At 41.9% G+C, this 60,948-nt stretch overlaps 2 protein-coding genes across 6 annotated transcripts in view; both read right to left on the reverse strand.

Moving 5' to 3' along the window:
• The window catches only part of LOC110537649 (heterogeneous nuclear ribonucleoprotein L), a 9,580-nt gene extending 1,061 nt beyond the window's left edge, over positions 1–8,519 (reverse strand). For all 4 annotated transcript variants that reach the window (XM_090192552.1, XM_090192550.1, XM_090192551.1 and 1 more), the window contains exons 1-11: positions 7,600–8,519; positions 6,230–6,348; positions 5,860–6,097; positions 5,660–5,747; positions 5,249–5,343; positions 5,064–5,136; positions 1,409–1,444; positions 1,027–1,095; positions 646–929; positions 372–493; positions 45–246 (exon numbers count right to left, since the gene is read on the reverse strand). In XM_090192552.1, coding sequence (XP_090048678.1) covers positions 45–246; positions 372–493; positions 646–929; positions 1,027–1,095; positions 1,409–1,444; positions 5,064–5,136; positions 5,249–5,343; positions 5,660–5,747; positions 5,860–6,097; positions 6,230–6,348; positions 7,600–7,680 — 1,407 coding nt within the window. In that variant the 5' untranslated portion in view covers positions 7,681–8,519. The remainder of the gene's footprint in view (positions 1–44; positions 247–371; positions 494–645; positions 930–1,026; positions 1,096–1,408; positions 1,445–5,063; positions 5,137–5,248; positions 5,344–5,659; positions 5,748–5,859; positions 6,098–6,229; positions 6,349–7,599) is intronic.
• A 24,381-nt stretch (positions 8,520–32,900) lies between these two features.
• On the reverse strand, positions 32,901–41,516 carry LOC110537650 (uncharacterized). 2 transcript variants are annotated; one of them, XM_021623856.3, is made up of 9 exons: positions 41,348–41,473; positions 41,150–41,246; positions 38,303–38,537; positions 37,942–38,127; positions 37,708–37,782; positions 37,373–37,411; positions 37,099–37,194; positions 33,996–34,100; positions 32,901–33,395 (listed from the first exon to the last, which is right to left on the reverse strand). In XM_021623856.3, the coding sequence occupies exons 3-9, from the start codon at positions 38,521–38,523 to the stop codon at positions 33,344–33,346; spliced, it is 774 nt and encodes a 257-aa protein (XP_021479531.2). In that variant the 5' UTR covers positions 38,524–38,537; positions 41,150–41,246; positions 41,348–41,473; the 3' UTR covers positions 32,901–33,343. The 2 variants fall into 2 exon arrangements, with proteins under 2 accessions (XP_021479531.2, XP_021479530.2); XM_021623855.3 differs by lacking the exon at positions 41,150–41,246 and having other exon boundaries at positions 41,348–41,516.
• Between the last annotated feature and the right edge of the window lie 19,432 nt (positions 41,517–60,948).

Raw genomic sequence — 60,948 nt, forward strand, 5'->3', positions numbered from 1 at the left:
CAATCCAAAGCTCACAGCCCCCGAATCCTCTCCAGTTGTCTTACCCCATTGAAGACCTCCACGGAGATGTCGGGCTGCCCGTTGAAGAAGTGCAAGACATTGCTGGGATGCTGGATGCGGTTCTTTGCCGCCTGCTCCGGGGAGGTGAAGCGGTTGTTGCGGGAGCCGTGGAAGTCCTTAAAGCTGCTGGAGCCGTCCTCCAGTTCATAGGACTGACCAGGCATGATGGCCTGCTGCTTGGACACACTGTGGACGGTGGATGGACAACACTAGTATGAGTGTACATTAACACCACAAACCTGTGAGGCGTCTGTTACTAGTCAGTTTCTTTGGATGTCAATGTGCATGCAGAGTTTGAAAGCAGCACTGACCAGACGTTGAGCTTCTGTCCAAACAGGAAGTTGTTGTTGAGGTGGCTGATGGCACGGTCCACAGCGTAGCAGTCGCCCATCTCCACCATGGCTGCCCCCGGCTTACTCTTCATGAACTTCACCTGAGGACGAAGGGGGACAGGGTTCAGAAACACTATCCTACTACCCACCTCCAGCATGGCCACAGAACAGATTTTTCACCAGTCTATACCCCCAACAAGAACAGTCTATAACCTCTGCCTCAATAATACACTGCTCCCCTGTCTGGACTCACCCGCTCCACATTGCCGTAGAGACAGAAGACGTTGAAGACCTTGTCGGCATTGATCTTCGCGGGCTCCAGGCCGTACACCATGACAACAGGGGAGTCAGCGTGGGCGGTGTAGTCACCGGGGGGAGGTGGGCCATGTCCGTACCCAGGTCCCCCGTAGCTTCCACCACGTCCGCGGCCACGCCCTCCCATCGGAGGCCCCATGCGGCGCCCGCCCTCATAGTGAGGAGGAGGGGGCCCGTAGCCACTTTCATCATGGTAGCCGTGATAAGCACCAGTCGGCCCGCCTTGTGAGAGGAATGGATAGACAGAGTGGTGGTTACTGGGCAAACCGATTAAAATAGTCACTGGAGTCCTTCTAGACATCCCAACTCCTATACTTACCATACTCTGGAGGGTGGTCTCCTAGTAGAGCTGGCGGCCTCGCACGCTTGTTGGGGTTGGCATTGGGATCTGAGAGCAAGAAATAGCAATAAAGTTAGCCACTGAATGCTGATTTGACAGTGTATCAAAAGAGGCACAGCTACAAGCTATGGGGCAGTGTTGTGATTAACATGCACGAGAAGCTGGGTTAAAATATTTACTGTCTTAAAACCATACGTTACAAGCTTATGCAGGCCCTCATACCATTTGTTACCATAACTAAAACAAAATGTAACATACTGGAGATTTGTATGAGGATTTAACAGCAGCATAGCGAATGGAACAGAGTCACACTAATGTATTCCATTATTGCTCAATCATTATCATACGAACTCACACACACCTTGTGAATTGTTCCAATTGCCTTCAGCGTCAGCATCTGTGCAGGTACATACACATGTCAAAACCAAAACAAATCATGTACAAACTTGAATATTTGTTTATAGTTTAACCAAAAGCAAGAATATCAAATTAACATTTAATCAGTAACATGTTGCAAAACATAAAATGACATCTAGGAAAAACTAGAACCACCTGACAAATAAACTAATTCAAACATTAACGGGCTACATGTATTAAGATTTGTTTTATTTTTTTATAAATCAGAACAATTCTATTAAAATGTACAGTCATTACATTGGTTAAAAGGAGCAGCCCTTTTCCCCAGTTAGTAGTAATGTGATATAGCACTAATAATACATTGAATATCACTTAGTAGCTAAGCTTAATGTTTATTTGATTCTAGCAGGACTTGAGTTTCATAGCCTGACAAATGCATAGCACCCCACCCATGGACAACAGTCTGAAAAGCATTTGACAAAAACATGGCCTAGAATTGTATACGTGTGAGTGAATATATTACATTGGCTAGCTATAATATGGAGCAACAACCACAGAGACATTTCCTCAAATGTCCAGTGAATTGTGATTTTAGAAACTACTTTAACTTATACATCTAACAGTGGTCTGCATCAAAATATGAGACTAGAAATTCAATTCCTTCTTCCCCTTTTCATAGAAGTTGCTGTGAGACAACACATTTCTAAAGCAATAATACAGAGGATAGCCTACTGAGCACTAGCAGCAATCTCAGTGAGGAGATTCCAGAACTAATTTGATAAGTCAACGATTTACAAATGGGGTTGACAAAGTCAATCACAACAAGCAGACATTTACATTTCAATCATTCTCTATCACCTGGTCAGTCACGTCTCTTTACATGTACTTACAGCACCAGACACGGAGAACACAGGATGCAGAAGGCTGGTCAGTGAGGATCCCACCCACCAAACCTGTGACTCCAGCTTCAACTCACTGTTTCCACATTTCCCCACCAGAGAAAGAGTATACACCAATCTTCCACGCTTCGCTCCAAGTTGGTTGCTTTGTTTTTAAGTGTTGCCATTTGAGGCACATTTCCAGCTTACCGTGCTTTGACCGCAAAGCCAGAGGACATTTGCACCGTTTGAGGCGTGTCTTGTCGTCAGACACAGAGCCAAACCTGCATCACACGGGAGGCGTTAAGAGGCATCACTACAGGCCAGTTCAGAAAGGGAAAAAACAACGTAGTAGAATCAACACAAGAACAGCACAGAGAGAAGAGGGGGAGGGTACAAGGGAAAAAAACAGAGCACCCAAGTCCATCAATGCAGAGAGAAGTTTGGGAAATGCTGAGGTTTCTATCAGTTTGCCTCTGTGCTTGTATGCTTGGCGGGTGTTTGATGCTTGTGTCTTCGTGGTCCCAGTTTGGGTTTGTGCAGTGCGTCTTCTCATGTAAGGGGCCGCACAGTGTGCTGCTTGTTTTTTTTGTACAATGGATGTGGTCCCCCCAATGGCGAAGTGAGGCATCTAGTGCTTGGCAGTAAAATCATCTGGAATGGCATTGTCTGCATGGTGGTGTGTTGTCATGGCGATTCAACTTGGTGTGTTGTTGCCATGAGTATTCAGCTCGGTGGTGTTTTGTTCAGCACAAGAGGGGAGAGTGATATCAAAAGGAAGCCCACGCCCAAGTCAAGAGACGGGACGGCATAGGGGTAGTTTGAGAAAAAGTGTTCCCGCTGCCTCTGTATATTGTCTCAGTATGTAGTGTCATCTGTTCCCTTCTCGGGCTGTTAAGTGTGTTTTGAAAACTCCTCTGTTGCTCGCTTAGTGGTTGGTGTCTGACAGTCGGATCCCGAGGGCTGGGAGGAGTGGCCTTATCGGCCACACACCAGACTCCTGCCCCCATCAAACAAAATGTGTTGTGTCAATAGGTGAGATCTTCAGCGTTCTGGAGATGGGATATGCTGTACTTGTAAGAGGAGGATGGATGGATATCAATCTATCAGATCAGTCTGTGGTGGTGGATAATGCTGGGTGTCTGCTCACAGACTCTTGGGAGTCTCAGGCCCTCACCATGATCAAAACAGGACGGCTATTTTCCCCAAACCAAAAGTGGGATAAAAAGAGGAACATGGTTTTCCTTGCAGAAGTGGAGAGAGTAGTGGTGGAAATTTGGATTAGGAAGAAAATCAGGTTGTGTGAATTCCAGTGTCTGCTGCCCCCATTGTGTCCGATGTTAACCGAGGAACTGGTTGGTTTGGAATGCCTGTGGGTGGGTGCTGTTGTAGCTGATGTGTCTTAAGCTACAGCATGTGTCTGCTTAGGGCTTTAGGTGAGTCTGTATGACTGTGCACAGTGAGGACACGAGGAGCAGCGCCGGTCGCACTTAACACCTGCACATTAACAGGGGCTGTCTAAACACTGCCGGTATTTTTTCTCTCTTACACCTCCTGAGTGTCAAATGTCTGAAATGAAGATGTGGCCATGGTGTGGATGAAACTACTAAGACCAAAACGCATCGTGGCTAAAATATGAGAATCTGATAGTCAAATGGACTAACACCTTAAATAGAAATGTGTTCCCTTTTGCATAAAGGGATCAGGGCATACAGCTAGAAGCAAGGCAAATGGCATACTGCAATTTCACTGTGTCCCATTGGATGGCAAATACTATCTGCTGTAAGAGGTTGAACTAAGAGAGCAATGTTAGATTAATGTATCTACCAAGCTTCATACATTACTGGAACACCATGATTTTATTTTGGCACTCATGGCAGCACACCATTACAAATGGAGAGAAGGCCACAAGAAACCCTGCCTAGATTCAAAACTGCCATCCACAAATAGTCCGAATGAACAACTGATTGACAGGTCGTAAACTGGACTTCTTGAAAGTTCCAGGACTACCATGGATTCCTTTAACACTTGCCTCTGCAATGTTACCATAGAGATTCCTAATGAAATAAACATTTTAATTAAAGGCCACCCCAAAGGCAGGGAAAGCTGGTCCATGCGAGCTACAGGGTCAGAGGTTGCTAACACACACTGTCTGGAACAAAAACCTACTGACACTTTAGCCTCAAGGAACAGATTTTAATGCCAAACCTGACTTTAGCCATGATTGGTCAAACTAAAAAAAGAACCATAAGTGTTATTTTTCAACAACAAAAAAAATCTCCAATATGGTTTTGAGATTAATGGGTGCAGGGGCATTCCAAGCAAGACACCTAGGGTGTAACACGGTGCTTGGGTGCAGACAGGAGCTTGACGTGAGGGAGTGAGGTGTGACACACACTGCGGGGAATGTGAACCTGTGTGACGAGAACCTAGGTGCTTCAATTGTGACATAACGAGGCATTCATCAGTTTAGCCAAGAATGCATGCAGTGGTCTGAGATGCAGACGATTCACAGTGCAGGAGCATGTGCTGCAAAATGGCTACCCCTCGAGGTCACTCCTTGTGCCCTTACTGTCTGTCATGTTGTGAGAGAGCGTGATGCGTCACAGAAGTAGTGCCTCACCCGCATCACTGCTCATCATGGCCAAAGTCACCATGGAGCAGGGCGTTCAAAGGCACTACGCCCGGAGGCCTGGGACCCTACCCATCCCACAATGCCATAAGAGCAGGAGGGGAAGAGAGAAGGGGATGGGGAGGGATGCGGGGCTGTGTTTATTTTACCGTGGCCACTCGGGTTGGGGTTTGTGTAGTCCCAGGTGTCCTGGTCATTTTTGAACACGTTGAGGCGGGTTGGCTGTAAAGAGAGACATTTGAGCATTTGATTATTTTGCCCATTGCAGTGTTCCTTCAGTGAAATTACCTTAGTGTTTAGATGGACAATTGACGATAAGAATGTAACCACTCACCTTGGCATACTCAATCTTCAGTGTGCAGCAGCCAGAGTAGATGTCTGCCCCATTTAGAGAGGCTTTCGCCCTCTGGGCACTTTGTACAGCATCAAATGTATGGGAAGTCAAGGAAACTATGGGTAATAAATGCATACTATGCCTCCTTTCCACATTATGTTTCTCTTGTAATTCAAAGCTCTATTTACAAAACAATGAGCACTTGATACACAATTAGATCTATGTCAAGCACAAATATTTACTAGCCACCACTTGCAAATGACAACAGTCAGTGGTGCTGACAGGAGCTTTAACTGTGGCGTGAAGTAATGTCGTGTGGCATGCACAGTGGAGAATGTGAACCTGTGTGTGGTGACGAGATCCCCGGCACGATACGACATTTTCAACAATATAAGATTTTGAGCAAAGGATATTCCACCATGGCCTGAACGCCATTCTTCCTGAAGATGACAATCCTTTGGACGGGCCCACAGTTGTTACAGACTGTGTACAGCACATCCTGCAGAGCAAAGAGACAAATGGTATGACTAACAACCCAATGCAGGGAGCCAAACAATTGTGCCTTGTCATGGCAACGAAACAGCTGCCTTGCATAATAGTGGGTGTGTTACCGAGGTGATGGGGTAGATAGGGTTCATGATGGTGAGCAGCAGCACGTTATTGACGCTGCGCGAGTCGTCTGGGTCTCCGGGCCGGGAGATCTTCTGGCTGGTGGAGTAGTTGATGAAGGCGGGGTGCCCGGCAATGTAGACCTGGTTCTCGGCTGCATAGGTCACAGCATTGCAGGATCCATTCATGTCCTCGTACTCCACCAGGGCCTGGCGCTTCTTGGGCATCATGACCACATAACTGTGAAGAGAATGGAAGATGGAATAATTTGGTTTCTATGCACTGCATGATAAACATACAGGAACAAAATACTTCACCAATGAATTTGGAATGGTGCAAAATAAAAATTTGGTCAAAGAAAAGGATAATTACCTTATGGTCCCAAACTCCTGCAGGGCTTCCACTAGATCTGCCTCCATGATGCCATCGACAAGGCCCCTGATGTGGACCACTGGGGAAGGGAGTGTTTTATGGGGGTCATCATAGCCCTCCTTACAAACAAGACCAAAAAGTTGATTAGAGAAAACCAGTACAGATTACCAATGCAATAAAGACATCCCCAGGGTGTATGTTACCAATTAAAACCAACCTGTATTGATGACAGAGCGACACAGGAACCACCCAAGAGTACAACACAAATCCAAGCTAGCTAAAGTAAACAATGATGGGGTTGGCAAGCAAAGTGTGTACTAAATAGAACACCAAATCATAAACACAATTTAAAGGGTGGTGGGCTTTGTATAAAGTGCCTGATCTTCTTGAAAAGCCAATCCCGTGTATAAGGGAGTAGGATGGATGTCAGCCTGGGGATTGTTAGCTGGCTAACTAACTTAAAGTTAGGTAGAAAATACTCGGAAACAAGTGCACAAAACGGGGTGGGTATAATTTGTGGAACGTTCCAACAGGAATCTGTCCCAAAAACGTTGTAAATAAAGTTACCAACAAGCAATGCATATAAAGTTGTATATCGGCAGAATAAGATACCAGGTAAGGAGTGGGCAATTTTGTTGAGTTTTTCCACTCACAACGTTTATTCAACAAACAACGCATACAAAATTGCACGATCAATTCACCTTGCTAACTCGCTGCCGAATAGGCATAACTCACTACGTAGCTTATGCTTCATGTTTGTCCATAGGTTACCAGTGAGGACAGACATTTTTCGGAATAAACGTGGTGAGTGAAAAACTTTGAAAAAGCACACTCCCTACCCGGTATCTTATTCGGCCGCTTTACAACTTTGTCTGCGTTGTTTGTTGGCAACCTTGTTATTTACGAAGTTTTTGGAACAGATTCCTGTTGGAACGTTCCACAAATTATACCCACCCCACAAAATGAATTAAATTGTCACCAAGTATTCCCGCTTGGATATGGTGACTAAACTAACCTCCATCATACAACGCTAACTAACGTTCGGAACCTAGTTAGCTAACACCTACTATCCTCATTAGCCGTACATCTTCGACGATACAATTACGCAAGATAGCAATGTTGGCTACGTTAAATACCGTTTACAAAACTGGAGAAATACATAGCTAACTAGTTTAGCTAGAAAAAAAATACCGGTTGTGCGGCTAGCTAGTTACCTTCAGCTAACGTTAGCTAGTTCCGTCTGGCTCAGGCTAGCTAGTGTTCAGCATTCATGTTGTTGCACACTCGAAGTTCCAAAATGCTGGGGGTAGGAAATGTTTTACTGATGCATGCACTTTTCATCCCCAACGAAGTCGCCAGTCAATACTTACCGTCGTCATCCCGTCTTCGGTTTTCTGTCTTTTCGTTGCTCTGCCACCCTCGTTGTAATAGCGACCTGCTGCAGCAGCCATGTTGTCTTCTTCTTCTAGAATATTATGGCAAACATTATAAGTGTGTGCCGCCACCTACTGTACTGGAGTGTTTTGTCACCGGGAGTACACTACACGATATTGCCCCGATTTTTAAGATCGGAGACAAAATCACCATGTTGTTGCCTACTCGGGACGGGCGGCCGTCACCGACGCTCGTTAAATGTGAGCGGGTCAAAGACGCAATCAGAGGGCTTCCGATCTCTGATTGTGAGCAGGCGCAGATTCCCCGTAGTTTCAAACATGTTTGATTTTATCGGACAAAAATCTGCAAGGATCTTGTGGAGTGAGATGTACAACGACAAGTTTTGAAAACGGCGATCAGAAAAAGTCAAAGAGAGCTTGCCAGAGAAGAGGCCAGTGCAGCGGTCTAAGGCACTCAGTGCATGAGGCATCACTACAGTCCCTGGTTCGAATCCAGCCTGTATCATATCCGGCCGTGATTGGGAGTTCCATAGGGCGGCGCACAATTAACTCAGCATCGTCCCGGTTTGGTAGGGGTAGGCCGTCATTGTAAATAAGAATTTGTTCTTAACTGACTTGCATAGTTAAATAAAAAATAAAATAACCAACGCATCAAATCGTTACAGCTCTGAAGTGCACAAGCAATGTTATTCAATTCAAAATGTTGACTATACATTTCAACTCTGTGTGGCAAGCGTAAATGTCTGACTGAAAACGTTAATGAGGCTGCTTTGATCCACAGCTCGTTGTAGCTACGTTAAATCGTATCACATCATTGTTTTAGCGAGACAACGTGCAATCGACAATCCTCACGACCAAGCGAAGAACGTTGTAGTGTGTCATCCCCGTCTGTGCCACATCTTTTAGTGTTGGCAAGACAACAAAAAAATACAGGAAATACGGTCGTTTAATGTGAGAGGCTCAGTGACTTTAGGATTTTGATGGTCATGTTGTGTACACCCGGTTTAAATGTTTTAAGAACCAAACACTAGAGAAACTAAACCCTAATATCTAATCGTGTACTACTTGTATTGCACCGACTCAGATGACTGATGATTGTCTAAAATAAATGGATAATAAGATAATAGTTTGAACTGTATTGTTAGATTTCAGTGCAGCCTTTGAAGTTATTGATCATAATTTGTTATTGAAAAAACTCACTTGTTATGAATTTACATAGCCTGCCATCACATGGTTGGAGAGTTGAGGGTTGAAGAGAATTTGACTTGTTCTCTTCTTGTCTTTTTAATAAACATTTGTTTGTTGAAAATGCATAACCACTTGTATAATCTATTTGCATACACTTCAAACAGACATACATACCCCACCAGACACACCACTATGGGTTTCTTCACTGTACCCAAACCAAAAACAGATTTAATGCATCACTCAGTTATGTATAGAGCCATGCATTGTGGAATGATTTGCCACCAGAGGTTACTCAGGCAAAAAGCAAGCTTTAAAAAATACATTATATCACATCATCTCTTTCTAAAGATCTAATTGAACTGTATATAAGAATATGAATATGTATGAATAGTGTGTAAATAGTATTTTTGTTGTCTCTTGTCTTTCCAATATATAACTCTTATATTGTTGATTTTTTTAAATGGTAAATGGTATATATATATATTTGAACCATAAACACACATATTTGAATGTAGAAACCCTACCCATAGGCTGTTCATACAAAACAACTGTTTATCAGCCATTTTCATCTTTGAGAAGAACATACAGTAAGACTTTGCCACGGATCATTTAAATCCCTACTCTTTCTGGGGTCCAGAAAAATTAAGGCAGATATATACAATTTTATAAACATTACAATACATTTTTACAACATATTTCACAACACATTGTCAACTCCAAAATCATCATATACACTGTGTCCCATTTGAACTCGAAAGGAACAATTAAATAGAAGGCCAAAACCCAGTTAAATAACCTCACACCCTTACTTCTTTCGTGACCATAGTTTTTCTTTTTTTTTTACACTTATTTGCTCACCTTGACTAATACATCCAGGGTAGGTCTACCTTTACAGAAACCACTTTGACAATGACTCTATAAACCTCTGTGCTCCAGGAAATAGCACAATTTATTGACAATCATCTTTCCATCAGTTTACATACAGTGGGGCAAAAAAGTATTTAGTCAGCCACCAATTGTGCAAGTTCTCCCACTTAAAAAGATGAGAGGTCTTTTCATCATAGGTACACTTCAACTATGACAGACAAAATGAGACATTTCTTTCTCCAAAAAATCACATTGTAGTATTTTTAATGAATTTATTTGCAAATTATGGTGAAAAATAAGTATTTGGTCAATTACAAACATTTATCTCAATACTTTGTTATATACCCTTTGTTGGCAATGACAGAGGTCAAACGTTTTCTGTAAGTCTTCACAAGGTTTTCACACACTGTTGCTGGTATTTTGGCCCATTCCTCCATGCAGATCTCCTCTAGAGCAGTGATGTTTTGGGGCTGTTGCTGGGCAACACAGACTTTCAACTCTCCAAAGATTTTCTATGGGGTTGAGATCTGGAGACTGGCCACTCCAGGACCTTGAAATGCTTCTTACGAAGCCACTCCTTCGTTGCCCGTGTGGTGTGTTTGGGATCATTGTCATGCTGAAAGACCTAGCCATGTTTCATCTTCAATGCCCTTGCTGATGGAAGGAGGTTTTCACTCAAAATCTCACGATACATGGCCCCATTCATTCTTTCCTTTACACGGATCAGTCGTCCTGTTCCCTTTGCAGAAAAACAGCCCCAAAGCATGATGTTTCCACCCCCATGCTTCACAGTAGGTATGGTGTTCTTTGGATGCAACTCAGCATTCTTTGTCCTCCAAACACGAGTCAACTACAAACAAGCAAGATTTCTTCAGATAGCTTTACAGTTCAAAGTGGATGGCCATGATAATGTCCCAATTTCAATGTCTCACCTGAGCCACCATCACCTTTACCACCCATTATGTCTTGTCCATTCGTCAACCAGTATACCAGCAACATAAGATACGTTTAGAACAGATCTCTCCCCATGCTCACTCCACGTGGACTCCTCTCACACTCCTGAGAAAAGACATGAGATAAAAGCAGTTGATAGCTTAGATTGGATGCTGTACACCGGTTGCTGGCTCGGACTCATTTCTCTCGGTAGAAGTGGTGTGGACAGGGCCGTATTGAATGCCTTTGTCACTCTTCTTCAGCCAGTTAGAGGGGTGTTTGATGTACACACACTGTTCGGTCCAATTATCTCTTCCATGCATTAAGATACCGTCTGATGTCACTTTTCATGATAACCTCAAGAGGACAGATCAGAACAACAGTTTAGTTCAGTTCATTAACTATATGATACATTAATACTTTTACCAATTATTCTTAATACAAATGTCTAAACATATGTCAAAGAGAATAACAACACATTCTATTGAAACTATTCTTTCAAATTGTCTTATACTCCCCATCACACTGTTAGCTTCATCGTAGAGCCACAGGATCAGGAAGTTAGACCTATAACCCATTGGGGAAAGAACAGAACAAACAACACAACAATACACTCCTTCACATATCACTCCATACACTCTTACACATCACTCAAGGTGTGTAAACTTCAATCCAAAACCTCAAAGGTTTGTTCCCTCCCCCATTTTGACACATAACTCTCCATGAGAGTAATGTGTAAAAAATAAAATAACACTACTAATGGTCAAAAAAACAAAACAACATTTCAAATAACAAAATCCAATTAAAAACACTACTCTTAAGAACTCCGTAAAGAAAAATGATTGTACCCATAATGTACCCATAAGGAAAATAGACTTAAGGCAACCTACCCTTAGTCAAAGGCAACGCCCTCTCCTTCACATTGGTTCAAATCACAAATATGGCTACGAACTATAGACTTCATCATAATTATCAATATTACAGATTACCTTGAAATCAGTATTACAAATGACCTTAAATATATTATCCAAATGGCTTTCCAATGAGGGTGATCAAACCACAATGGAAAGTCATGACAGAGGTCAGAGGTCATACAAACCCTTCAAAAAAGTGTTTTGTACTATATTAGACTAATTAATTAAAAACAGTCAAACATTTCATACATGTTGTATCCCAGGTTTCCAGTACATTCCTTTATCAAAATAATTCACGTGTTTAATTAAAACTCAGGAAATAAAAACTTCTGAAAATTCCATGTGTGTGTCTGCCCCTTTAAGATACCTTGGCACTAAGACAAATGGAAAAATCACTAAACCCAAAGGAAATAGAACACACATATCAAACGTAATATTTTAAACACCAACAAATAGTCATAACAAATCTGTTGTGTGTGGGTATTTGCAAACCTTAAGGTAAAAACAAACAAAAAATTGCCAGGCCTTATTTAATTTGGTAGTTTACGGCCTTAATCTCACCCACTCTCCCCAAGATTATAGCCCCAGGAAACATTTCACAGAGAGACAATGAAACCCCCCTTTTCCCAGAAAAAACACAAAACTCTTCTTCAGCATTCATTATACTACACCGATTCAGCAAGCCAAAAGTTTTAACTACAAACAAAACCTGATAATAATGATAAGTCCACCGTACTCCCTCAAATCATTAATCATTAGTTTTAATCTACCTCAATGTTTATGTATGCTTAATTTAGCATGCGCTACCCTTAGATACAATTATCCTGGTATCGTTACTAGACCAATGTCCAACAAATATGTGATAGCTGTTTCTCCTTAGATTGTTCCTGTTACCCCTCTAAATGTAAAAAAAAATAATAATAAGTCGCAAATGTAGTACATTTCTCAGCGTAAGGAATCAGTGATATTTAATCCCAGGCATTTAATAAAAATGTGTTTGAGATGTCTTCTCCTATGTCTCCTTTAACATACATACTTTAGGTGAGTTCCATCAGTCCCGGAAGAAAGAAACCTACTCAAAACACATCAGATAATACAGTGTTTAATTAAGTCAAATCCACACAGAAAATAAACAATAAACAATAACCAAACCCATAACCCCTTTCCAGTAATCTAATCATTTCAACCTGTTGCAAAAAGTCAGTAAAAACAAACCTGTTTAACAAATCTAAAACCTTTAAAAAGTTGGTGCTGTCTCATCAGTGTAATTATAGAAAAGGCCCATGGAGTTGGTGGAATAATCCTTTAATTCATTGCCATTTACTCAGCTCAGATCTCAACTCCATAAAAGGAAGAAATTGCCATCGCCTGATCTCACTGCTTTCTCTTCCTTAACTCCATCTGATCCAGAAGTTCTGTGCGTCCATGAATCCACACTACTCAGTAAATATACCACTTTATGGTTAAAGGAATTCCTGCCTCAGTCTCATCCATTCCTCTGTCACCTGACACCTGTTCACCTTCACTGTCAGTCATCCTACCTGTCCAGCTACCCACACAGATTCCACTAATCTTTCAGTAATAGTCAAAACTAACTTTTTCCCACTCTTAGCTACAATGTTGGCATGTCCCAAAGTCAATACTGTTCAGCTTGTACATTAATGATCTTCCTTCCTTCTGTCTGTACTGGGTCAGAAGTTCAAATGTATGCAGATGATACAGTGATGAATGCATGCAAATAACAAACAACAAGCTACACAAGAAATCACTACTGTAATGGCCCAGATGACAAAGTTGCTCAGGGACTCATATTTCCATCTCAATGTAAAAAAAAACACAGTCTGCATGTTCCTCACAACAGGACAACTGATGGCACTGAGCCAGATGTCTATGTGTCAGAGGAAAAGCTCCAGGGGGTATCTGATTTTAAGTACCTTGGCATCATACTTAATTCCAACCTCTTTTAAAAAGCAAATGAAAAAGGTAACTCAAATAACCAAATTCAACCTAGCTAATTTCCAATACATATGAAATGTTTGACTACAGAGGTAACAAAACTGTACTTCAAACCTATGATACTCCCCCACTTAACATACTACTTGACTAGTTGGGCCCAAGCTTGCTGCACAACATTAAAACCCATTCTGTCTGCAAACAGGCTCTCAAAGTGCTTGATAGGAAGCCAAATAGATATCATCACTGTTACATTCTCAGAAAGCATGAGCTCCTGAGTTGGAAAAATCTTGTGCAATACACTGAGGCCTGTCTTGTATTCAATATTCTAAATGGCCAGGCTCCCCCTCCACTCAGTATTTTTGTTAAACAGAAAACCCAAACATATGGCAGCAGATCCACAAGGTTCGCCATGAGAGGTGACTGTATAGTTCCCTTAAGGAAAAGCACCTTTAGTCAATCTGCTTTCTCTGTGAGAGCTTCCCATGTCCGGAATAGCCTGCCATTAGACACGCGCAACTGTGATTAATGTGCACTGTCCCTGCAAAAATATAAATAAAATCAAACTCAAACTGCAGTCCACTTTAATGACCTGACATTGTTCCAAGTAATGGAAACAGATTATAATGTTAGAATACATTAACTTCCTGCTCAAATTCCCTGGTGATACCTAAACAATAAAACCAAGCAACAATAATAAGAATCTATCACAAAACGTTTCCGATTCAACTATTCAGACCTGAATCATTTACAGCCCAATACAGTCCAGTGAGCACAAACAACTCTCCTACAAACAGTAGGAAAAAATATAACCCATACTCAAACAACGTTCTGGCTTACCTCTATCGTAAGAACAAACTTTACAACCTTCTCTTCTCTTTCGGCTTCACATTTATGAAATGTCCAAGACTTTAAAAATAACATGTAATGTGCCAAATTAGTCAATCCTTAAGAATAAAAAAACACATTTCGGTGGGCACAACTCTATCGCAATTACCTATCCGCTATTATTAGAATTGATTAGATATAGGTAACTGTCTCTTCTTTGATTCAATTATTTAAATATGACTCCATTCTCAATATGTTATTCCAGCAGACCATTTAGGCAACAGACAACGTATTACCTCGAAATCGCCTCGCTTTTTATGTTGAATGAATTTGTCTTACAATTTGAACTAAGCAAGCTATTAAAACGTTCAGTTTATATCTTAAACAAACACAATCTTTCCAGGCAAAACATACCAATAGTTGAATTACAATCAGAAACACAGATTTTAGTCAATACCATATACCCAATGTAATTGAAATGACGAAGAAACCCCGCAAATAACCCAATTTACAATTGTCTGTAGTCGTAGAATCAGGCACATAATAACGACACAATTCCCAGAAAATAGCCCTAATTAAAGGTCCAAGCGTTTCTCCGGCGATGATTCTCACATGCCAAATGAATAGATTAGCAGTCAAAGAGTTACATCGAAATTCATTGACTAGGAAACAGATCTTGCACTTTTTAATAAAACTAGATTATGTTTTCTCGTGCAACGTATTTCAATCACTTTACTACATCACATTAATCACGCAATGATAATTAGTTTGATGGATACCCTAGGCTTTGTACGGCGTTATAAATTACGTCGAGATTCCATCCTAAATCGCTCTAACTGAATGGAAAAAGGTTTATTAAATAAATCCAGCAACTCCTCTCATACTGGGAAGAAAAAAATAAAACACATTTTCAGGCAGTTTTAGTTCAAATGTAGTACCCAGACGGAGAAAATCCAATAAGCGTTTTATAGTAACATCGTTAGGGGTAAATTAACCAAAAGTGGACACACTACAATCAGTTTCTAAAACAATTGCCCGGACTTTGTAGACAGTTTAATAATGCTTAAACCTCATCTTTATCAAATTATCCACTAAAGATACCAACTCAAACCCTACGTAGAATGGGTGGTTTAAATTGTATCTAATTATATTCCCAGTATTACTTTATCAAATCTCTAGTAATCGATTATACACACATACAATGTATCATATTTTCATATATTCACAGAATCCATATAAAACGTATGAAATTCTAAGGTACTCACGACAACCATTCCATTTGCTCTTTCAAGGACTCTCCATAGCTACGAAGCAGCTCTCCAAACATTCTCCCAACAGAAAAGAAAAAAAAAATGTATGTTTCCCGGACAATGACCATCCCGTTTTGGGGATCCTCAACGGTTCTCAAAATTTCAAAATCAAGCTTCTCAGGAACTATAGACCTTCCGCTGCTTTCTAAAATATCATCCCGCTCTCAATACCACCCCGTGATATTCTGTGATGGGCAGTGAAGGAACAGAACCCAAAGATAACGTTATATCAAAGCTTATTATCCAAATGTCAATAATCAGATTAAGCATGTTACTATCCAAACTCAGATTAAGACTCAATTCCGTATTCACACAACTCTCATATCACAGTCACACAATGATATTCTCAAACATACCTTATCAGTTAGTTGTTTTTCAACAATATTTGAACCTGCAGGAATATTTTCAAATGTACATCTCATGATTAGTTCCTGGGATAATGCAACTCATACATTTACATCTTTCAATACTTCTAAAATGGGGTACAGGTTTAAAACAATTACAGGTTTAAAACAAGTACAGGTGCACCTTACTATCTTATACAATATTATAAATGGCCAAAACTAGTTCACACAGATTCTAGATATTTAACGCTAATTTACGAAACCCAGGGCATACCTGGCTAGCACATTTAAAATAATTGGAATTCACCACTTCTGAGGATCACGTTTCAGAATGAGGTCCTTCTTCCAATAGGGTTTCGCCAGGTACCGTGCTTCACACAGAACCCACAGTCAACCTGGCCCTTCACTCCTACAAACCGCACCAATCCCCACTGTGATCAATTCAGTGTCAGGACGGCTCTAGGTCGCAAGCAACCGACCAGTGGCAGAGTATCTTTGAGTCCACAAACGCTCAGATTACTCTCCTCTGACTCGGCCCTGCTTACGCCTCAAAGGTGCCCCACTCACACAGGAATACACACTCAGAGCCTACGTAACAGAGGCTTTTTTTTAAACTCGACTGTGTGGTTCGCTCACCTGTTTTTAAAAAAACGAAGTTTGAGATGTGGTATCCACTCGGCTCGCTGCCTCTCATATCAAAGGTGGGTCCATCTGCTCTGTTCCCGAAGTGTGGTCTCCCTGAGATCCCAAGATTGAGGGATCCCTCGTGGACGATTTACCTGGGTCGTCAGGAGCGATCACCAAGTGAAGATTCACATCCCATTCTCGTCACTAAATGTGGTGGTTCATTTCTTTGCTATCAAATGAGGAGAGACAAACTTATCACACAATTCAGACTTGTACTTAAACTGAAACTTTATTAGTGAAAGCTTTGCAATAGCGATGGCTGGTCGACGAATCACCGTCTCTGATGATCTGTTGAGAGCGCCGAGACAAAAGTACAAAGGTCTTTTATAGCCAAGATACACCCCCTTCAACCTACATGACAAACAGCAGATATATAGAATGGGTCACAAGGTTAAGATTTGTATGAAAGATACCCATAATACGTAGCAGACAGTATCTGCTGTGGCAACAGTTTTCATTGTGTCTGTCCCTCCGACTCCAAACTTGAACCATCTCTCCCTGGTACGGTAGAGAACAGAAACATTAACTCATGCTCTGGAATGCTCTTTAGGTTTTATCACCCAAAAGACATCGTAAATCTCCTGTCAGTGTTATCTCCCAAAGGCCCATCCTCAGTAGAACATACACACAATAGTTACAGTGCCCTGCGAAAGTATTCGGCCCCCTTGAACTTTGCGACCTTTTGCCACATTTCAGGCTTTAAACATAAAGATATAAAACTGTATTTTTTTGTGAAGAATCAACAACAAGTGGGACACAATCATGAAGTGGAACAACATTTATTGGATATTTCAAACTTTTTTAACAAATCAAAAACTGAAAAATTGGGCGTGCAAAATTATTCAGCCCCCTTAAGTTAATACTTTGTAGCGCCACCTTTTGCTGCGATTACAGCTGTAAGTCGCTTGGGGTATGTCTCTATCAGTTTTGCACATCGAGAGACTGACATTTTTTCCCATTCCTCCTTGCAAAACAGCTCGAGCTCAGTGAGGTTGGATGGAGAGCATTTGTGAACAGCAGTTTTCAGTTCTTTCCACAGATTCTCGATTGGATTCAGGTCTGGACTTTGATTTGGCCATTCTAACACCTGGATATGTTTATTTTTGAACCATTCCATTGTAGATTTTGCTTTATGTTTTGGATCATTGTCTTGTTGGAAGACAAATCTCCGTCCCAGTCTCAGGTCTTTTGCAGACTCCATCAGGTTTTCTTCCAGAATGGTCCTGTATTTGGCTCCACCCATCTTCCCATCAATTTTAACCATCTTCCCTGTCCCTGCTGAAGAAAAGCAGGCCCAAACCATGATGCTGCCACCACCATGTTTGACAGTGGGGATGGTGTGTTCAGGGTGATGAGCTGTGTTGCTTTTACGCCAAACATAACGTTTTGCATTGTTGGCAAAAAGTTCAATTTTGGTTTCATCTGACCAGAGCACCTTCTTCCACATGTTTGGTGTGTCTCCCAGGTGGCTTGTGGCAAACTTTAAACAACACTTTTTATGGATATCTTTAAGAAATGGCTTTCTTCTTGCCACTCTTCCATAAAGGCCAGATTTGTGCAATATACGACTGATTGTTGTCCTATGGACAGAGTCTCCCACCTCAGCTGTAGATCTCTGCAGTTCATCCAGAGTGATCATGGGCCTCTTGGCTGCATCTCTGATCAGTCTTCTCCTTGTATGAGCTGAAAGTTTAGAGGGACGGCCAGGTCTTGGTAGATTTGCAGTGGTCTGATACTCCTTCCATTTCAATATTATCGCTTGCACAGTGCTCCTTGGGATGTTTAAAGCTTGGGAAATATTTTTGTATCCAAATCCGGCTTTAAACTTCTTCACAACAGTATCTCAGACCTGCCTGGTGTGTTCCTTGTTCTTCATGATGCTCTCTGCGCTTTTAACGGACCTCTGAGACTATCACAGTGCAGGTGCATTTATACGGAGACTTGATTACACACAGGTGGATTGTATTTATCATCATTAGTCATTTAGGTCAACATTGGATCATTCAGAGATCCTCACGGAACTTCTGGAGAGAGTTTGCTGCACTGAAAGTAAAGGGGCTGAATAATTTTGCACGCCCAATTTTTCAGTTTTTGATTTGTTAAAAAAGTTTGAAATATCCAATAAATGTCGTTCCACTTCATGATTGTGTCCCACTTGTTGTTGATTCTTCACAAAAAAATACAGTTTTATATCTTTATGTTTGAAGCCTGAAATGTGGCAAAAGGTTGCAAAGTTCAAGGGGGCCGAATACTTTCGCAAGGCACTGTAAGAATACTCTATTCTGTTGAATAAAACAACCGTTTGATGCAATAAAAGTATTATAACATAATCTTGCAATTTTGCCACCATACTTCCCGCACATGAAGGATCCTTCCCAGGCGTTACGAAAGGCAATATAACTGCACATTTCTATCTAGAAGGTAGAACCTCTTCACTCCAGATTCTATTAAATAATCTCAGGAGAATATTTATGACCTCATCAGGATGATGCTTAAACATTGCATAACATAATTTATCATAACCTGGGCTGTACATCCAGAGCCTATTAGGGCTAATCGCATCTCATGCCATGTGAAATCAGCATCCAATGATGAGTGAACAATATTCCTCTTCTTAAACACATTAGTATGAGCATTTGAAATCTGACGCTTGCGTTGCTTGTACACTTCGTTCAAAGTAACCCCACTATGTACATTAGCAAATGCTCTCCCCAACATGTCATAGTTTTCTTTATCTGATACAGCCAGATTATCACCGTCTCCAAAACTGGAATTCGAGTGTTTTTACTTCTTCCAGTCATTTTCGTCAACTTGGACCAAACATCTCTCAACTCCGTACCCCTGCCTATTGTAGAACGAACTGTCTCCATGCATTTCTCTTGGCAGACTTAACGACCCTGTGCACCAAAGCTCTCTTCCTTTGGAAATCAATTCGATTTTCAGGCGTCAAAGTCATACTCTGTAGACCCTATATCTTTCTCGAATAGCCAAAGTACAATCTTCAGGCCACCAAGGAACTACCTTTCCTTTCTCACCCACTTCACTCACTGGTATATGTAGGTTCGCTGCACTCAAAATCAGAGAAGTGACAGAGGCAGCACAAACATCAACATACCTCTCTAAAAACAACTCTCCAACAGAGTTTAAACAATGTTCTCCAAACGTTTCCCAGTCTTCTTTAGGAAAGCCACATCTTCTGAACTATCTGGAATAGTGACATCAAAGTTCATGGTACATAATCGGGAAATGATCACTCCCAATAGTAGAATCATCCAATACCTTCCATTCACAAATGTCTGCAATAGCGTTAGAAACCATTGTGAGGTCCAGGCAGGATGTAACCTCTCTGACAACATCTATTCTTGTATCGCCATCCATCGTTAAGACATACTAATGCTTTTTCTTCCATCATATCTTCGACAATCATACCATTAGCATCAGTATGTGTGTCATGTACTGTCATGTTGTCTTGTCTCTGTCCTTTCCCTTCACCCTGTCTCCCTCTGCTGGTCGTGTTAGGTTACCTTTTCTCCCCCGCTTTCCCCCAGCTGTCCCTTGTCTCCTCTAACTACCCATTCACCCCGTTCCCCACCTGTTCCCTTTTTCCCTCTGATTAGGTCCCTATATCTCTCTCTGTTTCTGCTCCTGTCCTTGTCGGATTCTTGTTTGTTTGTGTCATTCATGCCTGAACCAGACTGTCGTCATGTTTGCTGTAACCTTGTCCTGTCCTGTCGGAATCTGCCGGTCCATCTGAGCCTACCTGTGTGTGGTAATTAAAGAAGCTCTGTTTAAGTTGATTCGCTTTTGGGTCCTCATTCACGCACCGTAACAGAAGAATCCGACCAAGAATGGACCCAGCGACTTCGGATCCTCTCCACTCAGCCGTCGAGATCCAGGGAGCGATGCTAGGCAGACACAAGCAGGAATTGTCTGCTGCTCGACATGCCGTTGAGACCCTGGCCACCCAAGTCTCCAACCTCACAGAACAGGTTCACCATCTCCGCCTCGATCCACCGGCCACTTCCAGGGCTTTCGAATCTTCGGAGCCCAGAATCAATAACCCGCCGTGTTACTCTGGGGAGCCCACTGAATGCCGCTCGTTCCTCACCCAGTGTGATATTGTGTTTTCTCTCCAGCCCAACACTTACTCCAGGAGCACTGCTCGTGTCGCCTACGTCATATCTCTCCTTATTGGACGGGCTCGTGAGTGGGGCACGGCAATCTGGGAGGCAAGGGCTGAGTGTACTAACCAGTATCAAGACTTTAAGGAGGAGATGATACGGGTTTTTGATCGATCTGTTTTTGGGGAGGAGGCTTCCAGGGCCCTGTCTTCCCTATGTCAAGGCAATCGATCCATAACAGACTACTCTATTGAGTTTCGCACTCTTGCTGTCTCCAGTGGCTGGAACGAGCCGGCCTTGCTCGCTCGTCTTCTGGAGGGTTTCCGCGCAGAGGTAAAGGATGAGATTCTCTCCCGGGAGGTTCCTTCCAGCGTGGATTCCTTGATTGAACTCGCTATTCGCATTGAGCGACGGGTTGATCTTCGTCACCGAGCTCGTGGAAAGGAGCTCGCGCTCTCCGTCGCCTCCCTCTCCGCATCACTACCATCTTCCTCTGCCGGCTCGGGTGCTGAGCCCATGCAGCTGGGAGGTATCCGCATCTCGACTAAGGAGAGGGAACGGAGAATCACCAACCGCCTCTGTCTCTATTGCGGTTCCGCTGGTCATTTTGTCACTTCATGTCCAGTAAAAGGCCAGAGCTCGTCAGTAAGCGGAGGGCTACTGGTGAGCGCTACTACTCCTGTCTCTCCTTCAAGATCCTGCACTACCTTGTCGGTCCATCTACGCTGGACCGGTTCGTCAGCTTCCTGCAGTGCCTTAATAGACTCTGGGGCGGAGGGCTGTTTTATGGACGAGACCTGGGCTCGGGAACATGACATTCCTCTCAGACAGTTAAAGGAGCCCACGGCCTTGTTCGCCCTGGATGGTAGTCCTCTCCCCAGGATTCAGCGTGAGACGCTACCTTTAACCCTCACTGTTTCTGGTAATCATAGTGAAACCATTTCTTTTTTAATTTTTCGTTCACCTTTTACACCTGTTGTTTTGGGCCATCCCTGGCTAGTTTGTCATAATCCTTCCATTAATTGGTCTAGTAATTCTATCCTCTCCTGGAACGTCTCTTGTCATGTGAAATGTTTAATGTCTGCTATCCCTCCTGTTTCCTCTGTCTCTTCTTCACAGGAGGAGCCTGGTGATTTGACAGGGGTGCCGGAGGAATATCACGATCTGCGCACGGTGTTCAGTCGGTCCAGGGCCACCTCTCTTCCTCCACACCGGTCGTATGATTGTAGTATTGATCTCCTTCCGGGAACCACCCCCCCCCGGGGTAGACTATACTCTCTGTCGGCTCCCGAACGTAAGGCTCTCGAAGATTATTTGTCTGTAGCTCTTGACGCCGGTACCATAGTCCCCTCCTCCTCTCCCGCCGGAGCGGGGTTTTTTTTTGTCAAGAAGAAGGACGGGTCTCTGCGCCCCTGCATAGATTATCGAGGGCTGAATGACATAACAGTGAAGAATCGTTATCCGCTTCCTCTTATGTCTTCAGCCTTCGAGATCCTGCAGGGAGCCAGGTTTTTCACTAAGTTGGACCTTCGTAACGCTTACCATCTCGTGCGCATCAGGGAGGGGGACGAGTGGAAGACGGCGTTTAACACTCCGTTAGGGCACTTTGAATACCGGGTTCTTCCTTTCGGCCTCGCTAACGCTCCAGCTGTCTTTCAGGCATTAGTCAATGATGTCCTGAGAGACATGCTGAACATCTTTGTTTTCGTTTACCTTGACGATATCCTGATTTTTTCACCGTCACTCCAGATTCATGTTCAGCACGTTCGACGTGTCCTCCAGCGCCTTTTAGAGAATTGTCTTTTTGTGAAGGCTGAGAAGTGCACTTTTCATGCCTCCTCCGTCACATTTCTCGGTTCTGTTATTTCCGCTGAAGGCATTAAGATGGATCCCGCTAAGGTCCAAGCTGTCATTGATTGGCCCGTCCCTAAGTCACGCGTCGAGCTGCAGCGCTTTCTCGGCTTCGCGAACTTCTATCGTCGTTTCATCCGTAATTTCGGTCAGGTGGCAGCTCCTCTCACAGCCCTTACTTCTGTCAAGACGTGCTTTAAGTGGTCCGTTTCCGCCCAGGGAGCTTTTGATCTCCTCAAGAATCGTTTTACATCCGCTCCTATCCTTGTTACACCTGACGTCTCTAGACAGTTCGTTGTCGAGGTTGACGCGTCAGAGGTGGGAGTGGGAGCCATCCTTTCTCAGCGCTCCCTCTCTGACGACAAGGTCCACCCATGCGCGTATTTTTCTCATCGCCTGTCGCCGTCGGAACGTAACTATGATGTGGGTAACCGCGAACTGCTCGCCATCCGGTTAGCCCTAGGCGAATGGCGACAGTGGTTGGAGGGGGCGACCGTTCCTTTTGTCGTTTGGACTGACCATAGGAACCTTGAGTACATCCGTTCTGCCAAACGACTTAATGCGCGTCAGGCGCGTTGGGCGCTGTTTTTCGCTCGTTTCGAGTTCGTGATTTCTTATCGTCCGGGCTCTAAGAACACCAAGCCTGATGCTTTGTCTCGTCTCTTCAGTTCTTCAGTAGCCTCCACTGACCCCGAGGGGATTCTCCCTGAGGGGCGTGTTGTCGGGTTGACTGTCTGGGGAATTGAGAGGCAGGTAAAGCAAGCACTCACTCAAACTCCGTCGCCGCGCGCTTGTCCTAGGAACCTTCTTTTCGTTCCCGTTCCTACTCGTCTGGCCGTTCTTCAGTGGGCTCACTCTGCCAAGTTAGCCGGCCACCCTGGCGTTCGGGGTACGCTTGCTTCCATTCGCCAGCGTTTCTGGTGGCCCACCCGGGAGCATGACACGCGTCGTTTCGTGGCTGCTTGTTCGGTCTGCGCGCAGACTAAGTCCGGTAACTCTCCTCCTGCCGGCCGTCTCAGGCCGCTTCCTATTCCCTCTCGACCGTGGTCTCACATCGCCTTAGATTTTGTCACCGGACTGCCTTCGTCAGCGGGGAAGACTGTTATTCTTACGGTTGTCGATAGGTTCTCTAAGGCGGCTCATTTCATTCCCCTTGCTAAGCTTCCTTCTGCTAAAGAGACGGCACAAATCATCATCGAGAATGTTTTCAGAATTCATGGCCTTCCGTCAGACGTCGTTTCGGACAGAGGTCCGCAATTCACGTCTCAATTTTGGAGGGAGTTTTGCCGTTTGATTGGGGCTTCCGTCAGTCTCTCTTCCGGCTTTCACCCCCAGTCTAACGGTCAAGCAGAACGGGCCAATCAGACTATTGGTCGCATCTTACGCAGTCTTTCTTTTCGCAACCCTGCGTCTTGGTCAGAACAGCTCCCCTGGGCAGAATACGCCCACAACTCGCTTCCTTCGTCTGCGACCGGGCTTTCTCCTTTTCAGAGTAGCCTCGGGTACCAGCCTCCGTTGTTCTCATCTCAGTTCGCCGAGTCCAGCGTCCCCTCCGCTCAGGCTTTTGTCCAACGTTGCGAGCGCACCTGGAAGAGGGTCAGGTCTGCACTTTGCCGTTATAGGGCGCAGACTGTGAGAGCTGCTAATAAGCGTAGAACGAAGAGCCCTAGATATTGTCGCGGTCAGAGAGTTTGGCTCTCCACTCAGAACCTTCCCCTTAAGACGGCTTCTCGCAAGTTGACCCCGCGGTTCATTGGTCCATTCCGTATCTCTCAGGTCATTAATCCTGTCGCAGTGCGACTTCTTCTTCCGCGATATCTTCGTCGCGTCCACCCGGTCTTCCATGTCTCCTGTGTTAAGCCCGCTCTTCGCGCCCCCGCTCGTCTTCCCCCCCCCCCCCCCATCCTTGTCGAGGGCGCACCTATCTACAGGGTCCGTAAAATCTTGGACATGCGTCCTCGGGGCCGTGGTCATCAGTACCTAGTTGACTGGGAGGGGTACGGTCCTGAGGAGAGGAGTTGGGTTCCCTCTCGGGACGTGCTGGACCGTGCGCTGATTGATGATTTCCTCCGTTGCCGCCAGGTTTCCTCCTCGAGTGCGCCAGGAGGCGCTCGGTGAGTGGGGGGGTACTGTCATGTACTGTCATGTTGTCTTGTCTCTGTCCTTTCCCTTCACCCTGTCTCCCTCTGCTGGTCGTGTTAGGTTACCTTTTCTCCCCCGCTTTCCCCCAGCTGTCCCTTGTCTCCTCTAACTACCCATTCACCCCGTTCCCCACCTGTTCCCTTTTTCCCTCTGATTAGGTCCCTATATCTCTCTCTGTTTCTGCTCCTGTCCTTGTCGGATTCTTGTTTGTTTGTGTCATTCATGCCTGAACCAGACTGTCGTCATGTTTGCTGTAACCTTGTCCTGTCCTGTCGGAATCTGCCGGTCCATCTGAGCCTACCTGTGTGTGGTAATTAAAGAAGCTCTGTTTAAGTTGATTCGCTTTTGGGTCCTCATTCACGCACCGTAACAATGTGGGCTTCCCTATAAAGTAGTATGTGTATTAAAGACACCACACCATATCTCTCTAGATCCCAAGTATCCTGACATTTCATCAAACATTGCTATACAAAGTTTTCGACAAGGATTGTTGAAATTGACCAGCTTAATATTATTACCTGTACTGGGGATGTCAACCATCACACATTCATATTTAGGAGGAACAGATATATTACAATATGCATTTATGAATGTAGCGCATCCACCACCCTGACCAGTTGTTCTGTCAGATCTGACTGAAACTCAATCAGCCTTCATTAAAGGAAGGAGTATTCATAACCATATACAATTGGTATTAGATAACCTACATTACAGTAGAACTCATTACAGAGTTCATAGAAGGTATTAGATAACCTACATTACAGCAGAACTCATTACAGAGTTCATAGAAGAATATGGCTTTAAATAGTCTTTCTCTTTTTTCAAGGCTTTTTACACTTTAGAGACTAACTTTTTATTTAGAACCTACTTTGGGTTCGGGGAGAATTTCTGTAAAGTGATAAGGTTGATGTATAATGATACTAGCAGTTCGGTGGCTATGAGCAAAATAACATCCACTAATTTCTCTATTGCTAGAGGAATAAACAGGGTTGTCAAAGCTCCCCTCTTTAACTTATTTTAGCCACATATTCCTTAGCCTTCTTTCTTAACAAATCTGATCATTTAAACAGGATTCATATTTTTGGTAAAGATAGAAATATCAGTCAATTTGCAGATGATACTGCCCTTTTCCTAAAGGATAGGGGGGCTACTCCCTTGAGGTGGGATAATGTTTATTCATTTTTTATATATTGAACTGCAAAAATTGTATAAATCCCTCAAACTTGTAAAACTTAAAATGTCTAAAGTCATGAAGTTATGTCTCTGAATGTATGTTGCTATCTCATTGCCTTGTCACATCTAAATGTGTCCTGAAATATTCTTGTTATATTTTGTTAGATTTCTCTTCACCCATTTTCATTGTGCACACTGTATTGTCCCTGTATTGATATGTAGTATTGTGATATTATTGTTGCAAAAAAAATTATGACAGGAGCTGGAGCACACGTACAGTGGTGGGAGTGATCCGTCAATCTATCACAACAGACCAATCGTGCAAGAGTGATAGATTTTCCCTCCCCTACTAGTGTTTGTGATGATTGGACGGTAGAAACATTGTTAGAAAAGGGGTGGGCATTGGAATGTTGCCTGTCTCTTTGAATTAAATATTTGTTTGATTCAATGTAGCTAGCTAATGTCATATCACATTATATAATGAATACATCTGTTCTATTTACTAATTTCTATGCAATCTGTGTGCTTGTTGTAGAATCCCCAGCTACCAGTACCAAAATGTTTTTCCTCACCAAAATAATAATATAATAATCACAGATTTAAAATACTAATCAATTGCTAAAAGTTTATTGCTATAATGTACCATTTTTTTTGTCTGGGCTAAAGGGGATGGGCAAAGGTTTCCCTGTTTGTTAAAAACTTTCTTTAAACAACAGCTAATACATCTTAAAAGCTCCCAGCCACCGAAGACATTCATGCCAGGTGGGGTCTGAGAAAGGCCTGAAAAACTCCAGCAACCTGAGGATTCAAGCCAACCGAGCCATGTTCTCTCTGCTCCCATCCAGCAGGCGGTACCGGAGCATCGGATCACAGACCAACAGGCTCCAAAAAGGCCATAAGACTGTTGAATAGCATACAACTGTTGAATAGCTAACTACCCCCGCACTCCCTCTCTCCCAGAGACTATCCACACTGACTACCTGAAAGGACTTTGCCCATCCTCAGGTCTCTATCATTCAGCCACACCCACCTACACTGACACTTCACATTCATGCATACACACATACACATGCACCCATGCTCACACATTACATTTACATGTACACACTCACTGCTGACACCACAGATGATCAGTTATATTGACTTTTTGAGGCTAGGGTCTATTTTTCTCCATTTCCACCTGACTGACGTGCCCAAAGTAAACTGCCTTTTGCTCAGGCCCTGAAGCCCAGGATATGCATATAATTGGTACCATTGGAAATAAAACACTCTGACGTTTGTAGAAATGTTAAAATAGTGTAGGAGACTATAACAAAATAGATATGGTAGGAGAAAATCCAAAGAAAAACCAACCATAATTTTGTTATAACAAAGTTCAGCGGTAGCTTTTTGGATTCCTTCCTTTCAATGGTGCCAACTAAACAGACTTTTTGGGATATAAAGAAGGATTTTATCTAACAAAACGACACTACATGTTGTTGCTGGGACCCTTTGGATGACAAATCAGAGGAAGATTTTCAAAAAGTAAGTGAATATTTAATCGCTATTTGTGAATTTATGAAACCTGTGCTGGTTGAAAATATTTCGATGTGGGTTGCCGTCCTCAAACAATCGCATGGCATGCTTTCACTGTAAAGCCTATTGTAAATCGGACAGTGCAGTTAGATTAACAATAATTTAAGCTTTTAACCGATATAAGAGACTTGTATGTACATAAATGTTTAATATCGATAATTTTTATGATTATTTATTTGAATTGCGCACCCTCCAGTTTCACTGGAAGTTGTCCCGCCAGCGGGATGCCTAGCCCTTTAAATTAAATACAAATGAATTGTCAGAGTAGATGAGCTTATGCATTTCAGGTAAAATAACAACCCAATGTTTATATCCCAGGACAAATTAGGTAGCAACAGCAAGCTAGCTAGATAAATGGCCATAAATGAATTTCATGCATTTCGACCTTTCAAAAAATAATATAGGTGGTTCAGAGTTGCGTGCATCTGGTGTGGATGGACAAAATCAACATGCAGGCGTGTGCCCGTTCAATTCAGCATGTAAGCCTTGCAGCTTGCAGCACTGGTACACAAAGCTCAGAAGAAATATCCGACCATGGAGAAGCACGAGATTGAACTACACTCAACTTTCTAGAGTTTTCAAAGTTAGTTAACACTATCAACATTTCCCTTTACTGTGGCAATTGTGATCAAATCAACGCAATATTAACCACTTTCAATGTAACATACAGAAACAGAGATTTTGTTGTAGGCAGAACGCATTGGACTAGGATTCTATGTGCACGACGCAGCCCATACTCTACACAGACACAGACAAGTGCAGTGTAACCAATCAGAGCTGTAGTAGGCCTATATGCAAATAGACTATGCATTTAGACTATACAATATAGATCTGTGCCATTTACTATGAACTGGACTGTTTACTGCTGTGGTAGTGAGTAGATAAGCTTGTTTTAAGATGAAAATAAGAGCTGCATGTAGCCACATTCTGTTCATAATGTTTGCTAGTTAGTGCATCAGTGTGTTAATAGCCCAGTTATAGATAATTTGTAGTCAGCAATAGGGGAGTGATTCCTTCCTACAAGAGCACAAAACTTGTACGTTTCTAGACATCTTTGAAAAGCAAGTCAGGTACAGAGCTTATTTTTGTCTTAAAGGGGCAGTGTTGTATTTTGAGAAAGGCTTGATTAAGCTAAGTAGCAAATAGGCAGAGGGTAGCATCATTTATCTGAGTCTCTGTAATAATGGTATGGGAATAATAATGCATTTTATTTTTACTCACATCGGCTACGGAGAGTGTGATCACACAGTCGTCCGGAACAGCTGATGCTCTCATGCATGTTTCATAGTTACTTGCCTCGAAGCGAGCATAGACGTAATTTAGCTCATCTGGTAGGCTCGTGTCACTGGGCAGCTCACGGCTGTGCTTCCCTTTGTAGTCTGTAATAGTTTACAAACCCTGCCATATCCGACGAGGATCAGAGCCGGTGTAGTACGATTCAGTCTTAGTCCTGTATTGATGCTTTGCCTGTTTGATGGTTCGTCGGAGGGCATAGAAGGATTTCTTATAAGCTCCTTCAAAGTGGCAGGTTAGCTCAGTGCGGATGTCGCCTGTAATCCATGGCTTCTGGTTGGTGTATGTATGTAATAGAACACCCCCCTGAAATGGACAAAAATGAATGGGATCATATTGGCACCGTACAAAACATATACCCAATGGACAATACCACTCAATTGGACATAGTTTCATTCAAAGTTGATTGCAAATGCCATATGGCAAATGCCAAGTGTAACACTGCAAAAATCCAATAGATGGCGAGTGCGCTCCACCGTAATTTTTCATATTGCAAATGTAACACAAGTCAAGACCCAAGAGTACAATTTTGAACATTTGAACATTTTTCAAAACCTTATCACCCCCTTAAAAAAGTGCTTTCTGGACCGTTTTTCGAAATTCTTTAAACATTTTTTGTCAATTACACATGTATAAGAACTGTATGAACATACTTTTGTCAAATTTATTATCATATTTTTTATTTTTTTATTTTACTTGTCCAAAAGGCATATGTTTTGTCCATTTGCAATATGATTTCATAGGAAGTCAAAAGTAAAAAAAATTAATATCGCCCCCATTAATAAGCTCTAAAAGCTACGGGGGCACTATTTTCATTTTTGGAAAAATAACGTTCCCAAAGTAAACGGCCTATTTCTCAGGACCAGATGCTAGAATATGCATATAATTGATAGCTTAGGATAGAAAACACTCTAAAGTTTCAAAAACTGTATAAATATTGCCTGTGAGTATAACAGAACTGATATTGCAGGCAAAAGCCTAAGAAGAATCCAATCAGGAAGTGACTCATGTTTTGAAACCGTTGTGTTCCTATGCACCCCTATTGGTCATTGAAAGGGATATCAACCAGATTCCTTTTTCTACGTATTCCCTAAGGTGTCTACAGGCTTTAGACGTAGTTTCACGCCTTTATGTTGAAGAATGAGCGTAAACGACTACATTGCGTAAGTGGACAGGTGGGGGCTCTCAGAGAGATTCTTGCATAAAAGACAGAGGTAGCTATTTTTCCTCTCAGTCCTACTGAAAAGCCAATTGTCCCCGTTGATATATTATCGAATAGATATTTGAAAAACACCTTGAGGATTGATTATAAAAAACGTTTGCCATGTTTCTGTCGATATTATGGATATAATTTGGATTTTTTTCGACGTTGTCGTGACCGCTATTTCCGGTGTATTTCTCAACATAACGTGACCAACAAACGGAGGTGAGGTATTTTGGGTATAAAAATAATCTTTATGGAACAAAAGGAACATTTGCTGTCTAACTGGGAGTCTCGTGAGTGAAAACATCAGAAGATCATCAAAGGTAAACGACACCACACCCACTTTTTCCAACTCGTTTAGAAGCCAACTATCACATATTTCAGAGCAGGCACAAAATTCACAGCGCCTTCTGTTCAAACCATAATAAAAACATAAAACACGTAGTTACGTTCTAGCTGCGGTTCCAGTTCTGACATTATATGTAGGCCTAGCTGAGGTGACCCCGAATCCCAAGTTTCAGCTCGATAGGTCATTTGGAGCCCGAGTAGCGACCTTAATTGGTGTTGAAAATCCAAATTTTCTGGGCATTGCTAAGGGGTCCTTGAATGAGCTATCGGACAGAAACGTTAGGGTCCGTCTCTATGGGCCGAGGTGGTTTCAATGCACCTAGTCTTGCGACTCTGGGACATTTCTAAATGTCGTCATTGCCGTGATGTCAAAATGAATTGAAGTTATTGCAAATGTACGAGGCTGTTTCTCGGTCTGAGAACCTTCTAGAGCCACATAACTCACTGTGCACTGTCGACTTGAGCTCTATAGCAGGTTTCTAAAGTTTCAGAGCTCTAGGTCTGACGGTTCTTTAATAGTTCGAACAAAGGTAACTATTGCAGGCTCTGTCTGTCTCTACGCACCACACTGTCCCTCCGTCCTAGGATCCAGGTGGAATTTAGGGATGCAGGCAATGTATTCCTATGGGGAGAGAAGTCATTGAAAACTGTTTGATGAAAACACCTTTTAACTGTTAAGGATTAATGCCGCATGGTCAAGATTAGGCTTGCACAGATCGGGAGGACCTCAGGAATGTTCCTGAGGTCGAATTGTGCTTCTAACCCTAACTGTTCTCCCGTTGTCACCCAAAAGCACCTGCAATTTAGGGCCAGGCTTCATTATGGACCTACTTTTTTCATGGTCGGTGAGCTCAGACCGAGCAAGCTACGGTCTAAGGTCTAACGGGGCATCTCGTTGAATTCGGCACAGCCTAGAGATGATGGTAATGCCATTGCAGGCTCTGAGTGTCTTTAAGCACTGCACTTTGTCACTCCATCCTTGCTGTGTGTGTGTGTATGTGTGTGAGAGAGAGCTTTTCTTTGACATCTGTTGGAAGAAATGACACATATGAAGTTTTGAAAAGATCAGACCCTTTTAACCCTTTTCGAAACAGCACCTATGACACCATTTGAAGGCACTTCCGGTTGACACAGGAAGCTGAAAGTGAACACATATCCTCCTTTGACTTATTTACAGAGGGTTGAATGAGTGTGTGTTATTTCAGAAAATCACAGAAATCTCACAGAGCTCCGATACACACTTAAAAAAGATTTGTCTGAACATGCTGCAACTGGATCTGTAACATCTTTGAAGAAAAAAAACACCTTTTTATGAACATCACCAATTGTACATTGTATGATTTCTCTTAAATTGCAATGGATAAATGGTTGGTTCTTTTTTTCCTGACACCGTAGGTTCATGTCCTTTGACGTGAAGTGGTCAAATTAGCGCTGTATTTTCGTTTTTGCCCTTTAAGAGGTATTAGAAGACATGTTACCCATTGAACCACATCTATCGCAGGATAAATCCATGTTAAAGTTTACATAGCTGAATGATACATTTTACTTTATGGGTTGGTGATGGGTCTCCCTTTTCCATAATAGGGTCATATACTTACAAATATGAACACATGCAAAAATATCCATTTTACTGATTTACAGTTTGTATCAAGTGTGCATATGCCAGCCCACTCAGAATGAGTTTTTCCCCACAAAACGGCTTTATTAGATAAAAATACTCCAATTTCATCAGCTGTCCGGTCTCTGACGATCCCGCAGGTGAAGAAGCCAGATGTGGAGGACCTGGGCTGGCATGGTTACACGTGGTATGCAGTTGAGGCTGGTTGGATTTAATGCTAAATTCTCTAAAATGACATTGGAGACAGTTTATGGTAGAGAAATTAACATTAACTTCTATGGCAACAGCACTGGTGGATATTCCTGCAGTCAGCATGCCAATTGCACATTCCCTCAAACCTTGAGACATCTGTGGCATTGTGTTGTGTCAAAGCTGCACATTTTGACAGGCCTTTTGTTCCCAGCACAAGGTGCACCTGTGTAATGTCGATGCTGTTTAATCAGCTTCTTGATATGCCACACCTGTCAGGTGGATGATTTTCTTGGCAAAGAAGAAATACTAACAGGGATATAAACAAAATGTGAACATTTGAGTTCAGCTTTTAGTCAATTAAACATTTCTGGGATATTTTATTTCAGCTCATGAAACATAGGACCAACACTTTACATGTTGCATTTATAATTTAGTTCAGTCTAGTTTTTATCCCAAATGGTTCTGGACACTACAGCCCAGAAGTACTGACCTCAGACTTGTGTGAAGACAGATTTTCAGGATGTCTCCTGGTCTGATAATCAGCCCTGTAGCTGCCATTTTCCACCACAAATGTGGAAGGCTGATGCAATGGCTTGAGATGCAGCCCATACAAAAACCACCTCTAGCTTAAACAGACTGATTTTTAAATGGGGAATTTATTATTATGTTAATTAAAATGGACACAGGTGAGCAATCGACTTAAGACTAAATCCACATCAGACAATCATGAATCAGATTACTAGTGTAAAGATTCATTTTATTAAAAAGATACCGCCATTTACATTGAAAATGAAATAAAACCCTAAATCATTCTGCTTTTAGTACAGCTATGAGTACACTTCAATGCACTCGACTGGAGCTGATATATTGCCAAATATGTCAGAAAAGGAAAAAAAATTGCCATTAACACTGGCCAAAGGCTAACAAATTCAAAATGCACAGAAAGCTAAAAACATCACCACTGTAAAAAGAGCCATTGAAATGTACAGTTCGGGAATTTGTTGTACATACAGATGAAATAATAATGCCAAAGCCAGAGGATGAACACCAAGGGATAAATAAACTAAATGACAGGAGAAAGAAATCAAAATACATGGACAAAGGGGTTAAATGGCTTCAAGCCCTGAGGCAAATGGGGATAGGGGAACAGCAGGGCATGGAGCGGTTTCACCCCCATGGTCAGTCAGCATCGGGTATGGGGCTTTTCCTCTGGCTGGGAGACCTGGATCGGCTGAAACAAGGCAGGAAGGTAATTAGCATTTTCAGTGGAGCACGACCTTAAAAACAAAGCATGAACATTGGCGTAGCTATTTCATCAGCTGACTGCACCAGGCACTGCTCCTAATTCAAATAATCATTGTGTTTAGATACTGGGGGGAAAAAAACAAAAAAGGTAGAACCTGATAGTTGTACAAGCATCTGGTAATCACCATAACTAAAATAGCTAGTAATCTGGGATGCGACCTGGAGAAAGACATGTGGTGCAAAAGTGGGAAAACTAGTGTACAGACAGAGGCAACCCATTTTGAGTTGAATTTAAGTGTATCCAGTACCAAATGCATGAATAAAAGTCTTACTTCTGTGCCACATGAAAGAAAACATATGTAGGGCAGCATTTCCCAAATTCAGTCCTTGGGACCCCAAGGGGTACACATTTAGTTTTTTGCCTAACACTACACAGCTGATTCAAATGATCAAAGCTATGATGATTTTTAAAAATCACCTATGTTGTGATTGAGCAAAAAACTAAAACATGCACACCTTGGGGTCCCGAAGACCGGGATTGGGAAACCCTGGTGTAGGGGTATGAGGAGATCCTCAAATTTAATACCTCTTCTTCCTGGTCGTGGCCGAGCGGGACCTGGAGCGAGATCTGGAGACGCTCCGCGCCCTGGGGTGGGACACTGACCGGGAATGGGAGCGAGAACGGGAGCGACTGCAGAAGAAACAGCATTAGCGTCAGTGGGCAATGAGGGGTCCCTAAATTCTCAATTCAATACTGGTTGTAGGTCTGCACAATATGGCATGGACCAAATATTGCAATTTTACTTGCAATTATAGATCAAAACAGGTACTATTGGAATCACAGAAATAGAATGATCATTCTAATTTTAAAGGTTGGAATGCAGTTTAGTTTGGCATGATAACAAATGAAGGGAGGAAATGGTTGTGACAGTAGGAATCAAAGTGTTGGTCACTGATTCCCATGGGACCTTAATTAGATAAATGTACATGCAGACAGATTTTAGAATATTATTCACCCTTTCCTCAGATTAAGAACAATGCTGATATACTCCACCACTGGTCCCAGCCTGTATTAGAGCAAAAGTTTCCTAGCAAGATTCGCCCTCAATAAATTTTGCTAGCCATCTGGTCACTAGCAATTAGCATTAGGGGCCATTGTTTTTAGGCACATTTGGAGCTTGCTAAGACCACATCACTTGCTCTCTGCAAAACACTAGTTATACAAACAAATAGTATAATAGAACACTTGAATTTATATTAAGAAAAGTGGAAAGCTGCATCGATTTTGTTTGGGATAATCTGTTGACTGCATGCGTTTTGGTCAATGCATGCTGAGTGAATCTGCTGGAGTGACAGGGGGCGGGGAGTGGTGTGTGGGATTGGGAAGCAGCCAAAAGAGGAGAGAACTCCCAAGTCTAGCAAAAAAAATTGAAAGTAAAAAATACATTAAAATAATGTTAGACAGCCTAAACTCAAACATGAGCGCGCGATTTTAGAATGCATGGTTTTGAATTATAATGATGCCTATCAGGCTGACAGCTTTGACGCGCATCTCAACTAGAACGGGTCTCTATTTTCACTTTTTATCGCTTACGCTGAAGCCACACAAAACAATACGAATGTTACCATAATTTTTTTTTGAGCTCATTTGAATAGGAAGATAGTCAAGGCCTTACCATACATGCTAAGCTAGACCTATTCATCAATTTATGGAAACGATTGCCATCTGTAAAGATTGGAGATAATATCCTGCTAGCATAGTCACTACTCCGCCGGTCCTTTCCACCCAGCTTGCTTCACCTCCTGATGAGTTTTTCACTTACTTGGTACTTAAAATATATTGCAGCCTCTTGCAATATGGATATTGCACATCAATATCGCAATTTCGAGTCAAATTTGATTTAATCGTTCAGCCGTGACTGGTTTGGTTCTTTTTTTGTACTAGCACTTATTCCACTTCAAGCACTAGGCTAGGTTTCCATAAATGTGGCAGATTTGCTATTTTTTATATTGGCATTTTACTAGCAGTGGTGTTATAACATCAAACCAACTTCTTGCGAATAAAAGGCTGTGCGTAATGAAGTGCACACAAAGCATAACTTTCATTTCCCGAATAAAAAGCAAATGCTATGCATTTCCATCCCATTTTTAACTTGGTTTTGGCACAAAGTCTGTTTAAAACAGCAAATGTGCCCATTCTGGTATTGGCATGCACTCTAGCCAACAACTTGCAGATACAGTGCAGAGGGTAGGCTACATGATGAGATTACAGATAAGAGCAAGAATCTACATTTGTCAATTGGCAGCCAATCACCAATGATCCTCCATCTATTGCAAAGGAGCATCAAGCTCATCAGTGCACTTTTACCACACTGAAGTTCAATTTATTTAATCTGTAGCCCAATAAACTGTGCATGCTTTTTAAAGTCGTCGTGGGAGGACCACACCGCATAGCGTGACCGGTTATTCTATTAGTCGCAGAATCTAATCACCTACAAAAAAAAAACTATCCACCCTTGTCTAGCATATTTTGTTTCATCAACATTTTTAAACAACTTAACATTTCCACCAGGTCTGTCTTCAGTTTAACAGGTACTTGACTCAAATAGTTTGATGGAAACCTGGTTACTGCCATTTAAGAACCTGTCTCATTTCTAGTCAGAATGTAGATTGAGTTTACTTTAACCTGTGCAAAAGTTCTGTATTATTCTCCCAAGGAATAGATTTCACAACAAGGGAGATTTGCCATGATACAGTAGTCCATTCTTGAGTGCCATATTGGTTGGTTTACAACATTGATTAAAACCACCTTACAGGAAATTCACATAACACGATAATTTGGATAGCCAAGCAAGTGTCACCCTCGTGAGTGCTAACAAGCAGGCCTGGTAGTGCTAGGTATCAGCAGCCATTGCATAGTACTTGCATAAAGTTTAGCTTTCCCCAACTTGTCCTCGCCCTGCACACTTCACTGCCTTACATTGAAAACTCTATTAGTTCATCGCCCCCATCAGGTTGTGGCAAAGCCCTGTTTAGAGTGGGGCAGTTGCGACACGTTTGTTTAATTTCCAGAGAGACACTGGCTTTTCGAAACCGCAGTGTGTCGTCAGTAAAATGAAAAGCACGCATTTTCTTTACTTTGTACTCTTTTACCCCTTTTTTGTAGTTACAGTCTTGTCCCATCGCTGCAACTCCTGTATGGACTCCGGAGAGGCGAAGGTCGAGAGCCATGTGTCATCCGAAACACAACCCTGCCAAGCCACACTGCTTCTTGACACACAGCTTGCTTAATCTGGAAGCCAGCTGCACCAATGTGTCGGAGAAAACACTGTAGAACTGGCGACCTTGTCAACGTGCACACGCCTGGCCCACCACAGGAGTCGCTAGAGTGCGATGTGACAAGGACAGCCTGGCCGGCCAAACCCTCCCCTAACCCGGACGATTCTGGGCCAATTGTGCGCCACCTCATGGGTCTCCCGGTCACAGCCAGTTGCAATACAGCCCGAGATCGAACCCGGATCTGTAGTGACGCCTCAGGGCACAGCCTTAGACCGCTGCGCCATTCAGGAGGCCCTGCAATCATGCACTTTCGATCAATCATTACTTTCAGTAGCATCATCTGTCGCAGTAAGAACTAGACGACAGGCCTACCATGTTTAAAGACAACTTCATGACTGACTATCATTTACCTTACTGATCTGCGCACTGGAGTCCTGGACCGACGGACTGGGGTCCTGGATCTGCACACTGGACTTCTGGACTTGGAACGTGCGGGGGACCCAGATCTACCGTGCAAACACAATACCCTCTGTCATGTCATCTATTCAAAGCAGCTCTAGCCCCTATATGTAAACTAAGGGTTGGGATGGTAGCTACAAATTACACAAGTCTAAAAATATATATACAACAAACAGTCAAAAAATATAGTATATTCACCGATTTCAGCAGTAGATTAAATCTTACCTGCTTCTGCGCTTTGAGTATGATGGGGATCTATTACGCCTGTTAGAGGGAGATAAGGGAACTCATGAAGCTGATAATAGCAATTAAGAGAACTCTTAGGCCGCATTTACACTGGCAGCCCAATTCTAATATTTTGCCAAATTACCAGCAAAAGAGAAGACCAATTGGCAAAAATATCAGAATTGGGCTGCCTGTGTAAAAACAGCCTTATAATATCAGACACAGGTCCAAGGTCAGCTAGAATAATAAATAATCAAATAAAAACATTTCATAGGAGACTCCAAGTCTCTTCAAGTCAACTTGCAGGGGTCCTTTTGTGAAACAGAATCACTCACCGGTCACGGTCGTTGCTTCGGCTGCGTGAACGGTAACGCCTTCCCCTGGACCTTGAGCGAGATCGTGAGCGGGACCTGAGAGGAGGATCATTGATCAACATATAGTATATGTATGGTTGCTACACAAATGACATTATCTTGGAGCCACCATGTTGTTGAATGTCATTCAACGAAAGTGACATTCCAATTAACGGTGAAAGAAACATTCTGGAGTAGGCGGCCTCTACACTGTACCTGCTGCGGCGACGGCCTCCTCCCCTCTTGCTAAAGCGAGAGCAGTCATATGCATAATGGCCACTCTCGCCACATTGGTAGCAGCGGTCGTTGGGGTCGAAGTGCCGACGGCTGGGACGGCCGTAGCGTGACTTGCGAGACATGCCAGTTGACAACTCCACTCTTATGCGAGAACCACAGAGCACTCTGAAAAAGGACAGTGGATTAAGAATATATGGCATATATAGCCTGCTAGCCAGTGTCAGGTCTTGTGAAAGTGGTAAGGTCTGCAAAAAATGTAATATTGAAGACAGTGTTATAGATTAAGCCCTATGAATCCACGGAATAACGGGCTGCTGTATGCAATCTCACATGTACTCACTTGCCATCCATGCCCTTTGTCGCATCCTCAGCATCTCTGGGATCTTCGTACTCGACGAAGGCAAAGCCAGGAGGGTTCCTGGCCACCCAGACGCTGCGCAGAGGTCCATAGTAGCTGAACGCCCGCTCCAACTCCCCCTTAGCAGCCCCGTTGCCTAAGTCACCCACATAGACCTTGCAGTCAGTGTTGCGCGAGGAGCCACGTGATGACGAGTGGGACATCTTAAAATCTGAAACTAGATATGAAGGAGTGACATTGAGACCTTGTGTAACACCATACAGACCTTCAGGACTAGCATGGCCTGTTGCACTGGGTAGGAAATAATGACCAACTCATCATTTCATGAAAATATTTGCAATTTATCCAGCTGCTCATTATTTTACAGGAACAATTAAATAGTTTACGCACATGCTACAAGTGAGGCTGGCTAAAGGTTAGCTAGCCCAATAATGGATTAAAGAGCCTAACATTACTCCTAGTCCAAGGACCTTACATGTTGTGTTTAGAGGAAAATTGGCTATGGTAACCAACAACTCCATCTAAACGTATTGCGGCATTGTCCTATACTGAACGAAAATAAATGCAACTGAAACCAATAAATATGGCACTAATCTATGGATGTCACATGACTGGGAATACAGATATGCATGTTGGTCACATACACAGTGGGGCAAAAAAGTATTTAGTCAGCCACCAATTGTGCAAGTTCTCCCACTTTAAAAGACTAGATTGTTTCTGGTGTCCTTTGACAGCTCTTTGGTCTTGGCCATAGTGGAGTTTGGAGTGTGACTGTTTGAGGTTGTGGACAGGTGTCTTTTATACTGACAACAAGTTCAAACAGGTGCCATTAATACAGGCAACGAGTGGAGGACAGAGGAGCCTCTTAAAGGAGAAGTTACAGGTCTGTGAGAGCCAGAAATGTTGCTTGTTTGTAGGTGATCAAATACTTATTTTTCACCATAATTTGCAAATAAATAAATAAAAAATCCTACAATGTGAATTTCTGAATTTTTTCACCTCATTTTGTCCGTCATAGTTGAAGTGTACCTTTGATGAAAATTACAGACCTCATCTTTTTAAGTGGGAGAACTTGCACAATTGGTGGCTGACTAAATACTTTTTTGCCCCACTGTACCTTAAAAAAAAATAAGTTGGGGTGTGGAGCAGAAAACTAGTCATCTGGTGTGACCACCATTTGTCATCTTTGCATAAAGTTGATCAGGCTTTAGATTGTGGCCTGTTGAATGTCATCCAACTTCTCTTCAAAGGTTCTGCAAAGTTGCTGGATATCATCAGGAACTAGAATGTGCATTCTTACATGTTGATCCAGAGCAACAGGTGATGGCGGCGGATGAATCGCACGACACGACAATGGGTCTCAGGATCTATGCATTCAAATTGCCATCAAGAAAACTCAATTGTGTTTGTTGTCCTTGCTTAGGCTTGCGCATACCATAACCTCACCTCCACCATGAGGCACTCTGTTCACATCAGCAAACCGTTTGCCCACACACATGGTCTGCGGTTATGAGGCTGGTTGGATGGCCTTTGAATGACGACAACACTTTTGCCAGTTCTCCTGTTTTGTCAGAGTCCTGATTACATTCACATTGCTATGTTTCGAAAGGAATCTAGATTTTTTTTTAACATTCACTCAATACACTCTGGGTCTTTACAAAGTGCAGGCCAAGACATTCCATCAGAAAGTGGTATCAGACAGCTAGACATACCTACGTACATTTGGTAAGCAAATAAATTGCATTTAGTTAAAAGATGAGACAATAATTAATCAGAAGATACCTATAATCTTTATGTACATTTTAATAGTAACAGAATAAATACTAGAATAACTGCAGATTAAATATTACTAATTCAATTTACACCCAACGTAGGCTACTACACCTTTAAGAGCTAGAAATGATTTTATACCCCATGTTGTGATTCTCACACTATTCAAACCCCACAATCGAAAAATGCGTTTCTGAAGCTCTCTTAACATAAAGACATATTGCATACCAAATAATCTGAACTAAAAACGCCACAGTGGAATTTCTGTGCATCCTTGACAATCCCAATCAATAGCCAAAGACCGTTTCTTCTGCAACCCCCCACCTCTTCTCTCTTTTGTGGCATCAATGTGAGGATTTATGGCAGGGGACACGGTATTGCAATAGCCTCGTGTGTGGTGCAGGAATAATGACAAGCAAACCTGAGATGCTTCATGTTCACAATGCTCTAAAAAAGGCAACCGGGCAGAGGAATTCAAGCGAACCTAACCCAGACCACCTATCGAGATGGTTTTAGTTCGGTTCCGGGGCTCTTTTGAAAGGTCTGAGTTCCTTTGGAGTGTTCACTCTGCACACAAAAAATAACGGAACCGAGTTGACTGACAAAAACTGTCAGAGAGAACAAGTGTAAAAATGCCCTTAGTTAACGTTAGATAACAAACGCGTAAAGAATACCATGTCGGTCTCGAGACTAATGTACTTTTACCCAAATAACGTAGTTAACATTACCGTTGTTTGCTAACGTTACAAGTGGCAGTAGTTAACTAGCTATAGCAGCCGTTACCTAAGATGAGACCAATGCTCACAACTAGTTAGCTAGCAACAGTGCAGTGGGCAATACAGCACTTTGCGCGTAGAAGCTAGGCCGCACACCATTGCATGGTTTCACGCGGTTTTGTTCACCAAATAAGGCTATAACGTTACAAATGGGAGAAATATCACGATAAACACAAACTGGTTTGAAAACAAACCCTAAGCATTTGATTCTTGCCAAAATGTGATTTCAGACAGTTCGCCGAAAACGCAGCTTGGATCGATATACAATGGCTGCCATACTCACTTGATGCAGCTAGCTATGCTAACGTTAGCTACCCGCCTCCCCCGTTCAGCTAGTGAATGAACACCGTTTCCCAGTTGGCCTCAGTCAGCTGCAAATACTAGTAAAAAAAAAAGCGTGATTCATTTTACGAGTTCATAATTTGTGTTTAATGTTATGCTGTCTTCGTTTCCTTAGCATAGTAACAAGCCGGGCACTCACCTTTTCCACACTCCCCCCCTTTCCCGTATTGACCTAGCTAGCTGCTCGCACAAGGCAACAGCACGTTTAACATATAACCCAGGGAAGGAAGTACCGCCAACCAGAGAGCGAGTCTCTTTCGGTTTCATGGAGGAGGGATTTCCTGAATAGTAACATACCATTGGTTCCTACAAGCTACGATGCCGGGTGCGTGCACACGTAATCTTCTTCGTCGATGGGGTTTAAAACGGCGGTTAGCATCCAATGTTAATGGTGCATTACCGCCACCAACTGAACGGGGAATTGAATAAGAAAAGTTTTGAAAAAAACATTACGGAAAGGGGGAAAACGACATCATGTATCACAACCAGCCGTGATTGGGAGTCCCATAGGGTGGGTCACAATATGCCCCAGGGTCGTCCAGGTTTGACAGTAGGCTGTCATTGTGAATAAGAATTTGTTCTTAACTGACTTGCCTAGTTAAATAGTCTTAAAACATGCTTCTTCTGCTCTGCAGACACACACAACAATCTAAATAAGACTAATTCTTGTGACTCTCACCTTCCAGCCTCCACACATTCCAGATTTTCCTCTAGATATTAAACAGATTTCCTAAGTAGCATTGATCCAAAAGATAGTAGCTACTAACAATTGGATACCACGAAATTGGGGAGAAAAAGGGGGTAAAATGTATCTGATTACATTACTTTTAGATTATTATTTTAGATTACTTATGTTACCAATTAAACCCCATCTATTGCAGGATAAATCAATGTTAAAGCTTACATAGCTGACCATATATGGATGTTCAACTTTACTTTATGGGTTGGTAATGTAGGCTTCTTCTAACCCATCGCTTTCTACTACATATAATAATACAATTAAATGATATATTTACATTGAAAACCAAAGTCTGTCAGAATTCCAGTCATTCCAAGACATGTTATACCCCTTGATCTTCAAGAATAGGACTTGGAAATATGGAAGTATAGATTAGCCAAATTGTTTTACCTGAGCATGAACCCAAAACTAAGGACTTATTAGCCAGCCTTACTCTGTTGTTTATGATTTTGTTGTCATGGAGAACTGATTGGGCTCATTGATTTGAGTTGAAAAATAAATGCTGCACTCATGGAATGGCATGCTTTGAGCACTACTGAAACATGCTATTTACATGTGAAAAATGAATGCCATGTGCTGCATTTGCTATAGGCCGATCGCTTACCTTTTTGTTGGTGACACTTTGATATCTTGATAATATGCAGCTGTTTAAAGGGCAAATCCACAAATGAAACAATAACTAAACGGTCGCCCCAAGTATGGTTTGGTAAAAAGCTGAGGGATGGGCCAGGAGAAATGTTACCACTCATTAATAGACAGAGCTATGGATGCAAGGACTGACTATCCATTACATATTTTTTTTGTTTTAAAAATGTTATGAGGCTATACAGTGTTTGTTAACTTTTACAATGTTTACAAACATTGGAGTAAAACAAGCTTCTATTTTGGGTTCAAAAGTTTTAAAACACCTACTCATTCAATGGTTTTTCTTTATTTTGTTATTTTCTACATTGTAGAATAATAGTGAAGACATCAAAATAATGAAATAACACATATGGAATCATGTAGTAACCAAAAAAGTGTTAAACAAATTTCATATTTAGATTCTTCAAATTCTTCCCTCTTCTTTGATGACAGCTTGGCACACTTTTGGCATTCTCTCAACCAGCTTCACCTGGAATGATTTCCCAATAGTTTGGGAACCTGCTTTTCAGGTTTAGAAGAAATGACTGCTAAATGCTAACTCGTGTTATTATGAGCTGGTAGCATAGAGAGCTTACAGAAATTGGTGGTGGTAGTCAAAGTCATTTTAACTTTAATGCAGTTCATTTGTGATGATGACATGAAAGTATATTGGGGTTGACATCCATACAAGCAATATACTCCGATTTTTACCATAACATATTGTGAAATACACATAAAAACAATAGCCTAAATGTAGGCAAATTTAGCTGGCAATGAGGATATTCTGGATCTTTCCCCACGCGTTTCCATGGTATTACCATTATTTTGGTCGTTCCACTGACTTCTTTACAGCATCTAATGGAAAACATAATACCATCCAGGTCATCAGGAGGGATCAGCCAATGAATTATACTCATGCACAAACATTCCATAACTGCAGATGGCTGTAAATCATCAACCTTGACTTTATACATGTTCAAAGAAGTAGTAGAAGAAAATGAACTACTTCAAAATGGATATGGCATCCATGGCGCTGCCCATGCTCTCACAGATGCCATAATGCGACGGGAGAGGCTATACAGACACTGGTGCCCAAATTGATGACGCATGTCATGCAGCTGAGAGTCAAGTGGAGAGGAATGGATTTCTTATCACTTTACAAGGTCCCTGTAACACCTAAAGATTTTTCAATTGTTTTAGATGCCATTCCCTCGGGTGTTGCTATGTTATTCAGGAACGTGTCAAGACCTGACCCTCAGAGCCTACCTTCTGTTGACCCTGTTGACTCATCAGTAGGAAAGATTGGTTTCTCTTTTGGTCCATTCAACAACAGAGCGATACGATCCTTGTTTTATGTCATGCCTTATTGGAATGGATTTATTGATAATATCTGTTGGAAAAAAGTTTGGATGTTGCCACACACATACCTACCTACTTGTTAACAAAATTAAGGAAGTTTCCTTTAAAATTATTCATAAATATTATCCTGCCAACCACTATATGAAGAAGTTTAAGGAAAACATTAACTCAAATTGCTCCTTTTGTAATGACCACCCAGAAACAGTTGTGCATCTTTTTTGGCATTGTATGCATGTAAGAAAACTGTGGCAAGACATCAGTAGGTTTATAATTGAACACATTTATGAAGATGTTACACTATTGTGGAGAGATGTACTGTTTGGATTCTTTACATACAATAGAAATAAGCGGAATCATTTTTATGTAATTAATTTCATTATTCTTTTGGCCAAATTTCATATACAAATGTAAATTTACAAACAGAAAACCATATTTTCGTACCCTACAAAAAGAAATTGAACTGTATTTTAAGACGGTTAAATGCTCTACTAACAAAAAAGCTGTTAGAATTGTAAGTATATGCATGTCCCTTAAGGTCCTTGTGTAATTGTAATGTGATATTGTACCCCCTAGCTCGATTGTCTATTGTTTGTAATCTATGTATACTTGTGTTCCCTCATGTGCTTTATGTATTGATTTGAAATTAATAAAAAAAGAATGATAAAAAAAAAGAAGAGAGGAATGGATTTGTTTCAGTCAATCAGTTACGCTGGCAACAACAGAATATGACGCTAGTTAAAACTTGTAAAATAAAGTGAAGTCTATTTTGATGGGTGAGGGAGAAAAAACTTGTAGTATTGGTCACCACTTGTAGTATTGGTCACCATGACAAGCAATTGGTTGATGTAATGAATGTGCAACGGTGTTGTATCGAGGTGCTTGCAGCAGTTGCTTCCCAACGCAGCTGTATCACATGTCGCTGGTGGTAGTTAACGTGGCAAATTTCTTCCACCCCACTTCATTTTATTTTGAGTAGTATGGTAGCCTACAAGAGAAATAACTTGTAACATTGGTAGTAACCATCTGGATGTCACTGTGATACAGTTTATTGCGCAATGGTGTGAGTTTGCGCTGCAAGCCAGCAACACAACATGGGGCATGTGTCCTTCACTCCCGCTTGACCGCCAGGGTGACAGCTAAAGCACCTACATTGTAGCGATTTTCACCTATTTTTATTTTTACTCCAATAAAAACGGAATGCTTCTGAACACTCTCCCTACACTACACTACAAGTTTCAACTTCGGCAGACAAGTTTCAAATTCTTGCTGGAGTTTTTAGCCACAAGCATAATCTAGCTAGCTGGGAAGGGCTCATCGCGACAACTGACGGAACCGAAACCCTCCGTCGCAACTCGCTGTATGACATTCCGTATAGCCTCTCCCTAATGGGACAGGTACATGTTGTGTCCTCTAACTATCTCTATGGTTAAAATAAACAGGTGGATGAATGAAACATCTTACAATAGGGTACCACAGTGTTGTCGTTATAATACCCATCAAATCTATCAGTCAAAGTAACACGGAAATGGTTCCAATAGTTTTTCAACATACATTTTTCTCATAGGGGATTTTAAAACCACTTAAAAAAGGTATGTGTTTCATGTAGGCTTTCCATAGCATGACATTTTGAGAACTGAAAATCTCTCTCGGTCAAGGTGACATTTATCAATCAATTCAGCTTTATTTACTCCTGGATTAAAAAATGCAAATTATCAAATTACTGTAAATATCATGCAAGACTACAAATCCATGCAAGCTCTTGCACTTCATCTAGGCAACACCTTGGCTGTCAACTAGCTAACTACTAGCTATCTTGATCTAAAACGATATATTGAACATTTTCATTACTGTTCCATATTACATTTTTTTAAACTAATATTTGTTGGCTTGTTTAGGAATTTGGTCTTGTGAATACTATCCTAGTAGCAGTCAGATATTTACAATGTGCTACTGTTTGAATAGGCTAGTTTTCTGCAAATAAGATAGTTCAGCGTTTCCCCAACTCCAGTTCTCGAGTACCCCCAACAGCTCACCTTTTTGTTGTAGCACTGGAGAAGCACATCTGATTCAATTCATCAATGGATTGATGATTAGTTAACAAGTTGAATTAGTTGCGCTTTTCCAGGGCTAAAAATGTAATGTGTACTGTTGGGGGTACTCGAGGACTGGAGTTAGGAAAATCTGACATAGATGATATTGGCAACATACCCTTATTTTGCCAGATCCTCTTCTCCTTCAGCCAGTGGAGGACTAATATTTAATGTCTGCCAACTATATGAACAAGGTGAATTCTATTTCAGATCATGGTGTAATCAAGTATTTAACTGAAAACCTTTTGACATCTTCTGTTGCAGATTCCAAGCCAGATTAATTTATTGCAGAATGTATCCATAATCATAAAGATTATTTGACAAGAATGCACCTAGTCACCTATCAATCACATCAAACACATGAGCTCCAACAATTGCATCGTTTTAATTACATCTAAATAGTAAAAAATTCATACATACAGTGCCTTTGGATGGTATTCAGACCCCTTGATTTTTACACATTTTGTTACGTTACAGCCTTATTCTAACATTGATTAAATAGTTTCCCCCCCTCATCAGGGGGGTTGTCCTGTTGGAAAGTGAACGTTCTCCCCAGTCCGAGATCCTGAGTGTTCTGGAGCAGGTTTTCATCAAGGATTTCTCTGTACTCTGCTCCGTTGATCTTTGCCTCGATCCCGAATAGTCTCCTAGTCCCTGCTGCTGAAAAACATCCCCACAGCATGATGCTGACACCACCATGCTCACCGTAGGGATGGTGTCAGGTTTCCTCCATATGTGACGCTTGGCATTCTGGCCAAAGAGTTCAATCTTGGTTTCATCAGACCAGAGAATCTTGTTAATCATGGTCCGAGAGTCTTTGGGTGCCTTTTGGAAAACTCCAAGCGGGCTGTCATGTAACTTTTACTGAGGAGTTGCTTCTGTCTGGCCACTCTACCATAAAGGCCTGATTGGTGGAGTGCTGCAGAGATGGTTGTCCTTCTGGAAGGTTCTCCCATCTCCACAAAGGAACTCTAGAGCTCTGTCAGAGTGACCATCGGGTTCTTGGTCACCTCCCTGACCAAGGCCCTTCTCCCCCAATTGCTCAGTTTGGCCGAGCTGCCAGTTCTAGAAAGAGTCTTGGTGGTTTCAAATGTCTTACATTTAAGAATTATGGAGGCCACTGTGCTCTTGGGAACATTCAACGTTGCAGACATTTTTTGGTGCTTTTTCACAGATCTGTGCCTCGACACAATCCTGTCTCGGCGCTCTAAAGACAATTCCTTCGACCTCATGACTTTGTTTTTGCTCTGGCATGCACTGTCAACCGTGAGACCTTATATAGACAGGTGTGTGACTTTCCAAATCATGTCTAATCAATTGAATTTACCACAGGTGGACTCCAATCAAGTTGGAGCAACATCTCAAGGATGATCAATGGAAAACAAGATGCACCTGAGCTCAATTGCAAAGGGTCTGAATACTTATGTAAATAAGGTATTTCTGTGTAAAAAAAAACAAACATTTGCAAGCACTTCCATTTTAGTATAAGGCTGTAACGTAACAAAATGTGTTAAAAGTCAAGTTGTCTGAATACTTTCCGAAGGCACTGCATGCCTTTTATACATAACATAACATATAAATGTCTGACTATAAGTAAAGATTAAATTATTTGTTAATCATTGCCATAAACCTGGGACATCGAAGAGCACCATATGAACTATCCATGAGCACACAGATTCTTCTGATTTTCCATTACAGGAATTAGACCAGCACAAATAACACAAACGGTAAAACAGCATATCCACAACATTCCTAAATCCCGTGATTCTTTGCTCGCATTATGGGACCAACTTCCGGCAAAGTGTAAACAACCGGCGGCTAGCAACTTTAACATTACATGATCAGCAGTCGCAAAAGTTGGGAGCATACTAAAACAACTTTAAAACGAGGCGACATTACTCTCCCTCACCCCTATACCATCGAAGGATGGGAGGATAATGTGAAAAAGTGGCCCCGAATTACCTACGGTAGTATTTTTATGTTATTTCATTGAATCCATCGCTAGCGATGGGCAAGCCATGAACTACCTGAAAGGCTCCGAGGCTTATCAGTACCTGCACAGTAGCATGGTGGGATGTGTGTTAATGAAGTCGGAAGGGGACTACATCTATTTAAAAGCATATGTTGAGCCTAGACAGTGTTAGGAATCAGTACCATCATCCTTGGGTCGTTGGTACTGAGTTATAGGAAGTATAAATTACAGGGTGTTGATCCATCGCAGGACTAGGAAGATCATATAGCCATGCAGCAGCAATATTATGGAAGGTCATCACACTAGACAAGACAGTTGTAGGATTTTTAGATATGAGCCTGAAGTGTTAGTTGTGTTATGGTTTCAATTAGTATTTGTTGGACTTGTTATGGAATTAGCACAATACCTGCACCATCTATAAAATAGCAGTAAACTGTATGTGTTGTTGTTGGCATTTGATCATCTCAATATTTTTTTAACGCTATGAATGAAATATACATCATCATTGCAGTCTATTTTGGGAGTTATTGTCCTCCCATGCTTTTGGGAGATAAGTTACATTCTATTCTCTTTTCTGCGGGTTGAGAATGCAATGAAACAGGGACAGACATGGTTATTTTGCACTGATGTGCAAAGAACATGGGATGCAGGTCCATGCTGTTTGCTACCTGTCCATGCTGTGGTTCTCTGACAAACGGTGAATACTTTTAATTATCTGATTATTAGATAAACATTTCATTTTATGTTATATTTAGTATTTTATACCCAGTTTTCATTAGTTATTTTGGATCCAGTGATGCCGATAGCCACAGATAGCCTTTTAGAAGCCTATTTGGCTAGCACGCAAAATAGCTGAATTGAGTAAAGGGTGTTCTCCTGCTTCTACATAAAGCAGTGAAAACTCCTTTGACTCTATCGGCCGACCATAAGGCCAGTAAATGCATTTTATGTGACATGTTCACAGTCATCCCAGTGAAGGACCTATCTGAAAACTTCACCTGTGTCCAATGTCACAAAATAAATGCTGCCAAGAGGATGATCATTCCTTTACTTGAGGAAATTAAACATCTGGATGAGCGTCTAATTTTGAATAAGGACGCCTCACATTTAACCGCATTTGTTGATGCCTCTTTTCAAAAAGACAACTGTAATGGAACTTTTATGGATCTTGAGCATTTCCCCACCTCACGGCCTTCTAAACCTAGCCAAAAGTCGGATGCTATCAGCTCTACTCCTGGCGGGCGTACATGGAGTGTGATTGGATCTAGGAGGAGGAAGAGACCCACACCCCAGCGTTCCGTCTTGTTTCTCGCAGCGTCATGACAAACTCTCAAATCGTTTTCATCCACTGTCCCGCTGTCTTCCTCAGGGCATACGGACACCGGGTACGCAGATGCTGTAGCTTCTACAGTGACGACCGCCTCCACTACGGGCTACACTCTGGGCTCTCTTGTTCAGGGTGCCGCGTGGCTGCCGCCTCAACATCCGATTTCTGCGGCTCCTGCTGCTGATAGGAGATACGGTAGCGGGGGGATCCGACCTGAGCTCATCATTGGAAGCTCAACAGAAATGTGAAATCCTGGTTTTAGATGTGACCATGAGCCAAAACGTGCATGTATTTGTTGCTGGAGTGTACAGGCCTCCTGCTGCTTTAGTTGATGCGACTAGTTTCATAGTTTAGCATTTAAAAAATGTTCTATCTTCTGAACTGGTGGTCTTAGGTGACTTTAAACTTATCTTGATCTTAATCTAACCCAGCTAATCACAAAACCCACTAGGTTAAATGTGAGAAATCTAGATAGATCCAGATGATTAGATTTAGAGACAGCATAATTCTGATCCCCATATTATTAGGATACATTTTTTCTTACTTTTCTCTCCAAGCGTTTATGCATGAATTGTACTTTCGGAACTTTCCTCCAAGTGTATACCTGACCCTGAATTAGCGCTTGAGCATTTCTCATCTATTTTTATATCACTGGCAGATAAACATGCTCCTTTTAAACGCTATAGACTAAAAAACAGATCAAATCCCTGGTTTTCTACAGAACTTTTCAATATTTTTAGAACAAGAAATCATGCCTGGGCCACTTCCCAAATTCTATCTCTGACTCTGTTAAGGCACTAGTTAAGGCACTAAAGCGTGGAAATTCCTCTCCTTCCCTACACAAGCAAGTTATACTGAATTCTGACATCAGTATTGGAAAAAAATTTGATAGGTCATGCTTTTAATCAACATTTTATGTCCCCCATAAAAATAATCAAGTTTAATACATCCGGGTCAGTCAGTAAATTGCTCATCCCTCTCCCAGCCGCTGGTCGTCTTGAAGGAGGACCAGACAACCCCCAATGAATCATTCTACTCTCTGGAGCAACCGTCTGCTTCTGATGTAAAAAAAAAATACTCGGGGTAATATGCTTGAGCCCTTCTTTATACAGCTTTCTGCTCCATTGATTGCGGAAGCATTAACACATATTTTTTACTTGACAATTATATTGAGTACTATCCCCAGAGCTTCCTTTACATAAAGGTGGTGATCAGAGTGATCTAAATAATTATCGTCCCATTTCCAAACTCTAATGCCGAGCAAAAATCTTGGAATCATTGATTAATTTTCAGCTTAGATCCCTTTTAACTGCTACATCTTTTCTGAATGTAAAACAGTCAGGGTTCAGACCAGGTCATAGCACCATCTCTGCTACCTCTATGGTTTTAAAGGATGTCATAAATTGTTTAGATACAAATGAACACTGTGCTGCCCTCTTAATTGACCTGTCCTATGTGTGGATCACACCTTACCTACTCAGAAACTCTCTACGATTGGCTTAGATCGGGCTGCATGAAGCTTGTTTGAAAAAGACAGAACACAGTGTGTACTTACTGATGCCGTTAAATTAGGATTTCTAGATAATACAAAAGGTGTCCCACAGGGTTAAATTCTTGGTCCAGATCTTTTCACTATTTACAGTTGAAGACAGAAGTTTAGATACACCTTAGCCAAATACATTTAAACTCAGTTTTTCACAATTCCTGACATTTAATCCTAGTAAAAATTCCCTGTCTTAGGTCCGTTAGGATCACCACTTTATTTTCAGAATGTGAAATGTCAGAATGATTTATTTCAGCTTTAATTTCTTCCCATCACATTCCCAGGGGGGGGCGCGCGTGACCCCGGGGAACATGCTTTGTTTTGCCGCAGGGAGTAGTTTTTTTTTGCACCAAACAAGAGCATACAGCACAGAGCAGGATATATGAAGTGTAGATAACAAACCCTTTAGAGACACCATGAAAAGAAAGGCAGAGATAATGAGACAATGGTAAGTCTCCCGAAAGCTAAGATGAGGAAATATGACGAAGCGTATGTAGCGCTCGGCTTCACTGTGACTACGGTGGGAGACGACGAAAGACCGGTATGTTTACTGTGTGAAAAAATGTTGGCAGCGGACAGCATGAAGCCAAATAAATTAAGGCGTCACTTAAAGACATTACACCCCAATCACGCTGATAAGCCACTTGAAAACATGCCGAATATTGCCAACAATCGTCCAGCTTTGTGAATGCTACTTCAGTAAACCAGCGAGCACTGTTAGCATCATATAAGGTGGCGTACCAAATTGCTCAGTGCAAAAAACCCCACTCCATAGCATGGGGAGCTGATACTGCCTGTAGCATTAGACATGGTCTCTGTCATGCTGGATGACGCAAGTGCTGCAAAAATAAAAACTCTCCCTCTGTCCAATGACACTGTCGCCAGACGTATAAATGACATTGCTAACGATCTTAAAGAACAGCTGGTAGATAAACTCAAAGACTGACAGCAACAAAGACTTTGTTTATCGCTTATGTACGTTTTGACATGACAAACTCCCTGTGAGAGGATCTACTTTTTTGTAAATATGTCAGAGACAGAGCCACAGCTGAAGAGCTATTCAAAATGCTGAACTGCTTCCTGACTGAGAATGGGCTAAAGTGGGAGAACTGCATTGGTGTTTGCAGTGATGGTGCACAGACCATGGCAGGGATGAGAAAAGGACTTCGGGCACTCATCAAGAAGGCCTCACCTAATGCTGAGTGGACACACTGTGTTATACACAGAGAAGCACTGGCATCAAGGCACCTTTCCTCTGAATTAAGTGAGGTTATGACTGACATTGTAGGTGTAGTCAATTTTATAAAGACCAGACCACTAAAAACAAGAGTCTTCCTTGCTATCTGTGAGGAGATTTGAGCTGAACATCAAGCTGTGCTATTTCACAGTGAAGGAAGGTGGCTGTCACGAGGAAAGGTATTGTCCCGAGTCTTTGAGCTCAGACAGCAGATAAGAATATTTTCGGAGCAGGAGCACATGTATGACCTCGCAGAAAAATTTAGTGATGAGAACTTCCTGGCAAAACTGGCCTACCTGAGTGACATATTTTGAAAGCTAAATGAACAAAATCTACAGCATCAAGGGAAAGATAAACACCTCCCTCAGGTCACAGACAAGATCAGCTCTTTCACTCGAAAGCTTGCATTGTGGGGCAGGCGACTTGATGAAGGAAATAATGATTCATTCGAGAACCTGCATGAATTTGTTGACACTACTTACTATGATGCCACCTCTGTGATTCCATATATTAAGGAGCATATTTCATCACTGATCGGATTCTTTAAAAAGTACTTCCCTGAAAACAGTTCCCAATATGACTGGGTGAGAGATCCTTTCAATGCACCAGCTCCAACTGGTTTCAGCTCTGCAGAGTAGGACCAGTTCATTGATATGACATCTGACTCCACATTGAGACTGAGGTTCACATCACAGACACTGAGTGAATTCTGGCTGAGTGTAGAGAGGCAGTATCCACTCTTAGGGCAGAGGGCCATGGGCATTCTTCTTCCTTTTGCAACATCTTATCTTTGTGAGACTGGCTTCTCTGCTGTTGCTGCACTGAAGACCAAGTACAGGTCCCGGGCTAAACATTGAGCAGGAGCTGAGAGTTGCAGTATCATGCTTCAAAACCCGCTTCGAAAAGCTGTGCTCTGCAAAACGTGCTCATTGTAGCCATTAATCCTGACTTCCTCATTTTGATAAAAAAAATCAGCACAAATTGTTTTATTCATTTAGGTTTTATAGGTCAAAGTGTTTCATATATTGTGCTCCGGAGTTATTAATGTTGCTGATCAATTTGAATTTATTATTATTTATTGAATATATTTTATTTTATTTTTCAGAATCAAATGGTCAAAAAATGCAACCAGCTCTCGGAAGAGTCTTGGTGTTTCTACGATTCTTCCATTTAAGAATGATCGAGGCCCCTGTGTTCTTGGGGACCTTCAATGCTGCAGAATTTTTCTGTACCCTTCCCCAGATCTGTTCCTCGACACAATCCTGTCTCTGGGCTCTACTTACAATTCCTTCAACCTCATGGCTTGGTGTTTGCTCTGACATGCACTGTCAACTGTGAGACCTTATATAGACGCGTGTGCCTTTCCAAATCATTTCCAATTAATTGAAATTACAACAGGTGTACTCCAATCAAGTTGTAGAAACATCTCAAGGATGATCAATTGAAAGAGGATGCACCTGAGACAATTGTGAGTGTCATAGCAAGGGGTCTGAATACTGTTTTGTGTGTAGATTAATGAGGATTTTTTTTAATTTAATCCATTTTAGAATAAGGCTGTAACGTAACAAAATGTGGAAAAAGTGAAGGTGTGTGAATACTTTCCGAATGCACTGTACTCCCACACGGACACACACATAAAACACACACACACACACACATGCATATGGACGCCACACACACACACTCACATTCCTTCACACTCTTCACATACACTGCTGCTACTGTTTATTATCTATGCATAGTCACTTTACCCCTACCCACAGTAAATACATATTACCCCAATTACCTCGAATAACCCGTATCCCTGCACATTGACTCGGTACCGGTACCCCTTGTATGTAGCCTCGTTAATGTTATTTTATTGTGTTACTATTTTTCCTTTAGTTTATTTAAGAAATTTTTTCATACTTACTTTTTGAAAACTCTGCATTGTTGGTTAATAGCCGTAAGTAAACTGTTCGGCGCATGTGAAAAAAAGGTTATTTGATTTGAGTGTTTCTGGGTAAGTCTCTAAGAAAGTTCCACACCTGTATTGTACAGCCTTTGCCCATTACTTTTTTCAAAAGTCTTCAAGCTCTGTCAAATTGGTTGTTGATCCTTGCTACACAACCATTTTCAAGGTCTTGCCATCGATTTTCAAGTAGATTTAAGTCAAAACTGTAACTCAGCCACTGAGTCCTGTCTTTTTGGCAAGCAACTCCAGTGTATATTTGGCCTTTTGTTTTAGGTTATTGTCCTGCTGAAAGGTGAATTCACCACCCAGTGCCTGGTGGAAAGCAGACTGAACCAGGTTTTCCTCTAGGATTTTGCCTGTGCTTAGCTCCACTCCATTTCCTGAAAGTTCTTAACAATTACAAGCCTACCCTTAACATGATGCAGCCACTACTATGCTTGAAAATATTGAGAGTGGTACTTAGTAATGTGTTGGATTAGATTTGCTCCAAACATAACACTTTGTATTTAGGACAAAAAGAGAATTACTTGGCAACATCTTTTGCAGATTACTTTAGTGCCTTGTTGCATTTTTTTAAACTTTTATTTAACTAGGTAAGCCAGTTAAGAACAAATTCTTATTTTCAATGATGGCTTAAGGGGTTAACCGCCTTGTTCAGGGGCAGAATGACAGATTTTTACCTTGTCAGCTCAGGGATTCGATCTTGCAACCTATGATGCATGTTTTGGAATATTTGTGTTCTGATTTCTTATTTTCACACAATTAAGTTAGTATTTGTGGAGTAACTACAATGTTGTTGATCCATCCTCCGTTCTCCTATCCCAGCCATTAAACTCAGTAACTGGTTTAAAGTCACCATTGTCATAATGGTGAAATCCCTGAGCAGTTTCCTTCTGCTCTGGCAACTGAGTTAGGACGGACGCCTGTGTCTTTGCAGTGACTGGGTTTATTGATACAAAGTGTAATTAATAGCGATATTCAATGCCTGTTTTTTTTACTCATCTGCCAATAGGTGCCCTTGTTTGAGGCATTGGAAAACCTCCCTGGTCTTTTTGGTTGAATCTGTGTTTGAAATTCCCTGCTCGACTGAGGGACCTTACAGGTAATTGTATGTGTGGGGTACAGAGATGAGGTAGTCATTCAAAAATCATGTTAAACACCATTATTGCACACAGAGTGAGACCATGCAACTTATTAAGCAACATTTTACTCCTGAACTTATTTAGGCTTGCCATAACAAAGGGGTTGAATACTTAATGACTCAAGAATTCAGCTTTTCATTTTTTAAAATTAATTCGTAAAAAAATATATCGAAAAACATAATTCCACTTTGACATTATGTAACACACCTAAATGTGGAAAAAGTCAAGGGGTGTGAATACTTTCTGAAGGCACTGTATATCAACACCCTTGTCAATTTAACAGGTCCATGTTGCTGCTGTCAGTTGTGAGAAGCACCTTAACCACTGCATTCAATCTGAATCCCAGAATAAATAGGACAGCATTTCACAGGTGAAAAAATGGTAGCTAATACAGTACACCACAACACTTAAGCGTGGAACTGAGTCTAGACATTTTTCAAATCAGGAGAAGAACAAGTGAAGGAAGCATCAAAATGGGTGAATGTAGGGTGGGTTTATAAAAGTAAGATAGAGAATTCCAAAGTGTCGGAAGTTGAGGGACCATGCGGCATAAAATGCATAGTGTGGAATAAGGGGTAGCTAGAGAGATGGTTGGCCATAGAATAAACATAAAATGGGGTGCTGATGTGCTTCTACACCCCTTTTTGGTTGATGTCACAAATATTCGACTCTCGCATGTCCAGTCATACTCGGAGTCTCAGTGTGTGTCACTTGACTTCATTCCGTCTCAGTTGCAGCATTCAAAAGAAAATAGACACAACTGCAAACTTTATGGAGTAGGCCAATCAAGGAGTTGGTCTAGTGGTGCCTTGTGATGTCATCGGCCTCCCCCTTGCTTGCAGAAACATTAAAGAAGAAATAGAGAACAAAAGAGGAAAGGCCCACCTCCCCACTTGTGCCATGTCTTGAGGATACCTGGTCCACCTATTGAGATGTGCCTTTTGTTAAAGGGGAATTTCACCCTTTCTCTGCCCCAGCATATAGTCATTACTATGTTAAATGTTGTTATCATAAATATCACAATTATCCAAACCACAAGCTAAAACACTGGTAGAGCCAGGAAGTTTCATCTCCCTGTATATTCGTCTACTCGTAGTGAACCACAAAATCCAGTATTCATAGCGAATGTTGATACCACCCGCAAGGTTGAGGAAACAGGAACTAGAGAAACACAGGAGCACGGAAAATACGCTGGTAGGCTTGATGAAACTGGCAACAGACAAACAGAAAACACAGGTATAAATACACTGGGGATAATGGGGAAGATGGGCGACACCTGGAGGGGGGTGGAGACAAACAGTCTGGTTTGCGTAATATTAGGAATTTGAAATGATTTATACTTTTACTTTTGATACTTAAGTATATTTTAGCAATTACATTTACTTTTGATGCTTAAGTGTATTTAAAACCAAATACTTTTAGACATTTACTAAAGTAGAATTTTACTGGGTGACTTTCACTTTTACTTGAGTCATTTTCTATTAAGGTATCTTTACTTTTACTCAAGTATGACAATTGGGTCATTTTTTCACCACTGGCTACGGACAACGAACACAATTGCCTTTGATCAATGGCAATTTTAATGCACAGAGATACCGTCATGAGATCCTGAGGTCCATTGTCGTGCCATTCATCTGCCGCCATCACCTCATGTTTCAGTGTGATAATGCACGGCCCCATGCCGTAAGGATCTGTACACAATTCCAGGAAACTGAAAATGTCCCATTCTTCCATGGCCTGCATACTCACCAGACATGTCACCCATTGAGCATGTTTGGGATGCTATGGATCGACATGTACAACAGCGTGTTCCAGTTCCAGCCAATATCCAGCAACTTCTCACATCCACTGAAGAGGAGTGGGACAACATTCCACAGGCCACAATCAACAGCCTGATCAAACTGCAAACCGAGCTGCAAACCCTACCTTTTTTTAAAGGTACTGTATCTGTGACCAACAGATGTATATCTGTATTCCCAGTCATGTGAAATCCGTAGATTAGGGCCTAATTTATTTATTTCAATTGATTGATTTCTTTATGTGAACTGTAAGTCAGTAAAATCTTTCAAATTGTTGCATGTTGCGTTTATATTTTTGTTCAGTATAGTTGATTTAAAAACCAGTTAATCCAAAAATGGAAGATACATGTTGCAAAATTGCCATTTGAATGTAATATTCTATAGTCCTGTTTTCACATTAGGCAATACACTTGCACTACCCATCAAAATTGACCCATAAAAAATGTAGAAATCAAATTTCCATAATTTCCCTCCCATGTGTGATCATTGAAGACATCTTTCACATTCATTGATGCAAAAACATATTATTCAGATGTAATTTCAACATAGGTTGCTTGATGTCCTCCTCCATAGAGAGTCCTAATAAAGATCTGCAATTCATTCACACCTGATGTTCTGTGTGTGTTAGGTAGGGGATGGACCTGGAGGGGAGGAATCATCACATGCCTGTTCACCATCATCAGTGGCCTGGGCTTTCTCTACCTGCTCCCTCAAAGAAACCTCAGGAGTCAGGATACCCTAGAGACCCACTTATCCACTCCCACGTCATCACACAGCACTTTCTTAAGGCCATGCACCACTAGCAAAAACAATTCAGATTTGGGGATTTTTTGCAACTATAACTTCTATACTTTCATAAAATGTACAAATATATCTGTAATAATGTATATAAATTATTGATTTGTATAATTTATCCCAACTCCGTCAACTACATCACCGCCTGGTATGGCAACTGCTGTGCATCTGACCGTAAGGCGCTACGGAGGATAGTGCATCACTGGGGCCAAGCTTCTTAACATCCAGGACCTATATACTAGACCGTGTCAGAGGAAGGCCCCAAAAATTGTCAAAGATTCCAGTCACCAAAGTTATAGACTGTTCTCTCTGCTACCACACGGCAAGCGGTAGCGGAGCGCCAAGTCTAGGACCAAAAGGCTCCTTAACTGCTTCTACCCCCAAGCCATAAGACTGCTGAACAATTAATAAAATGGCCACCCGGACTATTTAAATTGACTTGCTCCTCCTTCATTTGTTTTTACATTGCTGCTACTCGCTGTTTATTATCTATGCATAGTCACTTTACCCCTACCTACATGTGCAAAATAACTTGTCTAAACTGTACCCCGCACATTGACCTTGTTATTGCTATTTTTATTGTGTTACTTTCTATTTTAATTTGACTATTTTTACTTTAGTTTATTAAGTAATTAAAAAAGATATATCTTTCTTGAACTGCATTGTTGATTAAGGGCTTGTAAGTACGCATTTCAAGGTAAGGCTGTACACCTGTTGTATTCGGAGCATGTGACAAATAACAATTTGATTTGATTTACACCTAGCATACATTTTGTTATTGTTAGCATGTTTCATGTAGAACTTCAACTGGTATTTTTTTAAATCTCCATGTTGAATCACATATCATTCAAAAGCTTGTTTTCCGGAGCATATCGTTAGCTAGTCCATACATGGCTATATCTTTTGTAGACGTGGTGCTTCATGCTGAAAGTTGAGTAATTTCCTGACATCTGATTGGTTACTGGCATTTAAAGGCCCTTTCCAGCAACCTGGTTGTTCCTTGTTTGAAAATAACTCCCCATGAAGAATCAATGTAAAGAGAGACAAAATTTGAAAATCTCAAAGAATATACTTAGTTTGTGAATAAGAATAGGCTACCCCAGTAAGTCAATGTGAGAAAAGCAGTGAAAGAAAGAAAATAAACTCAGCAAAAAAAGAAACGTCCCTTTTTCAGGACCCTGTCTTTCAAAGATAATTAGTAAAAATCCAAATAACTTCACATATCTTCATTTTAAAGGGCTTAAACACTGTTTCCCATGCTTGCTCAATGAACCATAAACAATTAATGAACATGCACCTGTGGAACGGTTGTTAAGACACTACAGGCGGTAGGCAATTAAGGTCACAGTTATGAAAACTAAAGAGGCCTATCTACTGACTCCACTGACTCTGACAAACACCCAAAGAAAGATGCCCAGGGTCCCTGCTCATCTGCGTGAACGTGCCTTAGGCATGCTGCAAGGAGGCATGAGGATTGCAGATGTGGCCAGGGCAATAAATTGCAATGTCCGTACTGTGAGACGCCTAAGACAGTGCTACAGGGAGACAGGATGGACAGCTGATCGTCCTCGCAGTGGCAGGCCACATGTAACAACACCTGCACAGGATCGGTACATCCGAACATCACACCTGCGGGACAGGTACAGGATGGCAACAACAACTGCCTGAGTTACACCAGGAACACACAATCCCTCCATCAGTGCTCATACTGTCCGCAATAGGCTGAGAGAGGCTGAACTTAGGGCTTGTAGGCCTGTTGTAAGGCAGGTCCTCACCAGAAATCACTGGCAACAACGTCGCCTATGGGAACAAACCCACCGTCACTGGACCAGACAGGACTGGCAAAAAGTGCTCTTCACTGACAAATCGCGGTATTGTCTCACCAGGGGTGATGGTCGAATTCGTGTTTATCGTCGATGGAATGAGCGTTACACCAAGGCCTGTACTCTGGAGCAGGATCGATTTGGAGGTGGAGGGTCTGTCATGGTCTGGGGCGGTATGTCAGCATCACCGGACTGGGCTTGTTGTCATTGCATGCAATCTCAATGCTGTGCGTTACAGGGCAGACATCCTCCTCCCTCATATGGTACCCTTCCTGCAGGCTCATCCTAACATGACCCTCCAGCATGACAATGCCACCAGCCATACTGCTCGTTCTGTGCGTGATTTCCTGCAAGACAGGAATGTCAGTGTTCTGCCTTGGCCAGAGAAGAGCCCAGATCTCAATCCCATTGAGCACATTTGGGACCTGTTGGATTGGAGGGTGAGGGCTAGGGCCATTTCTCCCAGAAATGTCTGGGAATTTAAAGGTGCCTTGGTGGAAGAGTGGGGTAACGTCTCACAGCAAAAACTGGCAAGTCTGGTGCAGTCCATGAGGAGGAGATGCACTGCAGTACTTAATGCAGCTGGTGGCCACACCAGATACTGACACTTACTGTTGATTTTGACCCCCCTTTGTTCAGGGACACATTATTCAATTTCTGTTAGTCACATGTCTGTGGAACTTATTCAGGTTATGTCTCAGTTGTTGAGTCTTGTTAAGTTCATACAAATATTGACAAATATTTACACGTTAAGTTTTCTTAAAATAAAGCAGCCATCAGTGGCTTTTATTTATCATGTCACAAATTAACCAACTTGATTTGTACATGATTTGATTTGCCCTAAGTGTCTGAACACTGGACTGACAATCACCATAGACCCCACCAACCAGGGATTCTGTAATTCTTTTATGATAGAATGTGCACACTGTGAAGGTTATTGTGATGCCTTTAGGATGAGTGTTTACTCTTCCTCCAGGCTGCAGGAGTGCTCCAGGGGAGATGTGGCATTTTATATAAATGTGAGGATGGTTCTTCTAGCCCACGAACTTGGACTTTGTTATGCAACGCAAAAGAAAATAAGCTAAGTCCTAGGGATTCCTTCCTTGCATCTCTGCTCATATCAGAGACATGTCAGGAGAGTGATAGGTAAATAAAAAGGGAGGGAAGCCCATTATTGTCAGGTGACTTGCTGTGTATAAATATTTTCCCTTGCTCCAGCAAATGTAATCAAAGTGAATCGACAGAGTGATAGGAAAACATAACTATACAATGAGACTTTCACATAGGCCTATAGGGTCATAGGGGTGTAGCCTACTGTGATTATTTAGAAATGAGC

This window comes from Oncorhynchus mykiss, chromosome 12, assembly GCF_057628025.1.
Source record: "Oncorhynchus mykiss isolate SJ-2025 chromosome 12, ASM5762802v1, whole genome shotgun sequence".
NCBI classification, from domain to species: Eukaryota; Metazoa; Chordata; class Actinopteri; order Salmoniformes; family Salmonidae; genus Oncorhynchus; species Oncorhynchus mykiss.

What these genes read in the sequence shown, in the direction of transcription:
- LOC110537650 (XM_021623855.3), bottom strand. Translation starts at nt 38,523, where the DNA reads ATGTCCCACTCGTCATCACGTGGCTCCTCGCGCAACACTGACTGCAAG. An exon ending in ACAAAGGGCATGGATGGCAA is followed by an intron (nt 38,128 to 38,302) that starts GTGAGTACATGT and finishes GTCCTTTTTCAG; the next exon opens with AGTGCTCTGTGGTTCTCGCA. An exon ending in CCAGTGCGCAGATCAGTAAG is followed by an intron (nt 34,101 to 37,098) that starts GTAAATGATAGT and finishes TTTCTTCTGCAG; the next exon opens with TCGCTCCCGTTCTCGCTCCC.